The sequence below is a fragment of the Humulus lupulus genome, chromosome X (genome assembly GCF_963169125.1).
Source record: "Humulus lupulus chromosome X, drHumLupu1.1, whole genome shotgun sequence".
NCBI lineage: Eukaryota > Viridiplantae > Streptophyta > Magnoliopsida > Rosales > Cannabaceae > Humulus > Humulus lupulus.
This window is the reverse complement of record NC_084802.1, coordinates 238,492,071-238,564,159: the sequence shown is the minus strand read 5'-3', so window position 1 is coordinate 238,564,159 and position 72,089 is coordinate 238,492,071. Positions and strand designations below refer to the sequence as shown.

General features: G+C 38.3%; 1 protein-coding gene and 1 non-coding gene across 2 annotated transcripts; one reads left to right on the top strand and one right to left on the bottom strand.

The window, feature by feature from the left end:
• Positions 1 to 630: 630 nt before the first annotated feature.
• LOC133806878 (uncharacterized) lies at positions 631 to 5,094 on the bottom strand. Its single transcript, XM_062244961.1, has 4 exons — positions 4,891 to 5,094; positions 1,965 to 2,096; positions 1,279 to 1,488; positions 631 to 1,116 (listed from the first exon to the last, which is right to left on the bottom strand). The coding sequence occupies exons 1-4, from the start codon at positions 5,092 to 5,094 to the stop codon at positions 631 to 633; spliced, it is 1,032 nt and encodes a 343-aa protein (XP_062100945.1).
• Positions 5,095 to 46,153: 41,059 nt separating this feature from the next.
• LOC133807962 (small nucleolar RNA R71) lies at positions 46,154 to 46,260 on the top strand. Its single transcript, XR_009879840.1, has one exon. It is a non-coding gene; the product is annotated as a small nucleolar RNA R71 (small nucleolar RNA).
• Positions 46,261 to 72,089: the final 25,829 nt, after the last annotated feature.

The following is a 72,089-nucleotide window of genomic DNA, read 5'->3' as shown; positions in this document are numbered from 1 at the left end:
CACACCTGTCCATCCACTCAAATTTGATGTTCTTTTGGGTTAGTGTGGTCATAGGCGTTGCTATTTTGGAAAAACCTTCAACAAAGCGCCTATAATACCCTGCCAGGCCCAAGAAACTGTGAACTTCTTGTGTGTTCTTCACGGCCTTCCATTGTTTCTCTGCTTCGATTTTGGCTGGATCGACTGCAATTCCGTCTCGTAACACCATGTGCCCTAGGAAACTTACTTAAGTCAGCAAAAATTCTCACTTGGAGAATTTGGTGTACAACTTTTTCTCGCTTAATCATTGTAAGATCAGCTCCAGGTGCTTGGCGTGTTTTTCCTTGTTTTGGGAGTATATTGTTTATAAATACGTTCATGAATTTGTCTAGATACTCACCCAGTATCCTATGCATAAGATCCGTGAATGCCACAGGCGCATTGGTCAGTCCAAAAGACATCACCACAAACTCGTAGTGGCCATATCGAGTTCGGAATGTGGTCTTGGGAATATTCAATTCCTTGACCTTCAACTGGTGGTAGTCGGGTCTCAAATCGATCTTCGAGAATACCGATGCTCCTTGTAGCTGATCGAATAGATCATCGATTTTGGGCAATGGGTATCGGTTCTTTATCATCACTTTGTTTAATTCACGGTAGTCTATACACATTCTCAAGGAGCTGTCTTTCTTTTTTCACGAATAGTACCGGGGCTCCCCAAGGAGAATGACTTTGTCGTATAAATCCTTTATCCAGGTAGTATTGTAATTGCGCTTCCAGTTCTTTGAGCTCCACCAGTGCCATCCAGTACAGTGCCTTTGAAATAGGTGTGGTTCCTGGAATTAACTCAATTTCGAATTCAACTTCCCAGTCTGGGGATTTCCCTGGAAGATCCTCAGGAAACACTTCCAAAAACTTGCACACCACTGCTACCTCAGTTGGTTGTAGCTTAGACTCCCCATCCTTGTCTATTAAGTTCACCAAGTAGACGATACATCCATCGTCCAGTAATTTCTTAGCCTTCAAGGTGGAGATTATAGCCAAATTCTTCTCGCGGGTTGTGCCTTGGAACAGGAATGGTTCTTCCCTAGGTGGGTTAAAAGTCACCTTTCTTCGTTTGCAATTCACCACCGCCCTCTATTTGGTTAGCCAATTCATAACAAAAATAACATCGTACTCATGTAAATCTAAAACTACCAAATCCACAGTCAAATCCTGATCTTTGACCCAGACTGGTACGGCTCTAACCCATGACCGTACCATCATATCCTCCCCTCAAGGTAAGGATACACCACATACATTTTCCATAGGCTCAGGCTTCCTATCTTTCTTATCTACATAAGATGTAGCAATAAAAGAATGGGATGCACCAGTGTCCATCAATGCATATGCTGAGTTATTAGCCACAGGAAGCTGGCCTGACACCATGTTGGAAGTCCCAGCTCCTTTGGTGAGTGCATAAAATCGCGGTGTAGCTCCAATTGGCTTTGGTTGGTATTTCCCTTCCTTCTGACCAAGATTCGATAAGTGTCTGGAGAAATGTCAAGGTTTTCCACAGGTGAAGCAATTACTTTTGTTACACTTGTCTGGGTGGCGTCGGTTGCCTTTGTTACATTGTGGCCAATAATTGTCCTCTCGCCTTGGTTGTTTATTGAGGTTTGAACTTCGGCTTGGCGGATCTATTCTCCATTTGTTATTCCCACTATTTGGAAACCTAGAGCTCCCTAGAGTATCGATCTTCCCCATACTTATTTTGCCTCTTGATGAAAATCTTCCAGAAGGGTCGGTCTGGTTACTAGAGTACCTTCCCTTGTCATTGGAGACATGTGCTTGTTCTTCAGCCCTATAGGGCTCTTTTTTCTCTTGTACCAGCCATTACTCTTAGCGAATTGCTCGCTCCACAACCTTTATGTATCCTAGCTGATCTTCCCAATATCAACGAATAGAGCTATCTCTCTTTTCAACCCCTTCATGAATTTGCGTACCCGGTTGGCTTCAATGTTTACCAAATCTGGAGCAAATCTTGAGAGGTTGTCAAACTTGCTCACGTACTCCTGGACACTAGAAGACCCTTGTACGAAGTTGGAGAACTCAACCACTTTCCGATCCATCACTGTCTGTTTATAATACTTAGCATTAAAAATGTTTAAAAATCATGCCATTCCATCTGTGCAGTATTACGCTCGTTCTTAGCGATGTCCCACCAGATGCTGGCATCTTTTCTCAACATGTACACTGCATAGATCAACTTTTCTGTTTCGATGGCCTCAACAAAGTTGAAGATCCTTTGCAGCACACTGACCCATTCTTCTGCCAATAGGGGGTCCGAAGTCCCTTCAAACATAGGTCGGTTTTACTTGATAAACCGTCCTGAGATCGGTTTTGGCTATTCTGTTCAAGGTGCATCTGCTTGCGGATTTGCTCCCGCCAGTGGGTCTTCTTGCGCTGGTGCTTCCTGTGGTTGTGGAATGTCTTCTTGGAGTGCTGGGGGTGCGGGGTTGTGTTGCACTTCTGAGAATCTCCACATCAATGTCTCGAACATCTGTGTGTTTTCCGTATTCTGTTCATGCACAATCCTTCTCAAATCCTCTGTTTGATTTTCTAGAATGGGTTCCGGCTGTACCCTTTGTCCTCGACCTCTCCCTCGGCCTCGACCCCTTCCTCTGCCTCAGCCATGACCTGCCTCTTGGTCAACGGATGCTCTCTCAGTTGGGTCTGGTGGGTTAACAGCTCGACCTCCCATAGCTCAGGTGTTAGGTGCCATCGCAAATTTCCATACAACAATGTATAGTAGGGAAGAATACTAACCGGTTCAAAATTCATATAATATGATTTATCAAAATAATTTTCCACATAATTCTTCACCGGTTCCAATTGGCTATTAACGGGTGTTCAAAACACAGGATGCTACATATCGAGTTCAGTCCTATACAATCTTATTATATAAAGCACCTCCAATAAGATGTCCTACTATACTGGTGATTCAGATCTGGATCAAATGTATTAATAATACTAGTGGACCATACTAGCAGCGTTTGATTAAAGATTCCCTAAAATTAATATAAATTGCAGACTATTTAATTCATTATCTATAATCTTAATCGTCTCGTACAACTACAAAGATTATAGCTACATTAATAAATTATGATTTTTTTTATATTTATCTAAATATTATTGTTATCCCAAAAAAATGGGATGATGATGTGGCACTTATAATGGACATAAAAGAAGAAAAAGGCAGAAGTGACATTGTTGTCCGTGCTTTCACCAAGTGACATGTGGCATGCATGTAAGAGTAATTAAGCCTTCACGAAAGTTAATTAAGTCCTTTGGAGCTTGCTTGAAGCCCCACGGAAAGATATCCTTGCCTCAAATCATCGTGGAAAAGAAACTTCCCAAAGTCCACGTTCCAGGATGTTGCTCCAAGTCATTAATAAGACCGTCTCTTCTAGTCATGTCCTCCAAGTCTGGTAGAATCATCCTCCAGACCTGGAGTAGAGCTGCCAGGTGTCAAGCATAGTGACCCTGGACCACAAGCAACCATCTGACATTCACTGTTGCACAAATTGTGGTGTCGAATCCGTACAAGCGACAAGAAAGATGTGTCAAGACTCCTCTTGATATGGGAAAACATGCAGCTACCCTCCTGACACTGTCAGGAGCATGTTACCCCATAAAGTAATGGGCTGAAACCTCGTAATTGGGCCCACTAAGATACGCAGGGGCCCACTATCACTATATATGAAGGAATTTATCATTTATTATACATTTAAGCCCCCATTAAGGGAGGATCATTGTAATTAGCCCTTCTTGGAAAACTAATTGCCCTTTTCCATCTATAAATAGGGCTAGGGCACACTTTTCAAAGGACTTTTGATTCACTTCTTCTTTTCAGAGCATTGCCAAAACCCTGCCGGAAAACTTCCATAGAAGCTTCACATTAGCAAGCTTCAAACCTTCTACATACAAGTGACGGGTGGACTAGGATTAATCTATAAGCTGAACCACGTAAACTTCTGTGTCTCAATCTATATTTGTCTTTAAGCTTTGTTTACTTAATTGTTAGCAAAAAAGTTGGTCAACAGACATCAACATTGGTTGAAGATATCAACTAAGGAAGTCAACAGTAGTGGTCAGATACCTACACAACAATAATATATCTTATTGATATATCACTGATCGAAACATTATTGTCCAAGCATAAGTCCTTAGATGAAGTGTTCGAGTATCTTATTCTGAAATCAATGGTTGAAAGTGTATTTTTAGTCATTTAATTGTATTTTTTGTGATTAAATGGCCCCAAATAATTTTGAAGGCCCAAGGTCTAATTCGTAAGGTCAGTAAGTCTATAAATATAAGACTTACTATATAATTTAAATTTTTATGCACACTTTACATACAAAAATTTGTTGATTTTGTATATCTATCTTAGACCTAAGAAACTCATCTAAATCTAGTTCATTTGATCTTGAGTTTGAGACTTTACAATCAATAAAAGTGTCAAGCAGACGTAGGTCATTGCCAATTCTTAAAGTCGAACCACTAGAAATTTTTGGTATTCTTATTCCTAATGGTCATTTTTCTATATTTTCATATCGTTTATTGATTCTACTGTCACTGGCAAAATATGTGGTTAACATTGTGGTATTTTCATTGACAGTTGAACTAAGAAAACATCATTTTTATTATCATTCGTTCTAATCTACAATTGCTATAGGAAATGATACAAATAAATCTAAACTACAAATACATCCATAGGGTCCAATTTACCCTAGTACTGAGCTGAGGGTAGACTTGGAAGGCGCCTCCCAAGAGGTTGAGCAGATCCGCAGGCTATGTGCCTCATGCAAGATGAAGTGGGGAATATTCAAGCCACTCAGGCGGATGTGGTCGAAGCTTTAGCCAAAAAACAAGCTTAGATGGATCGACAAAGGAGGAATTTGGAAGAACGACAATAGGAGGCTTATTGCAGGTGTCAAGAAGTTGATGTGGCTTCAGAATCCGCTCTCCAATTAGAGCAAGGTCGAATGCAAGTGCTAGCACCACCAATTCCTCAAAATTCGCAATAAAACGTTCCTCTAAATCCTGATCATCAAACCAAGATCTGTCGACCATGATCATCGCAGGGAGATGGTGGAAATCTACAACCTCACATAAGTAGAAGTCATCATTCTAACAGAACTGATCAAAGACCATTCAACGACCCACTTCTTGTCAATCAAGGTTGAAGGGAAAAAATCCAAAGGAACTTAATACCTAACAAGCATATACTACTTGATCATGACAATGAATTGCCCTCGCAAGGTTGAGGATACAGAACCCCAAAAGAATTGAGATTAGATGTGGGTTTTGAATGATGCAATGCATCCAGGCAAGACATCCAAGGTCTAACCTGTAACAATCAACCTATTGGACCCTTTAATCAAGGAACCCAGGGTATCCACCTAGACAACCATCTATATATTGAGATGGCTTTGGAGACGATGAAGTCAACATAGGGGTCATTGACCAACATATAGGTATGGTTGTGTGGAAGATGAAAGTGATAGTCAATACTATTATGACGACCAGAGGTATATAAGGAATCGACTAGAGCCCCAAGATATACCCCAAAGGGACAATCTGCAAAATCCTCAGTACCCTCCTCCGATGAGCAATCAACCATATAGTCAAATTGTAGGGGGTTGACCAAGGAGTACAATAGTCTTTGACAGATTAGAAAGAGCAGTATCTAACCAGATGGAAGCTTTAAGAAATGTACTCGATCAGAAAAGGGAAAGGTAGGTCGAAGGAGGAGGTTACATCATTCCTCCTAAAATGATTGAACCTTTAAATAGAAACACAGTAATTCCACTTGCACCACCATTCAATCAACCACAAAATGATCCAATTTCACCAGCTATTCAAGCATAGCTTGATGCTTTAAATCATATGTTAAAAAGTTTGGTCAATAAAAACTAACTAGTTGGAATTGACATTGAACGACGAAAGTGTTGGTTTTTGATCATGTGATTGACAATGCAGTAGAAGCATGGGATATCATTTTAAATAATTACTAAAGTATACGAACAAATCACTCTAGGAACCATAACTAGAATGAGATCTTTCTCATGCGATATTAATCTTAATAAAATAGAGAATTACAAATACCTTTTCTATATGTAGAACACACGTAGATCAAATAGTGACTTAGCCTCCTAACGCAAAGTCTTCCATACTATGGCTCGCACAAAAAAAAAAAAGAGACATGTGGATATCTATGCTATTTAGTAGGATACACAAGAAAACAATCTTGAATCTCAACACATGAGAGATTGTTCTTCTCACAATTAAGAGAGATTTTTTTTTTCTATTTCCTCTCTTCACAAATTATATTAAATGAATCGGATGTCTTACCTTCTCTCTTGATGTTATGTTCTATTTATATAAAAATGGAAAGAAAACCTAGCCCTAATCTCATTGGGCCCATCCATGGGCCAAAGTCCATTTTGACTGTGGTTGACGCAAAGTACAGGGCTATGGGCCCTATTGTATTTTATCTCTATAAAATGCCATTTTTTTTGTTGTTATCATATTATTTTATGTAGTTTACAATTATACCATAAAAAATTAATTTCACAAAATTATCAATATAGTTTTATTTGCTATTAAATATTATTTCATAATATGAATTTGTGAGATTAAATTTAATACATTATTATTTTTATTTATTTCATTTTAATATCAAAATCCTACCTCTATGTTATCGAGCTAGTACGGGGACAGTATGGACCTGTAGTTCTAAGCTCCAATAATTTAATTTATTTTACTGACTCTTACTTCCATTAATTAATTTATTAACTATGAATTATTCCACTAGAAATTCATAGTTGAACTCTCAAATCAATAGTCTTATATTATTAGAAGCTATAACTATAAAGTCGTCCATTGATTTAGTCATTGCATGAGTTATGACCCTCTGCTAGTTGTTCATAATTAAAGTTAGGTCTTAATGTATGCTAACCTCTCTAATTATGTTTTTATCAATTAGTTTCATTGATCGCTTAATGAACATTATTCTATAAATTTAATTATAGAATGAAATTTCAGTTCTCTAACAGAAATTGAGCGCTCAGTGTTCAAGCCCCGAATCAACACTAAAAGGAACAACTAATCTGCTTTCATTTAAGTAAGGAGTAGATTCAATTTCTATGAAGTATGTTCAAAGCCAATTGTAGTTCTATGACTCCAAGATATCAAAAATTCAGTCGTAGGAATATTGAACCCTATCCGATAAGTCTAAAGTCATAAAAGTACAAATAGGAGTTTATTACTCATTTCAGGATTGAGGTCAATTCTCAAACGACCATCGATTGATGAATGTTTAACTTTTATATTTTGACGAAGATTATCAGAATTCCTTTCTTTCATCATGTCCTAGTCTAATACAATCTATATTGCATATGATACATCTACCTCTTTGCGTCGCTACACTCAACATTCCAGATAAATTTCTTTATCTTAAACAGAAGATAAAATGTACTCATAATCATTAATAAATAAAGCACCCACTTTATTTCGCAATTACGAACAAATTATTATATTATTATCTTGAATTAAATCCCCTTGTGTATATATATCATTATACATATACGTAACTCAAGATCGCATCAATAATATTGGAGCTTCATGATAAATGGCATGTATAATTAAATAAAATACGAGGGTAAAATATTAACTTTATTTAAACAAAAATGCGCATTAAGGGCACAAATCCCAATAGAAATGGAATCCCATTTTCAGAAAAGGTTAATGTAGTCGAATGTAAGAATGCCCTAAACGAGTTATTTTGTAAAACATCGCTCAGTTCATATTTATTAGAAAAATACCATTTTAGAGAAAATGTTTAGTGTGGCGTTGTCAAAACATGCAATTTAAGCCCAATAGTTTTAAAAAATATATAGTATCTTTAGGAAATCTTGAAAATAAAATAAAATATAAAGTCCCACTGTGACGTAACGAAAACATAAACCATAACATAAAAGTTCATAAATTTTCTTGGCATTCAACTAGATCGTTAATCACTCATGGACACCCCAAGTCATACATGCCTAGACATCGGAATTTCCCACGTCACAATGCGTGCCAAGAATAAATCCTATTGCCTACTTGAAAGGGGGAAAGTAAGGGGGTGAGCTAAAAGCCAAGTAAGGAAATACAAACAAAAATACAACAATTTACAAGAAACACAAAGCAATCTACATACATGTCGTAAACTCATGGCATATCATAATAAATAATAATTATATCATATTCATATCATATTCATATCATAATCATAGGACTTAATAAACATAAGCATAATTATACATCATGTGATCATGGCATCGTTGTTGTCCATATCACATCATGAGGTAACCAGTAAAAGTATAAACTGGTAAACCTCATCTATGAGGTAAATGTTGTGATAATTTTAATATTTGATTTTAGATACACAAGTGCACGTAGTCACACAAGTAATACAATGATAAGTAGATTGTCTCCACAGGGATTGTAAAATAGAAAAATAAGCAAAACAATTACTACACAACTTAAAAGTACTAAAATAATATGGGTTGTTTTTAGGCTAAACAAAATATTAAAGAGATGGAAATACTAAAATTAAAATTGAACTAAACAAGAAAATTAAAGAAATATATGGATTGTAAAATTGACTTGAATTATATATTTCCCCTATATTAATCATCCTAACAAATTGCGGCAGCAATATTCTACCAAAACTCCCAAGTTAACAAGAATTCATTAAACACTCATAAAACTTTCCCAAATTTTATGACATTAATTCTTTTACCTAATTAAACATATTTCTATGCCAAATCAAATTTAAGAATACAAATTCAAGGTTTAATTCTCAAAAGTTACACAAGGCAAATAACACATCCCTATGTTACTTACTAACATAATCTAATCTAGATTATGACTTGTCATCCAAGTTCTTCCCATTGCATTTAAAATTTCCAGCATAAAATATAATTAAATATCTTGCCATTGCTGGACAAACAACAACAAGAAATTAATATAAGCACACTTGGATGAGCAAGAGAGATTTTACTAAAATAAAGTGCAAGAAATTACTACACTATAACATAGGGTTCATCAACAATTCAAGCCACATAAAAATTAGTTCATGGCTGAGTTAAGAAACATTAATCCACAATCAATACAGCCCATAGTATTCAGATTCAGAAATCAACTTAGAAAATATAAAAAATGAAGTTTAGAAATAGAAGAAAGAACAAATCCAAAATGATGATTGAGCTCTCTTTTTCGTTCTCCTTCTTCTTACTGATTTATGGTTTTCTTCCTTCTTTCTTGCTGGGTTTTCTTTCCAAAAATGGCTGCCATTCACAATATTTCGGCTGATGCTTCTCTAAGTATATTCTATGTAACGCCCTGGATAGCCAAGACCGTTACACAGTGTATTTATAATAGTGCAAGACTTGCTAATCAAGTCATTTAGTTAGAAACATGTTACTGAAACTATAATTGAACTAGGGTTAAAAGATTTTGGTCACAAAAGTTTCATTTCATAGAATTAAAAATTTTAGTACATGGGATCCCAAAAGAAATGGCGTTTAAAAGACAGCTTACAAAGTTTCAGGTTATAGGTACAACTACTAGCCACTCTAAGGGCAAAATAGACATTTAGGCTTTCCCGTCCTATACCACTCCTCGGTCTGTGCGCAAAGATTGATTCCGGCACTCTTAGGCCGTTTATTGCATGTCCCATGGCATAATACCATCTATGACATCATACAGATATAGGTAGCTCTTAGTCCCAACATAATCACATAACTGGGTGCAGTTTTCTTACCTTTGATTCTGTTAGCTTTGATCAATGAAACCGACCCTCAAGCACGATCCCTTCCGAGCCCTAACGTACACCTAGTCACAATCATAGATCAGAATCATCACCAAACTTCAATCCCAAAACCTAACCTCTAGACTAATCCTGAGCCCTCGAGAAGCCCTAATTCCACCAAACGGGGTGGTGGAATTAAACCCTGAGCCCCCAGGCAAAAACCCTAGGAAATAACTCAAAAATCCCCTTTTGGAAATAGGTTAGCACTACAGCGCCATAAAGAGGGTGCTATAGCGCTACAAGCAGAGCCAACAGGCGCCCAGACCACAAGGCCTAGCGCTGTAGCGCCCAAAGGCTAGCGCTACAGTGCTAGTCACAGCATAGCCAAACCCTATTTTTCTTCCTTCGATTTTCCCCCAGCCAAGCCTCTCCAAAACTCATCCAAACTTCAACCAAACATCAAAACAAGCCTACCATCATCTATAACTCACTCCATAAGACCCAACCATACAAAACTAAACCACATGCACTCCAAAATAAAGAAACTACCATGAGAAATTCGACAAAAACTAAACAGAACATAAAAAAACTTCAGAATTCAAGTGACCAAGTCCAGAGTTTCTTACCTTCAATGGAGAAATTCGACCTTAGGCTATCCTCCAACTACCTTAGCTTTCCCTCCTCAAAACCTCGGCCTTAATTCCCTAGAATTCCCATTAAAACTCAGCTTAGCAAACCATTTCAGCTAAAACCAGAAACTCAAGAGAAAAACCTTGAAACTGACCTCAGTTGGATGACTAATTCCTGTTGAATCCTCAAACTTGATCAAGGTCCCAAGTCTAAAGCCTTAGCCTAAAGCTCCTCTGAATTTTAGCTCCAAGTTTCGTCAAGAAGTGGGGAAGAAGACCTAAACCGAGAGAGAGAAAAAAGACTTATGTTTTTCCTTCTTTCTTCCCTTCTTTCCTTTTCTTTCAGTTTCCCTTAGTTTCGAAACATTCCACTGAGTCATAAAGCAGTATAACACTTATCCTTTATTAAGCCAAATGACCACATTGCCCTCCCAATAATAACTAAACCTTTTAATCATTCTAAGGGCATTTTGGTCATTACTCCCAATTCCCGCTAATTCCTCAAGTGTCTCTAATATTTTTAGCTTACATCCCAACACCTAACTATTCACCAATTATATTCCTCAATATCAAATAGACTACAATATATTTCCTAAATTCCCAGAAATACCCCAGGCTCGCCTCGAGCTGGGTATAAATTCCCACTATGACTTTTTCGCTAGACCGCTCACTAGGATCGCCTGGAGTCACAAGCTGCAAATATAGCCACATAATAATGTGGTCTCAACAATTAACACAAATATTTACATTTATGCCCTCAACAGGCCAAAATTACGAATATGCCCTTATAACCTAATCAGGGCCTACATGCATACTAGTACACATAGGCATGCATCACATATATCCACATAATCATATAAACATGCTTTTAATCATTTAAATCACATATAATCCAGTTATGCCATCCTGGCACACTAATCAAGGCCCTTAAGCCTTATTAGTAAATTTGGGTTGTTACAACTATCCCCTCCTAATTAGAATTTCATCCTCAAAATTTACCTGAATAATTCAGGATACTGATCCTGCATCGCTGACTCAAGCTCCCAGGTCTCCTCCTCGACCCTACTATTCCTCCACAGCACTTTAACAAGAGGAATCGTCTTATTCCGTATTACTTTATCCTTCCGATCCAAAATCTGAACCGGTCGCTCCTCATAAGCTAAATCTGTCTGCAATTCTTAGTCTTCATACCTCAGCACATGTGTCGTATCTGAGACGTACTTCCGGAGCATAGAAACATGGAATACGTCATGAACTCCTGACAAGGACGGTGGCAAAGCTAACCTGTAAGCCACCTGTCCGATCCTTTCCAGGATCTCAAAAGGTCTGATGAATCTAGGGCTTAGCTTGCCCTTCTTTCCAAACCTCCTCACCCTTCGCAGTGGTGATCTACGTGGTCCCCAACCTGGAACTCCACGTCCTTACACTTAGGATCAGCGTAGCTCTTCTGTCTGCTCTGTGAGGCGAGCATCCTAGCTCGGATCTTCTCAATTGCTTCATTTGTCTTCTGAACCATATTCGGCCCCAAATACTTCATCTCACCCATCTCATCTCAATGAATGGGTGATCTACATCTCCTCCCATACAACATTTTATAGTGAGCTACACCAATCATCGATTGGTAACTATTGTTATATGAAAACTCAATCAACAGAAGATACTTACTCCACGACCCTTCAAAATCGATCACACACGCTGGAAGCATGTCCTCCAATACCTGAATCATCCTCTCAGACTGTCCATCAGTCTGAGAATGAAAGGCCGTGCTGAACTTCAGCTAAGTACCCATAGCCTTCTGCAAACTAGCCCAAAACTTGGAGGTAAAGATAGGATCCCGATCTGATACTATAGACTTAGAAACCCCATGGAGACGAACGATATCCCTTACGTACAACTCTGCATACTGGTCCACAGTATAGGTCGTCTTCATGGGAAGAAAATGAGCTGACTTGGTGTATCTGTTCACTATTACCCACACCGAGTCATTAAGCCCTACTGTCCTGCGTAAACCTCCCACAAAATCCATCGTAATATCCTCCCATTTCCACTCTGGAATACCCAAAGGCTGAAGGAACCCTGCCGATCGCTGATTCTCAGCCTTCATCTGCTGACAGGTTAAACATTTGGCTACATACTCCACCACATCCTTCTTCATCCCGGGCCACCAATATAACGTTCGTAGATCCTGATACATCTTCGTGGTGCCCTGATGAAGTGAGTACGGCGTAGTGTGTGACTCATCCAATATCTCTCGTCTGATCCCTCATCAGCTGGAACACAAATCCGTCCCTGATACCTTAGCAAGCCAACCTCAGAAATAGAATAGTCCTTAACTACTCCCACTAAGACATTCTCCCTAACCTGCTGTAACTGAGCGTCTAACAATTGACCTTTCTTAATTTGTTCTAGCAGGGTCGACTGCAGAGTAATGTTGGCCAATCGGCCCACCACCAATTCTATCCCTGCTCTGGTCAACTCATCAGCTAACTCTCTCGAAATCTAGGTAGAACTATATAACTAACCTGGGCCCCTCCGGCTCAATGCATCCGCCACTACGTTGGCTTTCCTCGGATGGTAAAGAATATCACAGTCATAGTCCTTCACCAATTCTAGCCAACATCTCTGTCTCATGTTTAGGTCCTTCTGTTTGAAGAAGTACTTCAAACTCTTGTGATCAGTGTATATCTCGCACTTCTCCCCATACAAATAATGTTGCCAAACCTTTAGTGTGAATACCACCACTTCTAACTCCAAGTCATGGGTAGGATATTGCTGCTCGTACTCCTTTAGCTGTCGTGACGTATAAGCAATGACTTTCTCGTTCTGCATCAACACACAGCCTAAACCTAACCTCGACACATCACAGTAGACAACAAACTTCCCTTCCTCCGAAGGAAGACTGAACACAGGTGCAATAATTAGTCGCTACTTAAATTCTTGAAAGCGGTTCTCACACTTCTTTGAGCAGACGAACTTCAAATTCTTCCGTGTCAATTCTGTCATCGGTGCTGCTATCTTTGAGAAGCCTTCCACAAACTGTCTGTAGTAACCTACCAACCCAAGGAAACTTCGAACCTCCGAGGCGTTCCTTGGCCTTGGCCAATCCCTAACTACCTCCACCTTAGATGGATCCACCTTAATCCCATCTACACCAACAATATGTCCAAGGAATGTCACTTCTGGTAGCCAAAATTCATATTTCTTAAACTTGGTGTACAACTGATGCTCCCTCAATCTCTGCAAAACCTGTCGTAGATGTTGCTCATGCTTTGCCTCTGAATTGGAGTACACTAAGATTTTGTCGATGAAGACAATAACGAACTGATCCAAAAATCCTTGAACACCCTGTTCATTAGATCCATGAAGGCTGCTGGGGCATTGGTCAAACCAAATGACATGACCAGAAACTCATAGTGCCCATACCTCGTTCAGAAGGCCGTGTTCGGTATGTCCACGTCCTTGATCCTCAGCTACTAATAACCAGATCGAAGATCAATTTTTGAGAACACCGTCTTACCATGCAGCTGATCGAACAAGTCGTCAGTCCTTGGTAGGGGATACTTATTCTTGATAGTCAAATTGTTCAATTCCCTGTAGTCTATACACATTCTCAGAGTCGCGTCCTTCTTCTTCACAAACAAAACTGGAGCACCCCATGGCGAGTAACTAGGCCTGATGAACCCCAAATCCAGAAGCTCCTGTAACTATATGTTCAATTCCTTCAGTTCTGCCGGTGCCATTATGTATGGTGCCCTCGACACTAACTCTGTCCTTGGTGCCAACTCAATAACAAACTAAATCTCCCTACGCGGCGGCATTCCAGGTAAGTCTTTAGGAAACACATCCAAGAACTCGCAAACCAATCTAGTCTCCTCCGGTCTTGTTGGCAAAACCCTAGTGGTGTCTACCACACTAGCCAGAAAACCTATACATCCTCCCTGTAACAGATCTCTGGCTCTCAGCGCTGATATCATGGGTACGCGGGGTCCATGTACCACTCCCACAAAGACAAACAGATCCTCGCCCTTCGGCTTAAAGGTCACCATCTTCTTCCTACAGTAAATAGTAGCTCCGTATCTAACCAGCCAATTCATGCCTAAAATCATGTCAATGTCCTCCATACCCAACTCAATCAAGTCTACTGACAATTCCCTACCATCAACCATCATTGGCAGTGCTCTAATCCACCTTCTAGAAACTACCAGTTTTGCAGTAAGCAATACAGTCCCAAACCCCAAAGTATAATACTCACTAGGCCTACACAATATATCAATCACCTTCCTAGAAACAAAGGAATGTGTAGCACCAGAGTCAATCAATACAGTCAAAGGAGAGCCAGCACTAGAAAGTTGACCTGTCACTACTGAGGGACTAGCCTCGGCCTCTGCCTGCGTCAGGGTGAAAACTCGAGCTAGAGTCAAGTTGTCCACCTTCCTTGCATCTCCTTTCTTCATTGTCGGGCAGTCTTTCTTGAGGTGTCCTACAACCCCGCACACATAATAAGCCTTAGCACGACATTCACCCGGATGGCATTTTCTACACCTTGTGCACTCAGGAGAACTCCTCCATGAATCACCGCCTCCCTGCGGCCACCCTAGGTACCCCGACCCCTCCTATCAGGACCGGGAGCAGTTGAAGTATCAGGGTTCTTCCTCTTCAGATCACTGGGGCCTCCACCCCTACCAAACCCAGAATATGGAGGCACCGCCCTGCGGCCCTCCCGCCTTGCTGCACTCTCTCTCCATATCTTATTCTTCGCTTCCTCAGCAGTAAGAGCCTTCTCAACAGCCTGGGCATAAGTTGTCCCCCCAGCAACTGTTGTAATCCTCACATCTTGAGCTATCATAGCATTAAGCCCTCTGATAAATCTGTCCTGCCTAGCTGCATCAGTAGGCACAAGATCTGGTGTGAACTTTGCAAGTTTGTCAAACTTTAGGGCATATTTTGTAACTGTCATGCTGCCCTGAACCAGCCCCATAAACTCATTTACCTTCGCTGCCCTGATGGCAACATTATAGTATTTCTGACTGAATAGATCCTTGAATCCTTCCCAACTCAGAGTGGTAACATCCTTAGTCTGTGATGCCATTTCCCACCAGATATGGGCATCCTCTCTGAGCATATATGTGGCACAGGCCACTCTTTCATGTCCTTCTACCCTCATGAATCCAGGATAGTGGTAATCATGGTCATCCACTGTTCGCCCTTCAGTGGATCAGGTCCTCCTTCAAAGATTGGGGGCTGCTGCTTCCTAAACCGCTCATACAACAGCTCCCATCTGTTCCCAACCTCCATTGGCTGTACAACTGATACCACTGCAGGTGGCACAATAGGGGCAGGACTCCCTGATGGAGTCTATTGTTGCAGAATACAGATCTGTTCATCCTGGCTCTGTATCCGTGCTTGCATGTTTGCCATAAGTTGCTGCCAGTTCTCAGGGACTGGCGGAGGGGTCTGGCCCTGGTCATCATCTTTAGTCTCAGAGCTGGTACCGGCTAGTCGCCTAGATTTCCTTGGACACATAGTTATCCAAGTTAATCTGCAATCAACAACTCGGCGATCAGACTATGATGACAGGGTAATAATCCTTCCATGATCCACCATTGGGACTCAAACATTCACAAACAATCAAGATATAACAGTTTATCCAAGTATTCATCTATATATTCATTCACATGAATAGCAATGCTAATAAGCACGCCTCAATATCATCACACAATAGTCAAGGGCCAGGCCCTATCAATATCTCATGCTCCCTATTAATCAAGCAAATATCAGCATTCATATTCCATTCTAATCATTTAAGCATATAATCATGTATACACAATTACCAAACCCTGAGTCGAGTTTGTCTTTCGCGGCGAATGTACATGTCCAGCCAATCTTCAGGAACCCTTAAACCTAGGATGCTCTGATACCAAGTTGTAATGCCCTGGATAGCCAAGACCGTTACACTGGGTATTTATAAAAGTGCAAGACCTGCTAATCAAGTCATTTAGTTAGAAACGTGTTACTGAAACTATAATTGAACTAGGGCTAAAAGATTTTGGTCACAAAAGTTTTATTTCATATAATTAAACATTTTAGTACATGGGATCCCAAAAGAAATAGTGTTTAAAAGACATTTTACAAAATTTCAGGTTATAGGTACAGCTACTAGCCACTCTAAAGGCAAAACAGACATTTAGGCTTTCCCGTCCTGTACCACTCCTCGGCCGTGGCGGCCGATCAGCCAACTATGTCCATTTATCCTTAAAGCCCTCCCACTCAAGACTGGTCCATCTTACTCTTGCCTTTACCTGCACCACGTAGCACCCATGAGCCAAGGCCCAGCAAGAAAATAGAATAACAGAGCATAATCATCAATTAAACAATCAGATAACTCAAACAGTATAATCATATACTTAACAACCCAAAATATCCATATAATTAGGCATTCAACATACTAAGCTTATCAATTAAAATTAATAACCAATTCACATATGATAACCAGGGTCGACGCCCTTAGGCTACCTAAGAGGCAATATAATTTAAAGGTTAATTAGAACACAATATTTACAACAAGCCGACCTAAGAGGCAAAATAGGGTTTAACCCTAGTTCCTCTTTAAGCCCTTGGTTGTGGCGGTCAAGCAGCCGCATATGTACACATCGTCACCTAAGCTCTCCAACTCAAGGAGGGTTTAGCTTTCTTTTGCCTTTACCTGCACCACATAAAAGCCGTGAGCCGAAGCTCAGCAAGAAAACTCAATATGCTCATGAACAAGTAATAACATGTCACTAAATAATAATAGGCATGCCTAGCAATAATAGCCCTATTCGTGCATGCAAATAAGTCCAAATAATGGTTCTGGATCCTGCCCTCCTGTATGGATGACTATCAAGTCAATCCTAATCAGATGAGTTATTAACACTTTGAGTTTCTGGTAATCATGTTGGGGCTTGTAGCCCTAATCAGATAAGTGACTAATGAGTAAGTCACAAAATTAAACCAGATAAGTAACTGATAAGTAAGTCATGAACTTAAACCAGATAAGTGACTGGTAAGTAAGTCACGAACTTAAACCAGATAAGTGACTAGTAAGTAAGTCATGAACTTAAACTAGATAAGTGACTAATAAATATGTCACGAACTTAAACCAGATAAGTGACTGACAAGTAAGTCACGAAATTAAACAAGATAAGTGACTGATAAGTAAGTAACGAACTTAAACCAGATAAGAAGTCACGAACTTAAACCAGATAAGTGATTGATAAGTAAGTCACGAACTTAAACCAGATAAGTGATTGATGAGTAAGTCACAAACTTGGGCTCAACACCCACAGCCATGTGGCGTTGCAGTCTCCTGAGCCTTTTGGCCCTGGCTCTAAGTAACTAGCCATTAGAGTAGACAAGCGCTTTTAGTTTTCATTGACCATGAGGTTGGTCAAGCATTTCATGCTTCTAATGATAATGCTTATGTCGATTAGATCTAATCTTTTTGGCTCTGCATTCATTACGCTTATGCCACTCTTGACTCATAGGTCAATACCGTACGACCAGTGCTTAGTACTACTGCCAAACTTTACTAATAAGTCACACCTTCACAGTTAATACTGACACCATTGTCGATTCCTGACTCAAAGGTCAGTTCCATTCACAAGTAAGCAATGCAACCAGGCAAATATCATATGTCAAATATCCAAATGTAGGGCATTCAACAAGCTTACTTAACAATCACTAGAATAATTATGATCATGCACATTTACAGAGACTCAAGCTCTGATCAATCTCATATTCAATATTCATGTCATGCCCTAATCACAGGTATCTCATGCATCACACACTGGGTGCAGTTTTCTTACCTCTGGTTTGAGCGAGAAATAATAAATGAATGACCCTTGAGAATGATCGATCCTTTGATCCCTTAGCGGTCACCTAGTCATAACCAAATATGGAATCCCATTAATGAAATCAACAATAAAAGTGCATCACATACTGGGTGCAGTTTTCTTACCTCTGGTTTGAGCGAGAAATAATAAATGAACGACCCTTGAGAATGATCGATCCTTTGATCCCTTAGCGGTCACCTAGTCATAACCAAATATGGAATCCCATTAATGAAATCAACAATAAAAGGTTCATGGTGTAGACCTCACTCCCGGGACCTCGAATCGTACCCAAACGGTTAGTAGATTTGATCCCAAGCCTTAGGAATTGAAACCCCGAGCCAAAAACCCTCAAAAGTGCATAAAATAGGACTCTAGAAAAATAGGAGAAAAATAGGGTAGCGCTGCCCCCCTAGCGCCATAACACTACGAATAGAGTTGAATTGCCCTAGCTAGCGCTGTAGCTCCCTCCCTTGGGCGCTGTAGCGCTAGGACCAGGCTGATGCAGCCCTGGTTTTTCCTCCTTCGATTTCTCCACTTCCAAGCTCAAAAACTTGGTACCAAACTTCATTCAAAATCACAAATGAACCCAAATACCCAACATACAAGTCCTAGGCATCATAACCCAATCAACCTTTGCCAAAATCTTCCATCAATTCTCAACTTTCAACTTCAAAATACCAACTGAAACTCAAAAAGAAAACATAGCAAAACCAAAGTTTTCAATCATTAAAAAAATGCCTCAAGCTCTCTTCAATGGCAGAAGATAACCCTAGACCCTCAAGGCTTGGTTCCCTAGCTTGGTTCCTCAAATGGAGCTCAAAAATTCAAAGAGAAAAGAAGAAGAAATGATGAACGGGAGAAGAAGAAGAAGAGCTATGTTTTCTTAAGCTTTCTACAACTTCTTAAGGGTGATATATATCCTTAGGTCAAAAGGCAAAAATGCCCCCAAACTTAAAGAAAACCCTTAACAGTTACCAAGGGCAAAACTGTCATTTCTCCTCTATTCCGTTAATCATAACTAATGTCCTCCAATTCCCGTTATTCTCAATATTCTCAAATGCTAATAAATCATCTCCCATTACCCTTTAATTCCTGGTAATGACCTAACTACCAAATTACCCCGAGACTCACCCCGAGCCCCAAAATTAACCCCGTTATGACCAAACCGATAACTTGCATTCAAAGATCGTCTCATGCTCGAAAAAATCCACATTATAATGTGACCTTATTCATAATTCACCAACATGAATGAAAATATACAAATATGCCCTCAACGGGCCAAATTACCAAAATGCCCTTATAATGAAAAGTGGACCCATATGCATGCATTTATCATCATATAATAATATAATTCACATAATCATGCATATAATCATTTTATGGCATAATAAATCAATTATGGCCCTCCCAGCCTCCTAGTCAATGTCCTAAACCTTATTAGGAAATTTGGGTCATTACAGTTTGTTACTCCATTACTAGTCTAGTTTCTATAAATTATAGGTTAGAATGACAAACTAACTTTAGGTAATACATCTTGAGCTAGTTAACCCATTTGTACTATACACCCTAGAGCAGAGGATTAGCTTTTATGAGTCCTTCCATAGGATGGGACTGTAGCACTTCGATGACATCGCACCAGACCCGTCCAACGTGTGGGCTTCGACGTATGGCATGGACCACATCCCCAACGCAAGTGGTGTCCCTATTAAGTTTTGGGGGAGACTGAAAATCCTACATGTGTGAGGTGAAGCTTCGTGGTGGTTCCAAGTTCGACATATGGTGCCAGACACTTACTCACGGATCGATTTTCAGATTTCCATTGAGTTTGCTTATTGGCCACTTCATGGTCGATCACAGTATAATCAAAGATACCAAAAGGGGCTTGTTGCACGCAATCACCGGGAAATTTAGGAGGAAGCCCAGGAAGAGGCAGTCGAGCATGCTTTCGCAGTAGTGGATAGTGACAATATATATACCTGTATATTTTGATCAGTGGTTTATAGAACCCATATCCTAGAGCTAAGTTTTGTAAATCTGATTTTAAAGTTTAATTCCTGTTCTATTGGTTATTATTGTGTTATGTGTGATATGTATTGTGTACTTAATTTTTACATTAAGTAACTATTTGCTATATTACTCTTCACTGGCTGTTACCTCACTATCGGAGATTATACGTACGAACAAACATTAAGTAAAGTCTTATTCCTATTCTATTATAGATTTTTTTATAATTTATTAAAGAGATGGTAAAATTGGTAAAGCTAAAGTGCTTCAAACTATATTTTTCCGGCTAGTTCCGATAGAGAAAACAGAGCGGGAAATTTGTATAAAAGCTGGCTTTTAAATAATTAGACCCATTTTGGAAATATTTTGGGAACCTTGAGTGCCGTATATTTTGGGAAATTCTAAAGGTGGATTAATCTACTATAAGTATCATAATTAAACCGAATATAATTTATGATAGTTACAGTATTGGCTAACGAGACTGGGCGGTCCTTGGGAGAATTTCCCACAACAGCAAAGGAAAACATGTAAGTTAGTCTATGATTTACATGTCTACAACATGAATTAACAAGTGTATTCCTTGCAAGAAGTATGACTTATACGCTAGTGAGAGATGACTCATTAAGAGACCATAATTAGGGGTACTTATGCTCCACATGAGATGTTATTTATTTGTGATCTGGGTCGCGTCTGTGACCTTTGAGATAAATATACCAGTAAAATTTAGGAGTCTATATGATCCTAGGGTTGCTTTTGCTCCATTGTGTTACATTACTTTAGTCTGGTTCGCGACCATGAGATTTGGCTAGGAGATAAGTATACCAGTAAAACCTATGAGTCTGAGTGATCTTAGGGGTGCTTATTCTCCATTGTATGATGTTATTTATTGGTCTAGTTAGTTACCATGACAATTGACCAAGAGGTAAGTATACTAGTAAAACCTTTGAGTCTCAATGAGCCAGTGTGAATTCACCTACCCTGTATGTTAGTATAAATGCCCTACATAATCGTTGGTTACCATTGAGAGGAATTTATGATTTGGATACCATTGCGGAGACTCGGGTTTCCACTGTGGTTTGAAAGATATACTAGGGGATACCTTTGGTAACTCTCGAGTTGGCTTCTAGGGTTAGCATATTATGACTATTGTTATTCTATTTTTGCTCTTGTATGGATTTCTACAAGGTTTTATGTTCACTCTTTCTGCTTATGGAATTTGTTACACTGCCAGGATACTTAGGATTCTTGAATTGTTTTTTTAGGGCCCTGATTTATATGGAACCCTAAGTGTGGTGGGATATCTATTGTGCAATCAATGACTTGGTCATTGGTCCCTAGTTTTTTTATACTGCTCTGTGTTGTCAGATTGACTTTTCTAGGTTATCGCTTACCTAGTTGTTCATGTTATAGGTAAGGACAAAGAGAACCTGGGACAATGAGCATCAAATTCTTTTTCAAGGATGGACATGTGGCACGAGCTCTAGGAAGTCTGCACTTTTGAAACAATTTTTTAAATTATGTTTAAAAACTCTTTTGGTTCACTATGATACTTAAAGTCAAAATGTAAATATTTTTAGTGTGTGCACACATTACGTTTAAAAGTTTTTTATATGAATTTTTGAGACCTTTTAATTTATGAAACTGGTTTAATTTCCACAAAATTGTTGTTAGTATTTTTGGGTCGTTACAAAAATGTTGTTCTCATAAGAGAATTTCCCTATCTATATAAGCATATATCTATAACGTGATGTTTTAATTATGGGTTCAATTGTAAATTTCAATATTCTCTTAACACAAATCAATAATCAAAGATCTTGTGGACTCAAGATTTCATGTTTTTTATTTGTAATTATTTTGTATTTTGAAAATATTAATTTCAAATTTTATGATTAAAAATTTATTTAAAAATCAAAAGAAGAAAATAAATATAATATGATAAGATTTTCTATATATATTATCTTTTTATTTAAATGGATATTTTAAAAATAATAATGTGATATATAAAAGATATTAAAAGAAGAATATATATATATATAAATAGAATAAATCAACTTACATCATTATATATAGGGAAATTGGTTTTGTCCCCATAGTGTAAGGGAAATTTTATGACCCTTGATTAATAAGATGATTTTAGGTACACATTAGATAAAGTAGAGTTGCATGAATATGATAAATTTCATTTGATTGGACTTTTAATTTTCTTTTTGTAATTTAAAAAAAAAACAAAAAAGCATACAATCGATGAACTCATTTACCTAGAGATTTGTTTATCTGAATTCCAATTTAGTCGCTTCATCTTAAAGCTCCCACAAGCCCTCGATTATAGAATACCCAAAATCCCAACTATTAAACACAACACTATCATCGAATCAGACATCCATATTTGCAATCCCAAGCTTGTCGTTGGAAGCTTCTTGAAGGTTTCTTATCACTCTCTTCTTCACTACTTCTTGTTCATCAACTTTTAGAACAAGATAGCTTGAAGATGAAGACGGCAAGCATGAGTAATCTTTTGCACTAGAGGACAAGGCTACCAAAGTTATTTTAGGGTCAATTTCAATGGTATTGAATTAATTTAGGTTTGATAGGGACTCGAAAGACATTTTCTAGTGGACGTTAGGTCCCTTTTGTTCTTCTTTGAGAAGAGAATGTATATTGTTGTAAGATTTTTGGGGCTTTGTTAACTCTATGAAATAAAGTTGTTTTCATTACATTTTCTAAGATTTTTTTATTAATTTAGTATGTTTTAGGTTATACTTTCTTTATGTTTTATTGTTAATAGTTATTTGGTATTTATGATGGTAAATCTCAGGAAAAATAAGATGTTTGAGGTTGAGCAATATTTTTAATTCAAGTCCTGTACTGGCAAGGTTCGTTTTGCGCAAAGTTAGAACTTCAACTCTATTTTCGACTTTGATCCAAGTATTTTATGAGAAAAACTCGTGAAATAAGATTTGTAGATCTCTCTGCAACTTTCTAAATCATATTGAATAATCTTAGTTGGAGTTAGGATGAGAAAGTTATGGGTGTTTTACTAAGAAATATTGAATTGGAAAAATTACTTTGGGCCAAAAACCTTTGCGTGCCAGCTTGAAATTTTCACGTGTCAGTGTGGTGTCACGATTTAAACTTATTTAAATGTTTTTTAAAGCCCAGGAAATTCATAATTTTCATTAGGGTTATCATTAGAGATCAAATCTGAACGTAGAGAGCAAGTTTTTGGGGAGAAAAACACAAGGCAACGTTGGATTTTGAAGATTGAAAAATGATTTACACACTAGTGTCATCTTTTCTTCTTCTTCTTTATTCTATCTTTATCTTTTGAATTTTAAACTATGAACTGTTATTCTTGTTTGGTATTTTATTTTAAGGTTATGAACTAGATTCTTTTTCTAGGGTTGTAATGGAACCCTATATATAAAGAAGTTTTGTTTTTAATTCTTTATTTTGATGTTCATATTAATTGTTTATATTGATTTGTGCTTAATGAGTGATCAACTTTGAAATTGAATTGGAAATTTAGGTGGAACTTGGGAGAGAAAATCTAAATCAGACCCAATCAATACAGCCTGGGATTGACTTGTTTGTGTTGATTTGTGTTTAGGATAGAAATATACCTAATCACCTTAGGTAGTCAAATTATGACTAAACTTAATGTTATTGATATATTTAAATTCTTTATAGTAATATTGGAATTAATCCATTGGTTAGATTTACTTGTGATTTAGGAAAACCTTTTGAATATTTAGGAACACTAGTCTAGCAATTAGAACATTTGAAATAAAGATGTTGAAAGAACACAAGGGGAATTAATGATGTAGATATTTTAATCTCTTTAAAGATTCTTATTTTCTTGAATCTCTATTTACTTTTATTTATTTTATTGAATTATTATTTAACAACTTGAATGGAAAGAAAAAAAATATTTAGTAATTAACAACTTAAAGATTAGCCTTTATGGGATCGATTTTAATATACTACTTGTTACGATACGTGCTCTTGTGTAAGGTTGATAAAATCAATAACATATTTTTGGTGTCGTTCTCAAGGACCAATCTTTAAGAATTTCTTTGTTAATATTGATACACTATTTAGTATTTTGAGCTCGAGTTGCTATTTAGTTTTTTTTTATCTACAGGGATATTGATGCTGCATGTTATGGTTAAGATTCGCTACACTTATATTGCTTGATTGTACATAGAAAAAGTTTGATCAAAATGATCCCATGGGTTTTACGAACAACATATGGAGCTAGATGATGCAGCAAGAAGTTTTGTGGATAATGGAGCAGAGGTAACTGGTGAGCCTTTGTTAAGGAGTCATGAAATTGTAATGGATTTGTTTAATGATATTGTAATGCTCTACTAACCCAGACTCGTTTCCTTGTGTGTTGAAAATATAATTACATTACCTAGGCGACAACTCAAAAATATAATTACAGTTGACCTAGGCGACAAAACAATTCATTACAGTACATTTCCCAAATAACCCTGGCCGTGGTAGCCAGGTAGGCCGAACATGTAACCGTCGCTCCACGCTCTCCTTACTCATGGTTGGGCGACCTTTCCTTTGCCCTTACTTGCACCATAGAGCACCCGTGAGTCGAAGCCTAGCAAGAAAACTCAACATATAACATATAACATATCATTCCAACAATATATAGCAAAACAGTCGACAGACTAAACATGTAACATCTCACGCTTACCCATGTTATTTACTAAGCCCTGGGTTCACGATCTTCACCGAGCGGGTGGATACAACACCATTGGAGGGTCTCACCCTAGCGACCTACACTCAGCATGCTCAACGTCGATCCTGGTCCCTTGTCGTTCTCGGCCTTTGTCATTCCTGGCCATCGTCGTTCATTCATAAACATACATAACATTCATAGACATTTATACGTTTATTAAACATAAACAATAGGGTCGTGCCATGAAATAGAAACAATAGGTCCATGCCCTGCTCTATGGGTACAACAGTTTCCTTACCTATGTCCCGAGCTGTCCGAGCACCGCAATCCCGAGCACAGTCCTCTAACCCGAGCCTTGTTGAAAACCTAGTCACAACTCATTCACAATAACCATGCATCAAGCCTTAAACCAATTAATAACATCGGAATATTAATCTAGCCTCTGCGACCTTGGATTCTACTAAACCGGGTAGCAGAATCCTTCCCGAGTCTTAACATTCGAGTTCCCGAGCTTAAAACCTCAATTTCCCTTTTCTGTCCATTTTGGACCGCAACATGCCCTCTAGGACCACAGTGCCCCTACAGGTCAGAGAGTAGAACTCTCTCTATTGAAGGACACAGGCCACAATGCGCCATGCCTGCGCCGTGGCGCTTAGGCAATTCAGAGGCTTCTCCAACCTCTTCGAACACATGGACTGCAACGCCTGAAGAACAGGGTCGCAGCCCGAGCGCCAAAACCCATAAATTCCATCATTTTCCTCGTTTTTCCTCGAGCTTAAATTACTAATTCGCACCCCAAACATCAATCAAACCAAGAATTAAGCCTAGAATCCTTATTCACATAGCCTAAACATCTTAATAATCCCCAAAACAATTCCATAGATTCATCAAACATCCAAAATAAAATCATAGAATCTTTCACATGCAATCCCTATAATTCTAATAGAATTTCACAGAAACTATGGTTGAAATTCCTTACCTCTGTGATATCTTCACCCTTGAGCTAATCCCAACCACAGAAAGCTTTCAATTCTTCAAAGATCTTAGTCTAAAATCCTTAAAGTTGATCAAAACCTCCAAGCACCAAGAGAGGAAGAGAGAACAGTGAGAGAGAGAGAGAGAGAGAGAGAGAGACATAGAGCTGAGATTGATGTTCCCTTTCTTCTTTTCCTTCTAACTAGGTTCTAGATTATGAGATAAGTCCAAGTTTGTCTTCTAGCTAAAAGTCCAAAATGCCCTCAAAACTATCCTAAATCCTTCGATGCCACCAATGACAATCCCGTCAATTTCCACATGCCGCTAAACCCTCGAGTGTTCCTATAAATCCCCATTTAATCCTGACATGCCCAAATAATTACTAAATTACTACTCATTACCGGGTAATTTCTGAACACATACTATACTTGCAAAATACCCCTAGGCTCCTCCCGAGCCGGGTACTCGACCTCATTGTGACTATTTAGCTATTCCGCTCCCCTGGACCATCTCGGATCGCACATGATAAATATATCACCACACCCTCGTGGTATCAATTACAATGCACACATATATCACAATTATGCCCTCAACGGGCTAAATTTATAAATATGCCCCTAATAACCAAATGGGGCCAACATTCATATTTAATTCACCTAAATATGCATTTTTAATCACATAATCATTGAATTCACATATTAACATAATTAAGTCAGTTTTTACCATCCTGGCATGCTAATCAAGGCCCTAAGCCCTATTAGAAAATTTGGGACACTACAACAATCTCCTACTTACAGAAATTTCGTCCTCGAAATTTACTTGAATAACTCGGGATATCAATCCCGCATATCCATCTCAAGCTCCCAATTCGCCTCTTCCATTTTGTTGTTCCTCCACAGTACTTTCACCATGGCGATGGTCTTGTTCCACAAGACTTTATCCTTTCGATCTAGAATCTGAATCTCAAAGGGGACAACAAACCTAGGGCTCAACTTGCCCTTCACTGCAAATCGTTTCACCCCTCTCATGGGATAAACTCTGAGAAACACGTGATCACCGACTTGAAACTCTACGCCCCTGCATTTCTAGTCTGAGTAACTCTTCTGTTGACTCTTGGAGGTGAGCATTCGATCTCTAATCCTCTCAGTCGCCCCATTAGTCCTCTTAAAAACCTCAGGACCTAAATACCTCCTCTCACCCATCTCATCCCAATGGATGGGTGATCTGCACTTCATCCCATAAAGCATCTCACATGATGCTACTCCGAGAGTCTTCTGATAACTATTGTTGTATGAAAAATCAATCAAGGGGAGATACTTACTCCAAGATCCCCCAAAATCCGGCACACAGGCTCACAACATATTCTTCAGTTTTTGAATCATCCTCTCAGACTTTCCATCCGTCTGAGGATGATAAGCGGTACTGAACCGCACTGTGTGCCCATAGCCTTCTGCAGACTCTCCCATAACTTGGAGGTGAAGGTGGGGTCCCTGTCTGATACTATCGACCTCGAAGCCCCATGAAGTCGCACAATTTTCTTCATTTATAATTCAACATACTGCTCTACAATAAAAGTTGTCCTAATAGGAAAAAAGTTGGCTGATTTGGTGTAACAATCCACAATCACCCACACTGAATCATGCTGTCCCATAGTCCTTGGTAATCCAACCATGAAGTCCGTGGTGATAGCCTCCCATTTCCACTCCAGAATCCTTAAAGGCAACAATAACCTTGCTGGCCTCAGATGTTCAGCCTTTACCTACTGACAAGTCAAACACTTGGCCACATAATCTACCACATCCCTCTTCATTCCTGGCCACCCATACAAGGTTCTCAAATCTTGGTACATATTTGTCTTACTAGGGTGTAAGGAATAAGGAGTGGTATGAGACTCATCTAGAATCTCTCGCCTCATATAGGAATCCATCAAAACGCAAATCCGACCTTTGTACCTCAATAAACCCATCTTCGAAATAGAAAAGTCCTTAGCCGTACCGTCTAAGACGCCCTCTGTGTGCTCCCTCAACTGGGGATCCTCCCCCTTTGCCTCCTTAATCCTCTCAAGGAGCGTGGACTGAAGAGTGATGTGGGCTAGCTGACAAACTACCGACTCAATACCTGATCTAGTCATCTTTTCAGCTAACCTGCTTGATATCTGCCTTGCACTGTATAACTATCCTGGGCCCTTCCAACTCAATGCGTTGACAACCACATTGGCCTTCCCAGGATGGTATAGAATATCACAGTCGTAATCCATTACCAATTCCAACCAACACCTTTGGCGCATATTCAAATCCTTCTGAGTAAAGAAGTACTTCAAACTCTTATGGTCGATGTATATTTCACACTTCTCTCGATACAAATAATGCCTCCAAACCATTACTGCAAATACCACCACTGCAAATTCTAAATCATGTGTGGGATACCTCAGTTCATACTCCTTCAGCTGTCTCAATGAGTAGGCTATCACATTTCCAGCTTGCATCAATACACACCCCAAACCTTGTCTTGAAGTATCGCAGTAGACTACAAACTTCTTGTTGTTTAATGACAGACTCAATACCGAAGCGGTGATTAGTCGCCGCTTCAACTCCTTGCAACTATTCCCACACCTGTCTGTCCACACATACTTAGTCTTCTTACGTGTCAATTCAGTTAACAGTGTGGCTATCCTAGAGAATCCCTCAAGGAATCGCCGATAGTACCGTGCTAATCCCAAGAAACTCCAAACATCTGGTACACTGCTCGGCCTGAGCCAATCTCTCTTTGCCTCAATCTTACTTGGGTCCACCAAGATCCCCTCCTTACCGACAATATGGCCTAGAAATGTTACTTTGGGTAGCAAAATCTCACACTTGCTGAACTTAGCATATAATGTGTGCTCTCTCAATTGTTTTAATACCAAGCGAAGATGCTGCTCGTGCTCTGCCTCTGATTAAGAGCACACAAGTATGTCATCAAAGAATATGATCACAAACTTATCTAGATAATCCTTGAAGACCCTATTCATCATGTCCATAAGGGTTGCTTGGGCATTGGTTAATCCAAAGGACATGACCAGAAATTCATAGTGTCCATACCTAGTGCGAAAAGCAGTCTTTGGTATGTTCTCCTCTTTAATCCTTAATTGGTGGTAACCTGACCGAAGTTTAAGAACACTATCTTCCCATGTAGCTAATCAAACAAGTCGTCAATCCTAGGCAGTGGGTACTTATTCTTCATGGTCACCTTATTCAACTCTCTATAATTAATACACATCCTTAAGGATCCATCCTTCTTCTTGATGAGCAACACTGGAGCACCCCATGGCGAAAAAATCGGTCTGATGAATCCCAAATCTAGTAACGTCTGTATTTGAATCTTCAGTTCCTTCAACTCTACGGGAGCCATTATATAAGGTGTCCTAGATACTGGCTCTGCCCCTGGCACCAATTCTATGACAAAATCGATCTCTCGGTGTGGTGGCAACCCTGACAAATCTGCTGGAAACACATCAGGAAATTCACATACTAATTTGGTCTCATCCGGTCCAACCGAAACAACTCTAGAAGTATCAACAATGTTTGCTAGGAATCCTATGCAACCTTCTTGCATTAGGTCCCTAGCCTTCAGTGCCAAAATCATAGGTACTCGTGGTACACTCACTGTCACCTCAAATACAAAGGTTACCTCCCCTTTCGGTTCAAGCCACCATCATATGCTTGCAGTCAATCGTCACCCCATACTTTGATAACCAATCCATCCCTAGGATCATATTAAAGTCCTCCATCGCTAAATCAATCTAGTCCACATATAACTCTCTACTATCTATCACTACTTAAAAATGCTCTAACCCATCTCTTAGAGAGACTACCAGTTCCCTAGTCGGCAACAAAGTCCTGAATCCGCTAGCATACAATTCACTAGGTCTACACAACTGATCTATCACTCTAGCAGATAAAAAAGAATGAGTTTCCTCGAGTCAATCGATGCAGTAAAAGAAGAACCAGCACTAGAAATCTGACCTATCCCGACCGAGGGGCTAGCCGTAACCTCAATCTAGGTCAAGGTAAATACTCTAGCAAGAGTGCGGCTGTTGCTCAGTTTCCATTCTTCTTTCCTGGCTTGTGGGAAGTCCTTCCCACCTATTCTCCATAGCAGGCTGGGATGGTACTGGGGCCACAGCCTATGGAACCTGTACCCTAGTACCCCGAAGAGGGGCCTGTTGCCTCAACTGTCGAAGCTCTTCTTTTGTTTGATGAAGTCTAGCTTCCATTTCGGCAAATAACTATTTCCTATTCGGCGGGGTAGGTGGAGGGTCCTAACATTGGTTGTCATCCTCGACCCTATTGCTGTGGAGTCTAATTGATTGTCGAGGCATTACTACAATATGCCTGCAATCAATGACGCCATACATCAGGCATGATAACAACATCCAAAACCACCTCTCAATCTCATCAACCAGCCACAATCAACAAATTCACATATCACACATAACATATAAAAAATTAAGCATATAGTTCATTAAACACCAACCGAACCTGAGTCAAACTTTTCACTAGCAGCGAGCATACATATTCGGTGGATCTTCAGGAACCATAAACCTTAGCATGCTCTGATATCAAGTTGTAACGCCCTACTACCATAGAGCCATTACTATGTGAGTTATAAATGTGCCATTCGCTCACTTATCGAGGTTTACGTTAAAAGTGTGACTAAATTGAAATAAAACTCATTTAATGACGTAAATTATAAAGATTTGGACATTCATTGAAATCATAACAAGTTATACAGTTGGGATCCCAAAATATTTTTTAGAAATTATATTAAAGCTCAAAAATATAATTACGGTCTACCTATTCGACAAAACAGTTCATTACAGTACATTTCCCAAAATAACCCTGGTCGTGGCAATCAGGTAGGCCGAACATGTACTCGTCGCTCCACGCTCTCCGTACACATGGTTGGTCATCCTTTCCGTTGCCCTTACCTACACCATAGAGCACCCATGAGCCGAAGCCCAGCAAGAAAACTCAACATATAATGTATCACATATCAATCCAATAATATATAGCAAAACAGTCGACAGACTAACACATGTAACGGCCCACGCCGACCCAAGTGCTTTACCAAGCCTTGTGTTCGCGATATTCACCGAGTGGTTGGATACAACACCATTGGATCTTGGCCTTCGCCATTCCTGGCCCTCTCTGTTCATTCATAAACATACATAACATTCATAGACATTTACACGTATATTAAACATAAATAATAGAGTCACGCCATGAAATACAAACAATAGGGCCATGCCCTGCTCTATGGGTACAATAGTTTTCTTACTTGTGTCTTGAGATGTCTGAGTACTGCGGTCCCGAGCACAGTCCTCTAACCCGAGCCTCGTTGAAAACCTAGTCACAACACATTCACAATAAATCCTTCATTGCCACCAATGGCAATCCCGTCAATTGCCATATCCCACTAAATCCTTGAGTGTTCCTATAAATCCCCATTTAATCCCGACATGCCCAAATAATTACGAAATTACTACCTATTACCCGGTAATTTCTAAATACATACTATATTCCCAAAATACCCCTAGGCTCCTACCGAGCCGAGTATTCATCCCGTTGTGACTATTTAGCTATTTCGCTCCCCAAGACTGTCTCGGATCGCACACGATAAATATATCACCACACACTCGTGGTATCAATCACAATGCACACATATAATACAATTATCCCCTCAACAGGCTAAAATTACAAATATGCCCCTAATAACCAAATGGAACCCACATGCATATTTAATTTACCTAAACATGCATTTCTAATCACATAATCATTTAATTGACATATTAACATAATTAAATCAGTTATTTCCCTCCCTGCGCGCTAATCAAGGCCCTAAGCCCTATTAGCAAATTTGGGACGCTACATAGTCTATTCTTAGGGTTAAAAGACCCTTTTACCCCTCCATTAAACTAATCCTTTAACACACCCCAAGGGCAATTTGGTCATTTTTCCTAAATCCCCACTAAACCTCAAATTTCACCACTAATTCCAAATTCAATCCATTAATCCACTAAACCCTAATATTTCTCCCTATTAATTCCACTTACCAATAAATACCAGTAATTTTCCAAATTACCGAAATACCCCTAGGTTCACCCTCAGCAAGGTACTAATTCTCGTTGTGACTTTTCTGCTAAATTGCTCAAAAAGATCGACTCATGTCGAATTTCTCAAATATATCCAGATAATAATGTGGTCTTAAGCACATAGCATATAAAATTATAATTATACCTTCAACGAGTGAAAATTACGAAAATGCCCTTTTTTAACAAAGGCGGGGCTTTAACCACATTCAATACACGTAAACATGCATAGGAAGTCATATCATAATATAACTCATATAATTCACATAATTCCAATTATGCCCTCCTTGTGCACTAATCAAGGTACTAAACCTTATTAGGAATTTTGGGGCGTTAGTGATATGATAGATTTTGATTACCATTTGCATTGGGATCCTTCACTACGTGGTTAGAGTCACCAATATCCTTCATATTCTAATATTTTAGAGTATTCGTATGAGCATGAAGAATTTAACGATGCATAAGATGGAGTGGTTTAATAACAATGACTTAAATAACCAATATTGGGAGAGTTTTTCAAAAAATGTGGGAGCGCAAAGGATTGAGCCAATAGAAACGATCAAGCCTAAGAATGAAGAACAAGACACCTTCGAAGTTGTACTAACTCAATATTTTGCAATGTTGGATACCTGTGAATCGTGAAAATTTGATACGCAAGTTCACGCAATCGATTCAAGTAATATAGATGATAAAATAGAGTATCGCTCCCACAAAGACTATTTCCTAATTACCAATAATTGTTCTTTAATTTCTATTTGGCAAACAAATTTTAGATGAATGAATTTTATTTTAAAATTGTAAATAACTATGAACCAAAATAACTAATTAAAAGATGAAAAACACTATTAAAAAGACTTAGGATGTTAATTTCATAAAATTTTCATTCTACTAATTTCATTAATAAGTTCTAAATTTCTTTCTTTCTATTCTAATAGCAGGTCAACATAATCGATTTCTATTCTTTTTCAAGATATAAGATCTCATCCTATATGCAGGTTTTCTACATCTCTGTGATAAACTTAAACATATAGCAGGCATTAAGCGTTGAAACCTAATTACTACAAAAGCCATACATGTACTTTCGTCCAATATGCAACCTATGTCTATATAATGATAGCATATTCAATTCTCATCTTTTGAATTTTGAATCAAAATCATAAATCAAGAAAATATTGATCAGGTATTTACTAACATTAGGCACACATTATATAGATTAGAAGAGAAAAGAAAAATCAATAGAACATCATAATTAAATTAGATAGAAATCCAAGTGACTACATTAAACCCTAGATAAATATGTTTAGTTCATATCATACATGACTAAATCAACAAAATAATAATTTAGCAACATAAGATTCAAAAACTTAAAGAATAAAGAAAAATATAAAAATGCAGAACAACTAGTCTAAAAATCAAAATTAGGTTCTAAAAACGTAATTAAAATCTTACCTAATGACCTAATCAAACCCTAAGTCTGAATTTATAGTAAAAAAATCACAAAGGCTATGTTTTTCATATGCGGGCAGTGACTTGGCCTTCTCTAGGATGCACCCTGTGTCAATTTTTGAAGCTTCCCCGAATCTACATAAGTCTTCAGGCGCCGGGACTTAGGCATCTCAAGTTGCGACTCGTGTCCATAATGTCCCCTTGCCTAGCCTCTGACTTCCCCTTGCGCCATGACTTATATGAGCAACTTGCGGCACTAATTCCTTTAAGCATCCTTGTGTTTCTGACTTGTCTAGAGTCGCGACTTATAAGCTCAAGTCGCGGCCCTAATTTCATTACTTCTCAAATTAAGTCTTTCAGCCTCGTTTCTTCATCACAAACTGACTTTTACTCGTCCTTAGCATCAATTTGAGTCGAACAACCACCAAGAGCTTCATTTTTCCACCATTTTCTCTTCTTTTTACATTTGTCTCATTATTCTATGCACCGACCTACAACAAAGACAAACAAAAGTGTAATCTTGCACAAAACACACATAAAGACTCAAGATTACCACAAAAATACATTCTGAAACGACACTAAAATGAACTTATCAAACTCCCCCAAACTTACTCTTTGTTCGCCCTCGAACAAAGGACTAAAAAAAAAACCTAGACTCTAACCACTCAAACAATTTCCACTACATGAATTATAACAATAACAACAATTATGCCTCAAAATCATGAATGTTAATCATATAATTCTCAGAAACTACTCAACAATTTTATTCAATCTAGAGTTTTGATGAAAACACTCCATCAACACGCTTTAGTCTACAAACATTTTGGATTATCAAGTCATGATCCTTAAATAAATGTATTTGAAATCAATTATGCTAACCAAATTCTTTCCAAACAAACCATTCAAACTAAATAATTCCATAAGCTCACTTTACTTGCTATTCTCCACTAATATAAATCATGATATGCATAAGAATCAATAGGACTTGTATAGGCTTGTAATGATGGCTTAGGTAAAGGTAGATGAAAATGTAATCTTTATGTTCACTTTACTATAAGCACATGAACCAAAAAGCACCAACTTTACTTCCATAGTAATACAATCCCATAATCCCCTTTCTTATTTTTCTTTAGAGAGATGTTAAATATTTTTTTTTCTTTTAAGATGATATCTACACTCCCCCAAACTTGATTTTGCTATATATTAATATTGGGAGTGTATTAAACTTTTTTTTTCAATATATATACTCTCTCTCTCTAATCTTTTGTACTTTTCATTTTCTACACCCCCTAAATTCACAACTAAACCAGATTACACATCAATCCCCATGACTTTTTTTTTTCAATCATATGCTCATAGTATATTAGGGACGAATATATAACCAAGTTTCAAGTATTAGGCTTAAATAATGGCTGAGAACAAAAATATACAATATTAGGCTCAAAAGGGGTAAACAAAGGATCAATTAATTTAAGGTCGGCAAGAAAAGCTCAAACGGTCCAAATGATAGCCTAAATCATATTCCTAAGCATACATGATATATTATTTCGCCCCAAATAACAAGTAACCAAGTTCTAGAATTGTAGAAAATAATTTTTACTTTCCATTCATCATTCCACTAACCAATTTCAGCAAGCATAATCAATATCAAAAATATTAATTTAAATATAATGACAAAATATTCAACAAATTTATCTAAAGTAAAATGAACTAACGGATTGTTCAATCAAGCACGCAGATTTTTTTCAAATTTCATTTTCTTTGGATTATACTCATAACATTCACTTTATTCTCATTGACACTTATTGTCAATCATCATTCATGTTGATACTACACACACTAAAACAAAACTCAAAACTACTAACATAAACTAAACAAAACTAATAGAAAAATAAGCTCCCTCCCCCAAACTTAAGCTAAACATTGACCCCAATGTTTAAAAATAAGTTAAGAAAGAAAACTTACTTGGTGCGAATCACTTAAGAAAGGTGGTGGATCAAGAAAAGGATGCCAATGTGGTGGATAAGGAAAATACTGTCGATCCGCCTCTTGATTTGACCATCGGTAAACAAACTCATTTTCCCTGTCAACCTGAGTTCTATGATAATCATGAAGGTCTCCCAAATAAGTATGAGTATGTTGGTTTTGTTGAATGATATAATCCAATCTAGCCAATTGTGGATTTGGTAGAGCCTCAAGCGCCAGAAATTGAGGATATTCTCATCTCCTTTCTTCCTTAGGTGCCCTTGAATCAACTAGTTGATCATTGGCAGGCGCGGGTTTCTCAGCCTCATCTCTTTCCTCTTAAACTCTCACCTGTCTGGGTTGTGGTACTGGTAGCTCCAAAGATGGGTCATTAAATTTATACACCGTAGCATGAGAAATAGGCCCCATTTCCTTCCGATAAATATCACTAGGATATTTAGGTACCTCCCACACTTCACATAGATCAGTAATCATTGATCCGTGCTCCAAACAAGTAGTGGTAATCAGTCGGCATAAATCCTTGATACTTGTGCGGGTAACTCGGACAATATCAATAGAGAGTCCCATCATAATAACATATACCAAAAGACACCGATCAACTCCCACTTCAGATGAGTGAGTGTTGGGCATAATCCACGCACTCACAAAGAGAGTCCAGGCCTTGACCACACAATTCATTTGATATCTTCGGAAATGCTTCAGTTCTCCATTTTGCATGAGAAAAGTAGCACCAGGAATGCCTAATGTTTCTGCCACCTCATTCCAATCAATTTCACTATTATACGCCAATTGATAGTATTCATCCTCGTCTTGCGACAACATGGGTAATTGATATAGGGCATCAATATTATCATATCACATTCTACCTAAAACCCTCGCACAAACACCTTTCAATTAACTGCCCTAGAAAAATTGGCATAGAACTCTTAAACCATTGAACAATTTGCCTTAGGCATTTTATCATCCACAAAAAGTTTCCAACAACGCGTTGAAGTTCAACTTGAATGATATTATAAGTTTCCCGAGGGTAAGGATCTTCTTGATATTCCACTCCTCTCTCTTGAATTACCGGATGCTGAGATAACCTTTGATAGTGATCAAAGCATCCTTACTAATAAACCTAGTTGGATCAAATTCTTGAATTGGTGTTGGCGGCAGGGCTGGCCGAGGTTGGGGTGGTTGGGCGCGGGATGCAGAAGGGCGATTGGCATTTTTAGAAGAGGCAGCCTTACTAGGTTTTTTTTCTAGGACCCATAATCACACAATGTAGGAAATATAAAAAAAAAAAAAATTGGCAGCACTTCCTCTAATTTATAGTTTCCTCTATAGATTAACTCCCAAAAATACCAACTCAAAGACACTAAATAGACTAACAATGCAAGTCAAAAATTCAATTCAATCCCTTCGCCTAAAATTACTTCAATCAAAACTGAACAACAAAAAGGAAAACTTACATGCCCTTGAATATTGGAGACTGCCCACTCTTCAATCTTCACTTATCACCAATAGAAAAAGATAGGGTTAGAGTAAAGAAAGAAAAAAAGAAATAAGTATGGAACTAGGAATTAGAGGAGATGGCTTAAGGGTATTTTAAGTAGAAAGATAAGGGAAGAAATTTTTAGAGCTTTTGCAAAAATGACTTGAATTGGGATGAAAGAAATGAAAAATGAGAGGTATGGCTAAAAAAAAGATTTTAAAACACATTTCCTCTTTCTGACACAGGCGCGCCACGACCCAAGCAGAGCAAGTCGCACCCTACCTCAAAATTTTCTAGATTTTTTCTTCGCAGGCACCGCGACTCAGACTAATCAAGTCGCAGCCTGCCCCTATTCTAAAATCTCTATTGCTCTCTGTCTTCGCTGAGGGTTGCTGTAAAGAACGCCCTAAACTAATACTTACAAAACATTCGCATAACATAGTTTATAAAAGAATACCATCCATTATTAAAGTCTCAGGGGGACTTATTTAAAACCATGCAAGTTGGCGCCACAAGTTTAAAATAAAACATAGGTTTTTATGCAAAGTTCAAAGAAACCAAATAAATTAAATAACAAAGTCCCACTGATAATTTAGGAAAGTCCCTTAAAAACAAAACATAGTGTAAATGGCGTTCTACGTTGATTGTTTTATCGTCCATAGGATTACCCCACGCCATACACCCCATGATGAAGAACTCCTCACGTCACCACGCGTGCCATAGAGAAATTCTATTTGCTACCTGGAAGGAAAGTAAGGGGGGTGAGCTAAAAGCCCAGTAAGGAAGTACAAACAAATAAGCAAGTAAGAAAACAACAAAAACCAAACACTAACATTCATCTAAGACATCATGGTACGTCATAACGTAATCGTAACATATCATCATATCATAACATAATCATACATATCATCATATCATAACATAATCGTACATATCATCATATCATAACATAACGTAACATATCATCATATCATAACATAACGTAACATATCATCATATCATAACATACAGCATACATGATGAGCATGGAACACTAGTTGTCCATGTCACCCTATGAGGTAAACAGGAGATCACTGGTCCTTGAATAACCTCGGCGCGTCCGCCCTAGGAGTCACGTCTCAATGTCCTTAGTAACTCGTTCGATGTATCTGACATCGTAATCTGTTTGATGTATCTAACATCGTAATCTGTTTGATGTATCTGACATCGTAAATGGTTTGATGTATCTAACATCCATACACATATCACATCGAACATATCATCACATTAAGGCATTCATAATTCATAACAAATCATTCATACAACAGTCTTACCATTCATAGCATAAAATCATAGAATCTATCTAACTTCCTTACCTCAGGTCCAAGCTAAGAATTTCACAATCATTCAACGAGCCTATATCATAATCAAAAATAACATTTCTTAGGTTCATAAAATTACTATTTTGCTCTTCCATACAACTCATGTGTGCATGGGCCATGCACTCATGATAACAGTTACACTAAACATGCAATTATCGCCAAAAAGAATAATGCTCGTTCTACCCATTTTACTAACATGATTGTTTTATAAAAATCACATAGTTGAATAATAATCATGATTTTGGACGTAAAAGTTGATTTGCATGTAACATGCATACGTGGGAACATTGCGTAATAAAGACATTTTCAAAAACGATAATTCTACATTTCTTGCTTTTATTGTTTGAAAATAAATAGACATATTACATGCTTTATTTTTCTTATAAATTTCTAAGTTGATTAAACTTCTCAAAACTTTATTTTATTTTATAAAATTATTTTATTTTAGCTCAAAAATAAAATATGTGACATCTCCCTTAATTAATCTCAAATTACAAAGAATTAACCAAAAAGTTTGGATTTAATTAAAATGCCTATTTTTAATATGTTTCTTTTAAAAATATATTTTATCATTGTTTTACATAAATGAGGTGAGAAAAATATATTTTTTAAGTGTGGAAAATATATTTTTATTTAAATTATTTAAGACTTAGTTTTTATGTGACAAAATCCATATGTGACAATTAAATAACAATTTTTTTGACCTTTTTAAATCAAACTTTCAGCCACCATTTATTTTCTAAAAAATCACAAATAAATAGAATCTAAATATTTTTCTCAATCAAAATAAAGGAAAAATCATAACTTGTCAAAATATGCATTCATACCATTAAAAATACCATTTTTCAATATTACCATAACTTAGGAAAAATAAATTATTCCAAAAACTCATCAAATTCATTTTAGTGACATTTACTTCATATTTTATTACAAAAATTCCAGCAATTGTTTTTATCATTAAAAATCACCATAATCAATTTAAAAGCTCATATTTTCTAAAAAAATCAATAAAAATTCTGTAGGTAATTAATTAAGTAAAATATCATAACATGAGACTTAAAATCCCCTTTTTAATTTCATAAAAATTAACATAACATCAAGAACATTACTTATGCATGCAACTCATCTTTTTATCAACTTTTACCCAATTATTTACAAAAAAAACAGCAAGCTTAATTCCTCATAAAACTCAACTTTTGTCCCAAAAATTACATAAAATCATACATGTTTAAAATCTCATCATACTCTTATAATATGCATGATTCTAATATCACTAACATATTCACATGAATTCTTTTAAAACCATTTTTTTTTCCTATTCCATTGAAAACCAACAAAACACTAACAATGACAATAACATATAATAACTCATAAGCACCATATTCACATATACCTTATATTATCCAAACATGTTTCTATCATGATTTTCATGCATCTTATAATTTAATCATTCACAATATAACATGCATCTATCAAAATTTCATGGATCAAAATATCAAGATTGCCAATTATTATCTTACCCATATCACATAGGTCCTAAAACATGGATCTACTATATTGAAATTCACTCAACATCACAACAATATCAAGAACATACTTAGGTATGCCTAGGCCGAAATCTCCATGCATGCATTCATAGATTATCACAATTTTTTTATGCATAGCAAAATCAACATCACAACCCTTTTAACACAAATCATACTCTCACAATATACAAATCATATACACCAATCCTACCAAAAATCAACCATTAGCATCATCATCAAAACCTCATAGACAACCCACCAAAAACAATATAAAGGCTAAGAAAAGACCATTACCTCTCTTGATTGTAAAATCAAGAACACAATAAGATCAATACCCAAACTCCACACCCTTGTTCAAGCCTAGGGTTTTTATTGGAAAACCACCATGAGGAGAAGAAAGAACCCAAACACACACAACAATAACACAAGTCAATAACATATTATCAATAAAAAGAGATTATACAAATAAGAAATACAAGAGGACATACTCTAAGATGGGTTCCTCTTCACCTTCTCCTTCCTTCTTCCTTTCTTTCTTTCTTCCTCTCTCTCTCTCTCTCTACACGCCACTTTCTCTCTCTCTCTCTCTAGGTCACAGCAGCCACACAAGAGCAAATGGCTCTTTTCCTCTTTCATTTCTCCTTTATCATAATCCTCTCATAAAGCCTCCCCAACACAATAAGGTAAGTTTCCTTTTTCCATTTATTTTCTCTTAATTTCTCTTTATTTAAATAGATATAAAGGAATAAAAATGCTCATGCCTATCCCCAAAATAACTATTGTCTTCAATTTTTGATTTTTATTACTTAAAAGAAATCATTCTTTTCCCACTAGGTCACACGCCCAAACACTCTTCTTCCCTTTCTTTTCTTTTTTTTTTTTTATAAATTAACTCAAATAAAATCTAAAATAAGGAAATATAAAGTGTGTAGAAAATCTACACATGTGTACCATGCTACCATGCACTAGCACACATTAAATCACTAGGGTGCATTACTATCTATCATGCACCTTAGTGCATTCCACCATAGCTCACATAATTACCTCAATTGTCACACTTAATTAAAATGTAACACTAATAGTAAAATAACGTGTTACACAATTATTCACTTATTAAATTAATTAACCAAACAATTCTAACAATTAAATAAAATAATAAACAATCAAATAAAACAAATAATCAACCAAATAAAATAACAACACTTAAATTAAACAATTCATCACACTTAACATTTAAATCAAATAAATCACAAAAATTTTAATAATCTAAAAAAAAAAATTGGTGCACTACAGTCACGACTTATAAGCTCAACTTGCGGCCCGCCCCCCTCCTTCAATTTTTCATACTCTCTGAATTGTTTTAAAGTCGCGACTTGGCCTGCAGACTAATTAAAAAACATCATTTTCACGATTTGCATGATATTTTTTTACAGACTTTATACCAAAAATAAAAAAATAAACTTTACAATTCCAAGATGAAATTAAATAAAATTGTCCACTAATTAAAAACAAAAAAAAATACTAAAATAAAGTATAGGAATGCCTCCTATAGTACGGTCGTTAACGTCATTTAGCCGGACGTTGAGTACCCCATTCAAAGAGGTTCCAAAACCATCACATATTTGCACTTTTCCACCAGTCCTTCTAAATAATGCTTTAATCTCTGACCATTTACTTTAAAATGTCTTGTTTTCTAGATATGAATCTGTATCGCGCCATAAGGTAATGAGACAACAACTGTGAAGGGTCCCGACCATCTAGACTTTAATTTTTCTGGAAACAGCTTCAATCTAGAATTAAATAACAACACTTTATCTCCCGATTGGAAATCATTTCTAATTATTCTTTTATCATGACCAACCTTAGAATTTTCTTTATAAATTTCATAAGCTTCATTTTGAAATTCATCAAGCTCATTAAACTCAAGAAGCCTATTCTATCCCGCCATAAATAAACCAACATTCAGCTTTTTCACCGCCCAATAAGCTTGTTTCTCAAGTTCAACTGGTAAATGAAATGGCTTCCCGAACACCAACCGATATGGTGAAATACCAATCGGAGTCTTAAAGGCTGTGCGATATGCCCATAGTGAATCATCAAGCGTTTTCGACCAATCTTTCCTTGATGTGTTTACAGTTTTCTCTAAAATACTTTTAATTTCTCAGTTTGACACTTCAGCTTGACCATTAGCAAGTGGGTGATAAAATAGTGCCTTTCCATGATGAACTCCATAACGAGCGCATAAGTCTATGAATGATTTATTACAGAAATGACTGCCTCTGTCACTAATAATTGCTCTTGGAGTACCAAACCGAGTAAAAATATTTTTATGAAGAAATTTAAGTACCTCCTTACCATCACAAGTAGGAGTTGTTGCAACTTCCACCCATTTAGAAACATAATCTATTGCCAGCAAAATGTACATATTATTATAGGATGATGGGAAAGGCCACATAAAATCTATTCCCCACACATCAAACAACTCAACTTCCAGAATTCCAGTCATTGGCATTTGATCTCTTCTTGATATATTACTGGTCCTTTGGCAACGATCACAACTCTTAACAAAGGCATTAGCATCTTTAAATAACATAGGCTAATAAAACTCACATTGCAAAACTTTTGCTGCTGTCCTTGTTCCTCCAAAGTGACCACCACAATGTAAAGTATGACAGTGAGTAAGTATGAAAATCATTTCCTCTTCTGGGACACATCTTCTAATTACTTGATCAGCACAATGACGAAAAAGAATGGGCTCATCCCAATAATAATGTTTAACTTCCGAATAGAACTTTTTAAGTTGCTGCCTTGACATGTTTGGAGACACAACTTTAGCTACCAAATAATTAACATAATCCACAAACCAAGGTAGCATCTCTTCACTTTCAATCAAAAATAATTGTTCATCCGAAAAAATTTCATCAATTTTCTCCTCTTTCGCATTATGCTCTTCTTCTTTTTCCAATCTAGATAAAGATCTCAAACTAGATTTTTTGTCCCCTTCTTATCAAAAATTTCCATATCAAACTCTTGCAATAATAGGACCCATCAAATCAGGCAAGGTTTAGCATCCTTTTTGGTCATGAGGTACTTAATAGCTGAATGATCTGTGTAAACAATCACCTTATTGCTAATTAGATATGGCCCGAACTTGTCAAATGCAAAGATTATTGCAAGTAATTCATTCTCAATAGTTGTATAGTTTAGTTGAGCATCATTCAAGGTTCGACTAGCATAATAAATCGTTCGGAATACCTTGTCAACTCATTGTACAAGAACCACTCCTACTGAATAATCACTAGCATCACACATTAATTCAAAAGGAAGTTCCCAATTAGGTGATACAACAATCGGAGCAAATACCAATTTCTCCTTCAGTGTTTTAAGTGCCCTGAAACAGTCAGAATCAAAGTTAAATACCACACCATTCATAGGCCCAAAAAAGTCATTTATGAACCTCCTATAAAATCTAACATGGCCCAAAAAACTACGAACCCCTTTAACAGACACTGGAGGAGGTAAATTTTCTATTGTCGATATTTTGGCCCTCTCTACCTCAATTCCATGGCATGAAATCTTGTGACCCAAGACTATACCTTCTATCACCATAAAGTGACATCTCTCCCAGTTTAGTATTAAATTTGACTCCTTACATCTTTTCAGAACCCTTTCCAAATTAACCAAACATCCATCAAAAGAAGGTCCAAAGACTGAAAAGTCATCCATTAAAATTTCAATACATTTTTCCACCATGTCTGAAAATATGGACATCATACATCTTTGAAAGGTGGCGGGAGCATTACATAACCCAAATGGCATCCTTCGAAAGGCAAATGTTCCATAAGGGCATGTGAAGGTATTCTTTTCTTGATCCTTCAATGCTATGGGAATTTGATGGTATCCTGAATATCCATCCAAGAAATAGTAATAAGGATGGCCTGCCAATCTGTCTAGCATCAGATCTGCAAAAGGCAAAGGGAAATGGTCTTTCCTAGTGGTCTTATTTAACTTACGGTAGTTAATACAAATTCTCCACCCCGTCACCATACGAGTTGGAATAAGCTCATTGTTTTCATTTTTAACGACCATCATACCACCCTTCTTTGGAACTACCTGAACAGGACTAAGGATTTCTTTCCTTACCACTTGTTTCAATGAAGGATTGAACCTCCTCTAAGCATCAATACTAGGCTTACTATCCTTCTCCATTAATATACGATGCATCACTGTTGAAGGACTAATACCCTTTATATCTGCTAGAGTCCACCAAATTGCTAGTTTGTGAGCCCTCAACACCCTAAGAATCTTCTCTTCTTCAATCACATAAAATGAAGTTGACATTATAAATGGGAGAGTGTCATTCTTACCCAAATAAGCGTACTTAAGATGATAAGGTAAAGTTTTAACTCAAGAACTGGTGGCTTCTCAATAGACGGGAGAGGTCTCTCAAGCACTTGCCCCAATTCCTCATATTTTATTTTATAAATTTGCTCTGGTGAATTCAAACACTTAACACACTCAATGGCTTCAGTACCAGCACACTCTTCAGAACTTCCAATCAAACTCAACTCAAGTGGATCCTCAATAGACTGCACCCTTTTGTCTTGTTCCTCCACTACACGAACACTAAAACAATTGTCACTAGCTGAAGGATATTTCAAAGCTTTGAAAACTTTAAAAACAACCTCATCACCTTGTACTCCAAGTCTTAGCTCTCCCTTTTGAATGTCTATCAACACTTGCCACGTGGCTAAAAATGGTTGTCCCAATATAATAGGCACATCCTCATCATCCTCCATATCTAATACAATGAAATCTGCTCGAAAAATGAACTTATCTACCTTTACTAAAACATCCTTTATAATACCTCTGGGGTGTGTTAATGAACAGTCAGCTAGATGAAGAGTAATAGTAGTAGGTCTAGTTTCCCTCAAACCAAGCCTTTTAAATACAGACGGTGGCATTAAATTTATGCTCGCACCCAAATCGCATAAAGCTCTCTCACAATGAAAGTTCCAATGGTGCAAGGTATAGTGAAACCGCCTGGAGCCCTTAACTTTTGAGGGAGTTTCTTTTGAATAATTGCACTACACTCTTCAGTTAATGCAACAGTTTCATAATCCTCGATTTTTCTCTTATTAGACAATATCTCTTTCATAAACTTCACATAACTAGGCGTTTGTTCTAAAGCCTCGGCAAAAGGGATGTTAATGTGAAGTTTCTTAAATACCTCAAGAAATTTGGAGAATTGTTTGTCAAGATTAGCCTTTTGGAACCATTGAAGATATGGAATCCTTGGTGTAGGCTCAGTGTATTTTGGCTTTTCTGTCTTTGGAAGATCTTTAGTAACCTCCTCATGTATTGGACTAGTAACATGTGGATCCTCTACCTTCTTCCCCTTTTCATCCACTGTAGGTCCATCATACTTTGTCCTACTCCTTAGAGTGACAACTTGACATTGCTCTTTAGGATTTACCTCTGTGGAACTAGGCAAATTCCCTTGTTGTCTACTAGAATTCTTTTTAGCCAATTGACCTATTTGTTTTCTCCAAATTCCTGATTGAAGACCTTGTCTCTGTCATGAATTTGTTTAATTGCATGACTGAATTGTTGGTGGGTTCATTTGAGGATGTGGTGGTGGATGAGATGGGTGTGGGTTTGGAACATAATATTGTCTAGAATGTAGTCCATAAGTCAATTGACGAGGGGTTGTTGATGTGGATACTGCGGTTGTAACCCTTGATTGTTTTTCCAAGACATATTAGGGTGATTTTTCCAAGCAAGAGTATATGAATTGGAGTAGGTGTTGGGTGCAGGTCTAGAAAAGTTACCAATAACCTGTGCCTATTCCAAAGGCATATTATTCATGTCTGTTGAGCAACTAGCTGTGCTCGGGCATTGTTCATAAGAATGTGGTCCCCCACAAATCTCACAACTCACGACATTCTGTACTTGCATTGCTTGTGCGGCGAGGTTATTCTGCTGCAATTGCTTGGATAGAGATGCCACTTGAGCGGTCAATAAATCAATTGGATCAACCTCTAAGACTCCTACTACTTTCTTATTCTCATGATCAATAGGCTAATTATAGTCATTCATGGTCATCTATTCCAATAATTCATATGCTTCATTAGCATTTTTTCTCATAAACGCTCCTCCCGATGCTGCATCTATAATTTTCCTTGTATTTCCTCCCAAACCATTGTAAAATGTATGAACTAGCAGCCACTTCTCTATTCCATAATGTGGGTACTTCCCTTGCAACTCTTTAAAACGTTCCCATGCATTATATAAAGAATTTCCATCTAGCTGATGGAAGTTATTAATCTCTCCTCTTATTCTGGCTGACTTCGCATGAGGAAAATACTTAACAAGGAATTTCTAAGCCAAGTCTTCCCAAGTAACTATAGAGTTGGCTTGTAATGAATTCAACCAACTCTTAGCTCTCTCTCTTAGTGAAAATGGGAATAATCGTAATCTTACAGCATCCTTACTCACCCCAATCATTTTGAATGTCGCACACAGCTCTAAAAAGTTTGTGATATGGAGATTTGGATCCTCATTTGGTATCCCCCCAAATTTTACACAATTCTGTACCATCTGAATAATTGAGGGTTTTATCTGAATAATTCTGTACCATAGTTTCTTAATGGTAAATCGGCTTCAACTGCATTACCCATATTTGCATTGTTGTTCACACCATTATTTGTGTTCTTAGCCATGGTGAAATCCAACCTTTTCTTTATCTTTCGATTTTCTTTGCACATTCTCTAAATTTCAAGATCTATCGGTATGAGTTCCTTCTATCTACTTCCCCGCATATACCAATAATTCCTAAAATAAACAGCAGCCTTAATCTGAATAAGTGTAAAATATAGAAACAAAATTAGAACAAACAACAATTAACGTTGATATTGGAAATTAAGTCCCTAGTGACGGCACTAAAAACTTGATCGTGAAAATTTGATACGCAATTGCATGCAATCAATTCAAGTAATATAGATGATAAAATAGAGTATCGTTCCCACAAAGACCACTTCCCAATTACCAATAATTGTTCTTTAATTTCTATTTGGCAAACAAAGTTTAGATGAATGAATTTAATTTTAAAATTGTAAATAACTATGAAAAAAATAACTAATTAAAAGATGAAAATCCATATTAAAAAGACCAACTTTTCATTCTACTAATTTCATTAATCAGTTTTAAATTTCTTTCTTTCTATTCTAATATCATGTTAACATAATACATTCCTATTCCTTTTCAAGATATAAGATCTCATCCTATATGTAGGTTTTCTACATCTCTGTGATAAACTGAAACATATAGCAGGCATTAAGCATAGAAACCTAATTACTACACAAGCCATACAGGTACTTTCGTCCAATATGCAACCTATGTCTATATAACGATAGCATATTCAATTCTCATCTTTCGAATCTTGAATAAAAATCATAAATCAAGCAAATATTGATCAGGTATTTACTAGCATTAGGCACACATTAAATAGATTAGAGTAGAAAAGAAAAATCAATAGAACATCATAATAAAATTAGATAGAATTCCAAGTGACTACATTAAACCCTAGATAAAAATTGTTAGTTCATATGATACATGACTAAATCAACAAAATAATAATTTAGCAACATAAGATTCAAAAACTTAAAGAAGAAAGAAAAATATAAAAATGTAGAACAACTAGTCTAAAAATCAAAATTAGTCTCTAATAACGTAATTAAAATCTAACCTAATGACCTAATTAAACCCTAAGTTTGAATTTATAGTAAAAAAGATCACAAAGGCTTTGTTTTTCATATGCAGGCAGCGACTTCGCCTTCTCTAGGTCACGACCCGTGTCAATTTTTGAAGCTTCCCTGAATCTGCATAATTTTTCAAGGGCCGCGACTTAGGCATCTCAAGTCGAGGCCCGTGTCCATAATGTCCCCTTGCTTAGCCTCTGACTTCCCCTTGCGCCACGACTTATAAGGGCAAGTCGCGACACTAATTCCTTTAAGCAGACTTGTGTTTCTAACTTGTTTAGAGTCGCGACTTATAAGCTCAAGTCGTGACCCTAATTCCATTATTTCTCAAATTAAGTCTTTCAGCCTCGTTTCTTCATCACAAATTGACTTTTACTCGTCCTTAGCATCATTTTGAGTCGAACAACCACCAAGAGCTTCGTTTTTCAACCATTTTCTCTTCTTTTTATATTTTTCTCATGATTCTACGCATCGACCTACAATGTAGACAAACAAAAGCTTAATCTTGCACAAAACACACATAAAGACTCAAGATTACCACAAAAATGCATTCTAAAACGACACTAAAATGAAGTTATCACCTGCTCAATAGATTAATGATTGCATAGTGGTGAATGACACAGTGTCCATCGTCTATCATGAGTTCGTTGAAGATAAAACTACAATCATGATTATGGATAGGCAAGTAGAGAGCGAAAAACAATCAGAAGGGTTACTTGAGGAGGTCCCATGTGAAGGTGAGAAAAATGTGACATTGGAGGATGAGGAAGCACATATGGCCATTGATTTGTGCTCCAAATTATCTATTACTTCCACTTTCACCATGTTACATCATCTAAGACCTAGCAATGTTCTTTTTCCAAGCTCATTATTCAAAGCCATGTGTTGTTGATGTGACGTGCCGACATAATTTATAACTTGCTAAGCTTGAACATATTCATAATGGCAACCTTCAAGTTGTATTGTATGCAACATATTATGGGCAAAAGGCACTTATTTATGTGTTTTTGCAAAGTATAGTAAATTGATCAAACTAAAACGATCAGATTAATTCCAATGAACATCAAGCACACATATCAAGCAATTGAGGAGTCTTCATATAGCGAGTTTTTTTTTTTACCTTATTACTTTTCATTCCACACATACCAAGCAAGTGTGGGGGGAGGGATACTTATTCTTTGAATTCATGTTTTTCTGTATTGTTTGTTTTAATTTTTTGTGTTTTTTTTTTTTTATGAGTTTGATTAAGTCAATAGTATTAGGTCAATGATAAGAAATTGATTAAAATTAGTATATTTTCCTAAAAAAGATAGATTCTACATGAAATTGTGTGCTTAACTCTTATTGTGGTTATTGCTTAAACTTGATTTCCAATTTTAATTTTGCTCATAATTGAGATTACTTTGTTATAAATATTTAGAGAAGGTTTATGCAAGATGAGAAAATAAGAAAAAATTTCCACTTTAGAACTTATTTTGAAAAGCAATTGAGACAAAATAACATGTTTCATAAATTAAGGAGATGATATAGGCCATTTTTGGAACATTTGAGCCTTTGAAGCCAACCTATATTATTTTTTATCCATAGTTACAATTTTTTAGCCTAAAAAAATTCAGATATTTTTCTTTGTTTACTTACATATGTTATATTTTTTCCTAAACACTTAAGAGAAATTTGTTTGTTATCCTATTCTACACCATATGCATATATTGAAAATTTTGGTTGTACTCTGATGTGAAGATGGTAAAAGAAAGTAAATTGTGATGTTATATGTGATTGAAAAAAAAATGTGTTCTAGAAAAAAAGGAAAATAATGACATTCCTTGTGAATGAAAAAAAATAGTATAGAATGAAACAAGTTTAAGGGAGTGTTACTCAATTGTAAAAAAACGAAGGTGAACTCTATGAAAAAGGATGAAAGATTGGGTAGTGAAGGAGAAATATTTTAAGATGTTGTTTGAAGGTTTGTATGCTTATGGTGTGAATTAAGCTTAAATTTTCTTCTTATCCACCGTAATCTTAGTCATTCATTACAAGCCTAAAGAGTCCTATTGATCATTGATTTTGAGTTTGCCTATATTAGTGAGATTGGTTTGAAAAAAAAAGCTTATGGAGTGGTATTGTGAAAAATAAAATATTGAAATGAAAATATATTTCTTGTGTATAAATTTATCTAGGTACTAGTGTTTGGATGAGATTGATTGCACACACATACATACAAATTGGAATTGAGTTTTAGACATAAATCATGGTTTATGTTTGTGTTATTGTTGTTAGTTTGTCTATATGTTTGCTAGGGACAAGAACAATCTTAACTTTGGAGGTGTGTTAACTCTATGAATATAGTTGTTTTCATTACTTTTTCAAAGAATTTTGATTAGTTTAATGTCTTTTAAGTTTATTTTATTTAAGTTTTATTGTTAATAGTTAATTTGGTATTAATGATGGAAAATCCCAGGAAAATATGAAGTTTGAGGTTGAGAAACATTTTTGCTCAAGTTGTGTACTGGCATGGTTCGTTTTGCGCAAATTTGGAACTTCACCTCTATTTTCTCCTTTGATCCAAGTATTTTCTGAGAAAAACTCGTGAAATAAAATATGTAGATTTCTTTCTCAACTTTCTAAATCATATTTAATCCTCTCATTTCAAGTTTGGGTGGGAAAGTTATGTATGTTTTACTAATAAATGTCGAATCGAGAAAATTACTTTTGATAGAAAGCTTTGCGCGCTAGCATGAAAATTTCACGTGCTAGCGTGGTGTCGCGATTTAAACTTATTGAAAGGCTTTTTTTAAAGCTCTAGAGATTTAAAATTTTCATTAGTGTTATCATTCGAGAACAAATATGAATGTGGAGAGCAAGTTTTAGGGAGAAAAACACAAGGCAATATTGGATTTTGAAGATTGAAGACTGATCTACACATTAGTTTCATATTTTCTTCTATCTTTTCCATTTAAATTTTAAACCATGAATTGATATTCTTCTTTGGTATTTTATTTTAAGATGATGAACTAAATTCTTTTTCTAGGGCTTTAATGGAACCATGTGTTTATAAATAAGTTTTCTTTTTAATTCTTTATTTTGATGTTCATATTAATTTTTTATATTGATTTGGGCTTTTAATGATTTTAAAATAGCGATCAAATTTGAAAATGAATTAGTAGTTTATGTAGAACTTGAGAGATAAAATCTAAATTAGACCCAATCAATATAGCATAATATTGACTTGGTTATGTTGATTTGTGTTTAGAATAGGAATATACCTAATCACCCTAGGTAATCAAATTAGGGCTAAACTTAATGTTATTGAGTGATTTAAATTCCTTATTTTAATTAATCTATTGGTTAGATTTACATGTGATTGAGTAAACCTTGTGAATATTTAAGAACCCTAGATTAACAATTAGAATATTAGATATAAAGATAATGAAAGAACATAGGGGGGTATTTATGAACTTGATATTTTAATCTCTCGAAAGATTCTTATTTTCTTGAGTCTTTATTTACTTTTCTTTATTTTCTTGAATTTTTATTAGGGTTTGTTTTCATAATAATATTTTTTTTGTTTTTCTTTTTTACTTTTTTATGGTCTCAAATTTTATTTTTGAAAAATACTACCTTAAGTTTTTAAAAATACGATTTTCAAAGTTTTTTATTTAAAAAAATATGGTTTAAAAAAAAACAAGTAAAAACAATAATTGTACAACAACTAGACATCAACCTACTACATACTAACACATACTAAAATAACTGAAAAACAACAATTAGCGAACAACTGGAAGTCAACCCATTACATACTAACACAATTTTTTTTTTTAAAAAAATCAAAATATATTTGAAAACAACTAAACACAAATTAAACATCAACACAACCAGAAATCAACTATTCATGACCTTAAACAACTAAAACAAAACATGAAAACAACTATATATGAACCTAAAAACAACACAAAAGACGTAAAACAGGGAAAACTGTAAAAATGTAAAAATTCTCTTAAAATCTCAAAATTGAAAAAAGCTCTGTGAGTCCGTAAAAATATAATTTTTTAGAAAAATTAAGTTTATTATATAAATTTCCTATTATTATTATTTAACATTGATGGAAAGAAAAATAGTATTCGGTAATTAACAACTTAAAGATTAGTCTCTGTGGATCAATTTTAATATACTTCTTTCTACGATCCACGCTGTTGCGTAAACTTGATAAAATCAAAACAAGCTTATAATAGTCTTTGTGATTCTCCTTTTATTTTTATTCTAATTTTTTACACCCAATCCAAACGACACACCTAATGCAAATATTAATATTTTAACTAAAACACACTTTCCTAGGCAAAGTAATATATATATATATGAAGACTGCAATTGTTGTTATTATTTTATCATATAAATGTTGGTAGGACATCTGGAATCCTCAGTTTGGTTGGAGTCCATCACAAATAAATAGAGATGTCGTTCACTCACTTCATTCAACTAAGTGCTTAAAAAAATGATGCTCTTCAATGGTGTTTCAGCTATTATAGAAAGGAAAACAAGAGAAATGGTTCTAAAGTCTTAAGCAAGGAGAAGAGGACATAGAGAGTTGTGGGCTTCCATTTTTCTATTTAGTACTTTTGAAAGGGTACTGTTTTTTATTAGATAATATTTAAATAATAATAAAAAAATAATTAAATTATTCTTTGCGCCAAATTCTGCTATAAATATGTTGACTCGTTTTTTCGTCAACTTGCACAATAATGATGAACAATAAATGAAGAGTATGAAGAGTCGTTTTGTGTGTAAAATCTCAAATCGAAACTTAATGATGAACAATGAACCAAAGAAAGGAGAGATAAATGTGGTAATAAATGAATGTGACAAATATTTATAGTGGTTCGACCCAAAAAAGATGACCTACATCCACTTTAGTTACTAATATTTATGAACTTTGAACCCTCAAGAACAAGATAGTTTGATCTTGTTCTTGGGGCAGTTACAATAATGGAGAGTAGGAACTCTCTTTGAAAATGAACAGTTAGTGACTTGTTCCTTGGACCCCCTTGTTACATTTCAATTTGCACTATTTATAGCCACAGAGATGAGAAGAGTTGATGGTGGCAACTTGTTTCCCGATCAGGCAAAATTTTGGTACACTTGGCTGGAGACAGGTACATTGTCTCACCAAAAATGGTAACCCGACATGTACTATTCATTTAATGGTTAAAGTCACACTCTGGTGCGGAAGAAGGCTCAAGTGACGAGGGCCACTGGTGACCGATGATCGGCGCTGGCAACCCACGACTAGGGTTGGCAATCGACAATCAGTGCTAGCGACCCACGACTAAGGTTGGCGACCGGCGACCATGGCTGGTGACCGGCGAGGGCCTCGAGCGACCAGCTACAACTGATGACGACTTAACTGGTTCTTGTCATGTGTGTTGGTCCGACTTATGTGTCTAGCTAGGGAAACTGGCTAGGGCCCTTTTCTTCTTACGATCGGTGTTGGCGTGGCCATCTGGAGATTATTTAGCTTCACGAGATGGGATAAGTAGGCCAACTTTGGCGAGTCCTGCCTCTTCATAAGGTTGGGAGAGTGGCGAGGGCCACTCCTCATGGCAGCAGGTGGCAACTGTTCTGTCTTGACACGTCATCGCTTTGCGGGCCACCACGTGGAAGTGTCGAAATTTGGATATAACAAAATAGTATACATCTCAACCTAATAATTATTGAATTTGATATAAGCGGTGCAGAAGATGTCCTTATGTGTAGGGTCCGCAAGGGCGGCTCGAACATAAGCTGTCTCCCCTCCTCCTTGGACTTCTTGTAGTCTAGCCCTTGCTTGTGGGATACTTGGCTGCTCTCCCTCTTCCAATTATTGTTGTTCTCGCTACCCTTCCGGTCCTCGACGCTCTTTTGACAATGTCAGTCTTCGTCGGGTCCACATTCTTTACTGTCTTATCTAGCTTGATGAACTTATCAGCACAGTTCAGAAAATCAAGCATCATGTAATAACCCAGATTTTTTTTTATTTTATGAAAATTATTGTGAAGTATTTTATTTTAAGGGAAAAAGAAAGGTTTAAAATAATAATTCGTCAACATTATTTTTTTTAATTAAAGAATGTGAGTTGATCGCTTTAGACTATAGTTTGGGGACTTAGATGTGAAATAATAATATAATGTGGGAAATATTTAGTTTACTAAAGACTCTAAAATAATATTAGCACTTTAATTGGTGTCACCAGAGAATTTTGGACATTTTTTTTTTCTTCGAATTTTAGTATATGATTTCATGTGTTTGGACCCACATAAAATCATAGAATCATTTTAGACTAAAATTTTGTGACTTATTCACTAAGAGCCTAGAAATAATTCTAGTAGAATTTTATGGGATTAAAGTCATGATTTTATGTTGAAAGGACTCACATAAAATCATAGACATTAAGTTTAAACCAAAGTTGCATTAATGCTTAGATCATAGTTTATTTTTTAATTATTTTAACCATTAATTTAATGCATTATTTTTTAATAAAATTCATGCAAAATTTCAGCACATGATTCAATGTGTTTCTCCCTTAAGTTCTCGGCCAAACACATAGACTATGTTTGGGTGGGAAAACAAAATCTTTTGAATGGTCATGAGAAGTTATTGGAGGTTGGATGAGAGAGAGTTAGGGTCAGTTTTTCCATTTACTTCAAACCATATCAAGTCTTAGGGAGAGGTCGAGAGAGAAGAAGAAGAGGAAGAAGAAGAAGTGCACGGTGTACTTGTGAAGTGCTCGTACGGCATGGGTCCAAGGAGAAGGGAGCAAGGTGAGTGATTTCTTTGGGTTTCCATTGAATTAAAGACCTTGAATAAGTTCTTAGAGTCTCTCAATCTCTTGTAGAAGAAAGCAAAGGAAAGGAGAGAGTGTTCTTGGGAGTTTGGCACAAGAACGTTCCGAAGAAAAAACGTAAGTACGAGTCTACTTTTTCTTGATTTTTCTCTTAGTTTCTGAGTATGAAATTCATGTGGAATTATATGGTGATGTTCATAGCATTGTGGACTAAAGTGTAAAGAAGAAGGAACCACTAGAAACCAGCCACAGTAAGTGGTACAAATCCATGAATTTCCTACGTAGGTTAAGGTACCGATTATTTTTCATTTTTGTTCTTAAGTTGGCTATGGATTTGTGGGCTGTTTTGCATGGATTTAACTAGTGTTTTGGGACTAGAAAAATCAATTAAAGGGTTGGAGATAGTTTGTTATGTGTGATATTGAGCTTTGAGATGTGTTGGTGGTGGTTAAATGTTGGAAATGGTGGCTCGTCGTGCGTGGCTTTGGTGGTCACGGGTGGAGGCCGATGGTGGTGATGGTGGTGCTAGTGGTGGCCGAAGTGATGAGCATGGTGGTCTAGGGAGTGAGTTCGTGGGTACCATGTTGAGAAACCGTGGTTCGGGTGGCCATGGCTGAATATGTGATGAGGTTGATGAAATGTGGTCATGTGCATGAATGTGTGTGCATGACCCTGCTGGTTACAAATGGTTATAGATTTGTAACCAAAAGGGACCAAAATGGATAGGAGGGCCACTACAAGAAAGATTGCCCCAAAGGCAAGGCAGTCAAGGAAGCTGAGCCTAAGCAGGATGACAAGTTTGTACTGGCACGGGTCTTCACGCTGACTCAGAAGGAAGCTAAAGCCAGTACCTCGGTGGTCACAAGTCAGATTCCTACAACCAATCTCTTATGCAATGTGTTAGTTGATTCAGGTGCTACCCATTCTTTTATATCAACGTTCATGATAGAGAAAATAGGAAGACCTAGAGAGGTATTCCCGATAGGCTTTAGTACGATGTTGTCGTTTGGAGAGACGATGACATCTAGAAATGGGTACGCTCGGTGCAGATGACTATAGACGGACGAGAACTCTACGCTGACTTGATTGAGTTGGCTATGCATGAGTTTGAATTGATACTTGGAATGGATTAGCTCACCAAGTATAGTGCGAACATCGATTGTAGAAAGAAGATCGTAGTGTTTCAACCCGAAGGGGAAGAGAAGTTCCTGTTCAAGGGAGAAAGTACGAGACCGAAAACGACAATCATCTCAGCGCTCAAGGAAAAGAGGATGATGGGAAAGGGGTTCCAAGCATTCCTAGTTAGTATAGTGGACACAACTAAGAACATGCCACAATAGTCAGAGGACATTATAATGGTGTGTGAGTACCCCGAGGTGTTACTAGAAGATCTACCAGGTTTTTCCCCGGATCGAGAGATCGAGTTTGTGATCGAGTTAGCACCAGAAGCAACCCTAATTTCGAAAGCACCATATAGGATGGCACCTTGGGAATTTAAGGAGTTGAAGGAGCAGCTGCAAGAGCTTCTTGATAAAGGATTCATTAGACCCAGTTGCTCGCCATGGGGAGCTCCGGTGCTATTCGTCAAGAAGAAGGATGGATCGATGCGGACGTGCATTGACTATAGGAAACTGAACAAGGTGACGATAAAGATCAAATATTCGTTACCTAGAATCGACGATTTGTTTTTCTAGTTACAAGGGGTTCCAGTATTCTCTAAGATAGGTTTGAGATCGGGATATCATCAGCTTAAGATCAAGGAAAGTGATATACCCGAAACCTCTTTTAGGACTCGTTAAAGACACTATGAGCTTTTAGTAATGTCTTTCGATCTAACAAACAACCCTGCAACATTCATGGATTTAATGAACAGGGTGTTCAAAGAGTATTTGGACAAGTTTGTAATCGTCTTTATTGATGATATTTTGAACTATTCAAGGACAAAGGAGGAGCATGAGGATCATTTGTGAAAAATGCTCCAGAGGCTCAAAGAACAACAATTATATGCCAAAATGAAGAAGTGCAAGTTTTGGGTAGAGGAAGTGGCATTTCTAGGCCACATGGTAACCATGAATGAAGTGGCAGTGGACCCAGTTATGGTTAAGGCTATCAAGGATTGGACAAAACCAAAGAATGCCATTGATGTAAGAAGTTTTCTCGGTCTAGCAGGCTATTACAAGAGATTCATGGAACGATTCTCTGAATTGGCAATGCCACTAACAAACCTTACTCACAAACAGTAGAAGTTTGTTGTGACTGATAAATGCGAACAATGTTTTCAGGAGCTAAAGGAAAGATTAATTACTACTCCAGTTTATAGATTCTATGTCTACTAGTTTATTGAAAGAAGGCCCTATGGCCACAGACAATTTCTTAAAGTTATGTTTAACTTTGTTTTGTTTTTCAAACTATGGGATCCCATCCTAACAATGTTTTATTTCAAAGTACTCTAATATAAGATTCTCTAAAGTTGCTTTAAGATTATTTAGTTTTTAATGTCTGATTTTTACCAAAGTTGATCGTAAGGGTCCAGTGGACCCCGGAAAGTCCTAGTCCGGTCTAGTTAAGAAAAGTCAGGTCGTTACACATGTAATTGGTTGTCTTCTTAGTCAAGTTGTTCCATAGAAGACTCTGGACTATGATGCTGAACATGATCGCCATTACACGCCCCTCGTCGCCAACCGTCTTGGCGCGAGCGGCTTCCTCTTGGAACCTTATGATATTGTCCTTCAAAGTCTCCTTCTCGCCCTTCTACAAGTTGGTGAGTGGTTTGCCTCACGAGGATGAAGGCATGCGGCATAGAACTGATGGTAGAAGTCTTGAGTTAGTTGTTCTCAGGAGACAATGGATCTAGGATGATAGTTCCAAAACCATTGCTTCGCGGCTCTGACCAGCATGGCAGGGAAAACCTTTCATTGTGCATTATCTGACACCATGTGAATCTCCACATGAATCTCGAAGTTGTTGATGTGCTCCAAGGTATCTTCTTTGCCGTGTAGGTCGTCATCAACGACATTCTGAAGTTGTCAAGTAGTTGTGCATCAGCGATGGCTGGAGAGAAGGGGCTCCCCTTTCTTGGGTTCAAAGCGGGCTCGCCATTCTCAGTTCCCAATCTGGGCAAGAACTGGGTCGTTGGCGACTGGGACCCCTTGAACATTGGAGACTGGGGTTCGCCTATGGTGTGTTAGGATTAATGCCTAAAAATCATGTAAAGACATTTTATATGTTTTAAATAAAAGTATAATTTTATTATTTTGAATGTTATAATTATTGGTTGAATTAATTATATAATAATATCTAGAAAATTCCCTATTCATTCATGAGAATATGATCTTGTATTAATACGAGAGAATTAAGATCATATATAATGAATAAAACAGTCAGTAACATATTAAAGTAAGGAATCTTTAATGAATTGTTACTAGTACCGTTTGTTATGCATAAGAGATGCAAGTAATCTAGATTCAGGTTACTGGTGTGGATAGACATCTTAGTAAATGTGTTGTATATAATAGAGATTATATATGACAGGACCGGTGAGAATTAATTATCTTTATAAACTTGCCATTTGACGTAAAGATTTAATTCTTGTCATAATAGATGATCATTTGTAGATGAGTCTAAATCATGAGTATTCATCAACTTCTGTTTATGTTCATTACATCTTTTGATTCACTCGTTAAGGTCTCTTAGAATAATTAGGCTATTGACTTTTTTTTCGAGATTCAATATCATGGATGGCTAGGAACATGAATTACAATATTTGAATCCATGCTTTCCTAACGGATCAAATATTGGTTCCCTTAAGGGTTGATTCTAGAACTGAATAGTTATTGAGCTAAAATCTATAATTAGATTATAGATTAATTATTCTCTAGTGAATTAATGGTACTTAAGGATCAAGAGGTAATTAGAAGGGTAAAACGATAATTTTGACTAGCTCTAATTAACGAACTAATAATGGAGGACAGAACTACATATATTTATTATATCAACGGACTACTAGAGAAAACTCTGTAAATATAATTCTATAAATACTTAGAGTGCAATTCCTTATTTATAGTGGAGTAATCATGAAATTAATAAATAAGATTGTTAGATTAAAGAGTTTAATTAATGATCTGGTTTATTAGAGCTTCGCATTATAGGTCCATGGTCCCCAGATCACCTCTGTCCTACACTGTCAAGGGTAAGGATGTCGAAAGATAGATTTGTAAAGAGAAATGACTAAATTGCAAAGGAATTAATTTTCCATGGAAAGGAAATAATTATGTGATAATTATGGGTAATGAATGAATTAATTAATTTACTATATTGTTTTTATTTTGAAAAACTATATGTTAAAATTAATATTAATCTTGTTTGGACTAATATAAAGAGAGAGAATAATAAATATCTTATTTATAATATGGTATTTATTTATTTAATTTAAAATTGATATTTTAAGATAAAATTAATTTTGAATTAACTGATATTTATGTTGGGATAAATATATTGTCTTAAAAGTTGATTAAATAAATAAATGAGAAAATTATTGAAACCATAATAGGGCTGGGCGACCCATTGTACAGTACAGTGTGTGTCGCCTAACTCAAGGATAATTATCCCTCATATTTGAATTTCAAATAAGTTTGTTTAATCATTTATTCAATTATTCCTTTTAAATATGATTTAAATAAATAATTAAATGAAAAAAATATAATAAGTTTTAATTTGAATGATATTTTAATTAAATAAAGATTATTTAATTAGATTAAATATCTTTATATGTCAGACAGTGTGTGACTTTTAGAATAAGGCTTGATTATTATTTTTATAAAATAAAAATACAGACTCTCTCTCTAAAGCAATAGTTTTCTCTAAACCTGAAAACTATTCTAAACATTTTCTCTGTTGTGGATGCCAAAAATCCACCAAGGAAAAAAAATCTATAGTCCGTGGTTGGAGCACAGGGATAACAGTCACTTAGTCATGTCACTGGACTCGTGCCCATAGGTCTCATGAGACCACGTTCTGGCCAAAACTCGTAAAACCCCGTAAGTCTCTGCCTTTCTAGAGATGAAGTCACCTTATGCCAAGGAACAACGCATCATTACGCCTGGCGAGACCCGCATGCTAAATGAGACCATCACGCCTCACATGCAGCCAAGGATCCCCGCGCACTGATGCCTCGGCCAGGAAGGCCTCACGCGCACGCTGGTGGCCTTGCACACATGCTGGTGTCTCGACCAAGAGGGCCTCTCGCGCGCGCTGGTGTCTCGACCAGGAGGGCCTCACGCACACACCGGTGTCTCGGCCAGGAGGGCCTCGCGTAGGTGCTCCAACCGCCCATGCACCTCGCCTCACCCACCTCAATGGAGACCCCATGGTCTCACGCATCTATGGGTCTCGCCCTGGTGCCGTCTCGTGCAAGTGTTCCAGCCATCTCGCGCCTCATGTAGTTGCAGCCCCCGTCTTGCGCTTAGGTGATGCGTACCTATGAACTGTGCCCAAGCACCATCTCGCACATGCGTCTCGCGGCACCATAGCAACTTTGGCTCGATGGTCTCGTGGCCTCCGTCTCACGCTTAGGTGATGCCAACTTACTGACTGCGCCCATCAGCACCTCATGCCTCGTGCCCTTCAGGGCCTTGCGCCCATCTAGTCCTCGCTCCCCTCAGCGCCTCGTGACCCTCAGTGCCTCACGCCTCTCAGTTCCTCGCGCCCATCAGTGCCTCGCGCCTCTCAGCGCCTCACGCCCCTTAGGGCCTCGCTCCCCTCAATGCCTCGCGCCCCTCAGCGCCTCGCGCCCCTCAGAGCCTCGCACCCATCAGCTCCTCACGCCCCTCAGCGCCTCGCTCCCCTCTATGCCTCGCACCCATCAGGGCCTTGCGCCCATCAAGGCCTCGCACCCCTCAGCTCCTCGCGCCCATCAGTGCCTCGTGCCCCTCTGGGCCTCACGCCCATCAGGGGTGTCGTGAGAGCCTTCCCTCACAGGCATCTTGGAACCATGTCATCCGAGGCCGCAGATAAGGGTTTCAATATATTAAGCTCATGGGAATAAGGTGCCTTGTGAGAGTAAGAACTCACGTATGACTCAAAGAGCTAGTACCGGTACGAAATGCACCTACTAACCAAGAGGTATTAGAGTACGGATACGACGTCCACGCCAGACAAGTAGTGGTAGTACAAGAATGGTAGATAGTGAGGACTCCCTCAGCCCACTTATGAGGTCCGTACCCGACAAGTAGTGGAGGCATAATATGGTACCAAGACAGGAGTACTTTTGCAGGCCCCTGACACGTACTAGAGCCGACCACCACTCCTTCAAATCCACTACGACCTGTGCCACAACCCTGATAGTGTACCTGTGTACCATCTTGTTCCCTGGGACCACAATGTACCAGGAGCCATTAGAGCTCCAATATAAATAGACTTTCACCCCTCCAGGAAAGGGGTTGGAAAACTCATTTTACACTTAGGCTATTGTGCAATTTACAAAGGATTACTCCATTGTTGATCTGTGCTTTACCATTCCCTAAGCTTATTCTAAGTTCTTATCTAAATCTAAATATCTCCATACTTATATTTGAATTTTTCAATCTAATTTTATTGGCGAGATTTCACCGTCAACAGTTTGGCGCCGTCTGTGGGAAGAACAAGCATCAAGCCAACGTTTTTTCATCACTTCCAACAAAGAAAGATGGTAAGACGTTCAAAACACCTACGACAAATACAAGAGGATGAGGTTCGCCGGGACGGAGTAGAGTGGAGGGCTTCCAAGAAAGACCCCCCTCCGCCTAAGCATGGAGGTAGATCGAAGGAACCTTTTCCCCCAAGGGAGAAGAAGGAAGCATCGTCTCCGGTTATCCGGCCCGATGGGTCATTCAGAGCCGCCAGTGCATCAACTTCACCAAACCCCGGTGGCACCACGCTTAGGCCACCATGACCCAGATTCATTGACGCACGGGCCAGGCAAGGGTCCCGGGGTACGCTCGGTAAGTTCCAGCTCAAGGACTCGCTTCTACAAGGATGAGATTCAAGAGTTACATAAAAAGACTCGAAGGCTGGAAACCACGATAGAGAACATGCAGGAGCTCTTAAACGACCTACTGAAAGGAAAGTCAAGCATACACCTTCCTAAGCGTAAAGAGAAGGAGCATGAAAAAGGGGAAAGCATTGTCCCCATAGACGATGGGAGAACCAGACTTTCCACCAGTAAAACTCCCCTGACAAGGTCCCATGGGGAACCTAGGCCGACGAAATGCTCCCAGGAGCAAAGGCGGAAGGAAGACGATGGTAGTAAGAACGAAGCAAAAGTCACCTCAAAAGAAGCGCCCCTCGCGGTTCCCCCGAGGAATACAACCAAAGCAAGGGTTCAGTCTAAGGACCCGCGAGACTCCTCAAGAAAAAAGAGGAGGGGAATAGACACCAAAATGCGGAGCCCTCGAGGCAAGATTACCACTGCACTTGGGGGGTACAAAGATGACGAAGAATTTGATCGTGATTCGCCCTTCACAAGGGAGATCCAGGCAGAGCAAATGCCCACTGGCTTCAGAGAGCCTCATATGACTCTGTACGAGGGTACTACAGACCCAAAATATCACTTAGACTCCTTCAATAACCTGATGAGGTTAAGAGGGGTCAACAGGAGGGCAAAGTGCCATTGCTTTGTCGTTACACTTAAAGGAGTGGCGTACAAGTGGTTCAAGAGGTTAAGGCTAGGAACAATCAAGTCATGGCAGAAATTCTCTGATGAATTTCTTCAGGAACACCATGCAGCCCGTGATTACGTTATGCCAATTACCAGCCTCGCTAACATAAAACAAAGCGAGAATTAAATTTTGAAGAACTATATCCACAGGTTCAATATAGAAGCAACAAAGGTGGGAAGTTTAACCAAAGCGGAGCTCAAGATGGCTATTACAGTCGGGGTTCGTCAAGGGAGCAAGCTATGGGATAACATGCTCCAAAGAGAAGTTTTAAATTTAGATGATTTCTTCGAGAGAGCACAGAAGTACATACGGGTGGAAGAGGGTCGTAAGAACTTGCATGTTGAAGAAAGTGAACCTTCCTCCAGTCGCCCTACAACTGATACGTCTGAAGATTCCATATAGAAGGGGGTGTCGTGCTAGAGAGGTCACTGACCAAGTTTGAGATTGAACGAAGACCATCTAGCCATGAAAGTCCTGACCCGAGGGGAGATCACCTCAAAAATTGCAAAAAGGGTCTCAAAAGTAGACACCTGGAAAAAGGGTCTCAAAAGTAGACGCCTGCAAAAAGGGTCTCAAAAGTAGAAGCTTGCAAAAAGGGTCTCAAAAGTAGACGCCTGGAAAAAGGGTCCCAAAAGTAGACGCCTGCAAAAATGGTCTCAAAATAGACGATTGCAAAAAGGGTCTCCAAAGTAGACACCTGCAAAAATGGTCCCAAAAGTAGACGCCTGCAAAAAGGGTCTCAAAAGTAGACGCCTGCAAAAAGGGTCTCAAAAGTAGGCGCTTGAAAAAAGGGTCTCAAAAGTAGGCGCTTGAAAAAAGGGTCACAAAAGTAGACGCCTGGAAAAAGGGTCTCAAAAGTAGACGCCTGCAAAAAGGGTCTCAAAAGTAGACGCCTGCAAAAAGGGTCTCAAAGTAGATGCTTGCAAAAAGGGTCTCAAAGTAGACGCTTGCCAAAAAGGGTCTCAAAGAAGACGCCTGCAAAAATAGTACTATGCCTAATGACGAGAAGGACGCTTCTCGCAAGAAAAAATAAGCGCGCGCAAAAGTATGTAAAAGGATAACTAGAACCCAAGGGGTCAACATATCCTTATAGATACTATCAAGGTGCACCAAAGAGAGACTTACTGAACCCCCTTTCGCGTGGGTTCCAAAGGACATCGAGCATGATAAATACAAAATAATAATAATAATAATAAAAAGGAAGAAAAGAGTCTACAAGAATGCCTAAAGGCCTCCCTGTAGACTGAGGGGCAAGTGTGGATGCCAAAAATCCACCAAGGAAAAAAATCTATAGTCCCTGGTTGGAGCACAAGGATAACAGTCACTTAGTCATGTCACTGGACTCGTGCCCATAGGTCTCATGAGACCACGTTCTGGCCAAAACTCTTAAAACCCCGTAAGTCTCTGCCTTTCTGGAGACTAAGTCTCCTTATGCCAAGGAACCACGCACCATTACGCTTGGCGAGACCCGCATGCTCAATGGGACCATCCCGCCTCACATGCAGCCCAGGATCCTCGCACACTGATGCCTCGGCCAGGAAGGCCTCATGCGCACACTAGTGGCCTTGCACACATGTCGGTGTCTCGACAAGGAGGGCCTCGTGCGCACGCTGGTGTCTTGGCCAGGAGGGCCTCGCATGCACACTGGTGTCTCGCCCAGGAGGGCCTCGCACGGGTGCTCCAAACGCCCATGCACCTCGCCTCACCCGCCTCAATGGAGACCCCATGGTCTCACGCATCTATGGGTCATGCCCAGGTGCCGTCTCGCGCGAGTGTTCCAGCCACTTCATGCCTCATGTAGTTGTGGCCCCCACCTTGCGCTTAGGTGATGCGAACCTACAGATCATGCCCAAGCACCATCTCGCACATGCGTCTCGCGGCACCCAAGCAACTTTGGCTCGATGGTCTCGTGGCCTCCGTCTCGCGCTTAGGTGATGCGCACCTACGGATCGCGCCCATCAGCACCTCGCGCCTCTCAGGGCCTCATACCGTTCCGCGCCTCGCGCCCCTCAGCACCTCGCGCCCATCAGGGCCTCACTCCCCTCAGTGCCTCGCGTCCCTCAACGCCTCGCGCCCCTCAGCGCCTCGCGCCGATCAGTGCCTCGCGCCCCTTAGCTCCTCATGCCCTTCAGTGCCTCGCGCCCCTCAGCTCCTCGCGCCCCTCAGCTCCTCGCGCCCCTCAGTGCCTCGCGCCCCTCAGCTCCTCGCGCCCCTCAGCGCCTCGCGCCTCTCAGGGCCTCACGCCCCTCAGGGCGTCGCTCCCCTTAACGCCTCGCGCCCATCAGGGCCTCGCTCCCCTCAGTGCCTCGCGCCCCTCAGCGCCTCACACCCCTCAGGGCCTCACGCCCATCAGGGCCTCGCACCCTCAGCGCCTCGCGCTCCTCAGGGCCTCAAGCCCATCAGGGGTGTGGTGAGGGCCTTCCCTCACAGGCATCTTGGAACCATGTCATCCGAGGCCGCGCATAAGGGTTTCAATACATTAAGCTTGTGGAAATAAGGTGCCTTGTGAGAGTAAGAACTCACGTATGACTCAAAGAGCTAGTACAGGTATGAAATGCACCTACTAACCAAGAGGAATTAGAGTACGGATACAACGTCCACGCCAGACAAGTAGTGGCAGTACAAGAATGGTAGATAGTGAGGTCTCCCTCAGCCCACTTATGAGGTCTGTACCCGACAAGTAGTGGAGGCATAATATGGTACCAAGACAAAAGTACTTTTGTAGGCACCTGACACGTACTAGAGCCGACCACCACTCCTTCAACACCACTACGACCTGTGCCACAACCCTGACAATGTGCCTGTGTACCATCTTGTCCCCTGGGACAACAATGTACCAGGAGCCATTAGAGCTCCAATATAAATAGACTTTCACCCCTCCAGCAAAGGGGTTGGAAAACTCATTGTGCACTCAGGCTATTGTGCAATTTACAAAGGATTATTCCATTGTTGATCTATGTTTTACCTTTCCTTAAGCTTATTCTAAGTCCTTATCTAAATCTAAATATCTCCATGCTTATCTTTGAGTTTTCCGATCTAATTTCGTTGATGAGATTTCACCGTCAACATCTGTGAAAAGTCTTTAGATCTCATGTGTTGAGTACATCTAGGGAGTCACATAAATCAACCTTTTAAATCCTACATGCCCACACATGTCCTTATGTGTTTGAGGATTGGTCTAGAAGATCAGGGTGTGAGATCTTAGAACACTGGATAGGAAGATCATTGATTTATACAAAGAGACTCAAGGACACTTGATAGGCTATAAGAGGTATTCCCTGATCTATTTGTATGTGATTTAATATTTATATATGTGTATGATCCTGGCTGGTATTAATATTTATTAAAATGGGTCCATATATTCCGCTGTGTACCTTTGATTTGACCATTTAATACCAACATGGTGGTCTTCCTGTTAGGATTAATGCCCTAAAAGCATGTAAAGAGATTTTATTGAATTAAATAAAAAGAACAATTTCATTATTTTGAATATTATAATTATTGTTTGAATTAATAATATGATAATATCAAGAATATTCATTATTCATTCGTGAGAATATGATATTGTATTAGTACGAGAGAATGAAAATCATATATAATGAATAACATAGTCAGTAATATATTAAAGTGAGTCATCTTTAACTAGTGGTTGCTAGTGCGATTTACTAAGCACATGGGAGACAAGTGATCTAGATTCAGATTAGTGATGTGGATAGACATATTAGTGAAGGTGACGTATATAATAGAGATTATATATGACATGACCGAAAAGAATTAATTATGTTTATAAACTTGTCGTTTGACATAAAGATTTGATTTTTATCATAATAGATTATCATTTGTAGATCAGTCTAAATTCTGAGTATTCATGAACTCCTGTTTGTGTTTATTGGATCTTTTGATTCACTCATTGAGGTTTCTTAGTATAATGAGGCTAATTACTTTTATTTTGGAGATTCAATATCATGAATGGCTAGTCTTGTACCCTAAAATTAGCATGAGTTCAATTACTCATCTCGAGTACAGCTGGCAGATAAATATGAAGAAAAATAGCCAGGTAGAATATCGGGCTATTAATGATGTGAGCAGCCCGAGATTCAATCCAGTTAGTACACAGTATAGATGTTATTATCTGACCAACATATAAGAAAACAATCGAGTTCGAGACTCATAATGGTCAAACCCAACTTTGGGCGCTCTGAACTTACTACGACCTCGAATTCAGTTAGTTGTTAAACACGAACTCAGGTGAGATATTCAACTCGTGAGAACCTAGACAGAACGCATACTGAAGGATCCCAAGAGATTCAGGGATTCTTTATACGCTCATTAATGACCAAGCTGTATCATATATCTATCATTTATTACTTGAGACGGCAGAAATATATTTATTCTGTTATCAAATCATATCCCAATGTAAATGGGAATAATCTGTATTAATTATATACCATATTTAATTACGCGGTTTATTTATGCAGTGACCAAAACCTATCAATGGAATTCCCCTATAAATACTAGGAATGTTGTATTACCGAAACTCTGCATAAATAGAGAGAGAAAAGTAATAATATTGACTCATGTACTTGGTGGATTTTAACCACTGAACCACGTAAAAGTTCTGTGTTTTTGAGTGAATGCTTACTATTTCATTATGGTTTATAATCTAGCACTAATCGACCCGTTTAATTTCTGAATACACTATTGGCGAAAAACCGCATCAACAGTTTGGTGCATCCATTGAGAGGAAATTAGTGCTTCACAAGTTTTAGTCGACTTTCATCATGGTGTTGACTTGATCAATGCGTGATAATGAGACAGAACAACCTAGTGGGCAGGAGGCCAATCACACCGCTGTTCCCAATGAAAGAGGCCCAGATTTTCAGCAACGTCTGGGAAAACAACCGCGGGTGAGGACAATACTGGGATTTCAACATCACTACCGCCAAATCCTAATCTAGATGGAAAACGCCAAGTTAAGGAGCCATCTCACTAGGGAAAATAGGCATATTGATGAGGCCTTGGCTTGGTTACCCTTCTTGCAACCGACGTTAATGTCGAAAAGAGGCAAAGTGGGTTTCATATGTCCCACAGGAATAACCGGTCTAAACAAGGTCGATCTATCAAAACTGTCACTCCGAGTTCTGTGCTTTCAGGGGAAAACCACAAGAATGCCCAAGCCACTAGTCATCACAGGAGTCATCATCAGCATGTCAGTCGGTCGGTCAAGACTGCAACCCCAAGCTCTGTGCCTTCTTCACAGATTCCTAGAAACGCCCATAACAATCTGTGGGGAGGGGCTGTGACAAGCTCAAGAAGGCAAAATGCTCCACCAAATCCCTATGTGCCACAATCAGAGCCCCAGGCACAGAGAACTAGGGACATTGAAATAGAACCAAGGTGGGCTAATTTAGTCCATCCTAATGGAACGAGGATAGCCTCGCCCATAAGGCATCCTTTGTCACCTGTAAGACATCCAACACCACCTCGTCCTCAACGAGATGTTCTAGCTCATGGGAACAGTAGGAGAAATCCTCCCCCATCTGTAAATACTTCCGCCCTACGAACGCGTGCTAAGAATCCAGGTCCTTGATCTCAATTGCGAGCTGTAAGTTTCACAAATGGAAGTTATTGGATGGAGAGCCAGCGTGGAGGCAGGTCCGAGAGTGACTTGAGAAATCACCTGAGTTCAGCACAAAGTCCTCGATATGATCCATAGTCCGACCTGTGCAATCATTTGAACATACAGAAAAGGTATCCCGCTCGGGATGATGATGTTAGCTATACTCGACACAAGGGAGGTCCATCCATTGTACACAAGAATGGGAATGTCCCACATAACCAAGCTCGAACTTGGAGGGACAATAACCCATTGAACGTTTAAAATAGGATGGGAGTTGTTGAACATCCCCCAGCTAACCTAGGGTACAGGGACCATACCCTTGAAAGACTGGCTTTAATGGAAGAGCAAATGAAAAGAATATTATCTCGGAAGGAAAAGGACGATTGCGACTTAGATGAGGAGCTCAAACCTTTTGCTCCAAACATTTGCACTGGCAACATATCCTACAGGCTTCAGGATGCCGCACATGTCGAAGTTTGATGGAAATCTGTCTGATCACCTCGGAATGTTTAACACCATGATGATGGCCCACAATGTTGGCTTGATTTAAGGAGTAACTTGTTCCCTGCAACTCTGGTCGGACTTGACAAGTAGTGCTTTAAAAAATACAAGAGGCATTCGATAAGCTCATGGAAGAAATTTTTCTCTAAGTTTAAAAAATCATTCCAAGCTTCGGAAGCAGCTCAAGTTGAAGCCGATTCATTGGCCAACATAAAGCAACAACCTGGAAAAATATAGAAAGCATGCCTGAGAAGATTTGCCAATGTTCCTAATTGAGATAGGGACGCTGATGATGGCAATACAGGAATCCTCGTCGGGGGCGACCTATGGCAAGAACTACAAATGAAAGGAGTTAAAAGTGTAGACAAATTTTTGGCCCGAGCTCAAGAATGGATAAATCTGGAGAAGGCACAAGCTCTGTCGTGGGAGCTAGCCAGACCCCTGTCCAACCCGTTGGAACAGTAGTGGATATTGCAGCTACGGCTCAAATCGTTACCCAGAATAATAGGGGAGGGAATAACAAAAGGAAGGGGAATGGTGAGGGCGACTAGAGTGCGATGAAGAAAAACAAGTCTGTGGAGAAGTTCAAACCTATTTACGCTACTTATACCGACCTAACGGACACCTGAGAGCGTATCTTTCTGGCTAATTCTAGTTGCTTCCCATGGAAGAAGCTAGAACCTTTAAGAAACCAGAGGACGAAGAGAGATCCTTCAAAATTTTGTTGATTCCACAATGACATCGGCCATAACACTGATGATTGCCAGCAGCTGAAGGATAAAATTGAGAATCTCATTCAAGCTGGCCCATTGGCCCAGTACGCCCAAAATTTGGTAATTCCCAATCAGCCTGCTAAGCAGAATTCGCAGTCAGTCCTAGAAGCTCCAATAAGCCAACCTGGAACTCAGGTGAATCAGGTCAATCCTCCAATAGTAAGAGGAGATATAACCAGTATTGCTAGAGGACCTCATTTGGCAGGCACAAGCAGCGGGGCCCAAAAGAGATACATCAATGAGTTGAAGGCTCATAATGGAGTGGAGTTCGTCTCGAAGCAGCGGTTATCGAAACAATAGTGATTGGAAGAGGATGCTAGCCACATCCAATTCCCACACAATGATCCACTGATTGTAACTGTGCAGCTCGCCAACCGAAGGGTACAGAGAATACTGGTAGATAACGGAAGCTCCGTAAATTTACTTTTAAGGTCCACCCTGGAAAAAATGGGACTGTCCGTATCCGATTTGAAGGCAACCTCAATGACGTTGTACGAGTTTTCGGGTGAAGGAACAGCAGCCATAGGGACAATCGGACTAGTGGTGACATTGGGAGAAGAGTCACGAACTGTCTCCAAAATACTCGAGTTCATGGTAATCGATTGTCTGGCCGAATACAATGTAATTTTGGGTAGACCCATGCTGATGGCATTCGAAGCCATAACATCAATTCAACATTTGGCAATGAAATTCCCCTCAGCTTCTGGGGATATGCACAGTCAGAAGAGATCAACTGGGTGCAAGAGAATGCTATAACATTTCTAAGAAAGGAAAGTCATAACCCAGGCAGCAGGCGATGGTCATAAGTGAGGGAGGTGAGGAGTCCCAGGAAGTAGAAGTCACTCCTGGGATGGAAGAACCTCAAGAAGAAGATGGTAAGGTCGCCCAGCATGATGACATTGATCCTCATATAGGCAAAGACAAGTATGAGCTCAAAGCCATAGAAGAGCTCGAGGATGTAAACATTGATCCGAAGGAAGCTTCAAGAGTTGTAAAAATTGGAAAAAATCTTGAAGACGAGAGAAAAAGGAGCTAGTTGATTTTTTACAGAAGAACCTGGATGTTTTCACCTAGTCGCATGAGGATTTGGTGGGAATCAGTCTGAGTATAATAATGCATACATTAAACTTGGAAAAGAGTGTGCCTACAAAATTCCAAAAATGGAGGCTTTTGGGAACAGTATGAGCTGAAGCGCTAGAGGAAGAAGTAGCTCGGTTACTAAAATACAGGTTTATCAGGGAAGCAAAGAACCCAATATGGGTTGCTAATCCCTCATTGGTCCTGAAGCCGAACGGGAAGTGGAGAACTTGTATCAACTTTTCTAACCTAAACAAGGCTTGTCCCAAGGACTGTTTCCCACTGCAAGGGATTGACCAGTTGGTAGACGCCACAGTAGGTCATGACCTCATGTCTTGCATGGACACATATTCTGGATATAACTAGATCGTGATGAACCCGGCAGACCAAGAGCATACCAGTTTCATGACCGAGCATAACGTATATTGTGACAAAGTTATGCCATTCGGATTGAAAAATGTCAGGGCTACATACTAATGCTTGGTCAACAAAATGTTCACTAACCAGATCGGGAGAAACATGGAGGTGTATGTTCATGACATGCTCGTTAAGTCAAAGACTGCCAATAACCATGTATTCGACCTGGAAGAATGTTTTGGAATCGTGAGGAAATATGACATGAAGCTGAATCCCCAGAAATGCACTTTCGGGCTGGCATCTTGAAAATTTCTGGGGTTCATAGTCAACACAAGGGGGATAGAGGCGAGTCCTAAAAAAATTAGATTGTTGTTAGACATGCCTTCACCCAGGTCATGTAAGGAAGTTCAAAGCCTAACTGGAAGGGTGGGGACTTTAAATCGCTTCATTTCAAAATCCACTGACAAGTGTCGGCCATTCTAAAACTTGCTCAGAGGAAACAAGAAATTTAAGTTGACCGAAGAATGCGAATAGGCATTCCATAATCTGAAAACGCATCTAGCTGAATCCCCTATACTATCCAAACTGACGTCAAGAGAGTCTCTGTTTCTTTACCTGGTCGTGACAGAAAATGTAGTCAGTGCTGTGTTAGTTCGAGAAGAAGACCATATGCAGAAACCAGTATATTATGTAAGCAAGAGGCTTCTCGGAGCTGAATCACGGTACCCACTAATTAAGAAGTTGGCATTTTGTCTAATTTTGGCTTCTAGAAAGCTCTGACCATATTTCCAATCCCATTCTATCAACGTCTTAACCGACTAACCTTTAAGGCAGGTATTGGAGAAACCTGAAACGTCGGAACGTCTCTTAAAATTGGCCATCGAACTTAGCCAGTTCAAGATATTTTATATGCTGCGAACTGCAATCAAGAGTCAAGCCCTTGCTAATTTTATGGTTGAGTGCACTATTTTTCAGGACGAGCTCATGAGGGAGCCAATTTAGGAATTATGAAAAATCTTCATTGGTGGATCGTCAAATGAGAACTAATCGGAAGCTGGGATAATCTTAATCTCGCCTGAAGGACATGAGTTCCATACAACTCTTAGATTCAGATTTGAAGCATCCAACAATGAAGTAGAGTATGAGGCCTTATTGTCAGGGCTGGGGGTGGCAAAGGAGCTGAAGGTGAAAGCCATCCAATGCTATAGTGATTCCTAACTCGTGGTAAATCAGATATTGGGAAAGTATCAAGCTCGAGGCATCAAGATGGCTTCCTACCTGGCTAAGGTAAAGGGGAAATTATCTGAATATGAGTTTAGCTTTGTTTAACAGATACCTCATGAGCAGAACTCTAACACTAATGCTCTAGCACAACTTGCTACCACCAAAGTGGCTGAAACATTGAATGTAGTACCAGTGAAGTTCTTGGAAAGCCCAAGTGTAATGGGAGAAATGGTGGAGGTCGGAATGATTTACATAAGACCGACCTGGATGACTCCTATAATGAAATATCTCATGACTAGAAAGTTACCTAATAAAAAAATAGACACGAGAAAACTGCTTTATCAAGCTCCA

Excerpts from the sequence above, each read along its gene's own strand:
- LOC133806878 (XM_062244961.1), bottom strand. The coding sequence starts at position 5,094 with ATGGTCGACAGATCTTGGTTTGATGATCAGGATTTAGAGGAACGTTTT. Across the intron at positions 1,489-1,964 it reads TAAACATTGAAGCCAACCGG|AAGGAAGGGAAATACCAACC; the intron begins GTACGCAAATTC and ends AATCTTGGTCAG. Across the intron at positions 1,117-1,278 it reads AGCCTGAGCCTATGGAAAAT|AGGGCGGTGGTGAATTGCAA; the intron begins GTATGTGGTGTA and ends CTAACCAAATAG.